General features: G+C 48.2%; 1 long non-coding RNA gene across 1 annotated transcript; it reads left to right on the top strand.

The window, feature by feature from the left end:
* The first annotated feature begins 1,553 nt into the window (after positions 1–1,553).
* Positions 1,554–25,962, top strand: LOC147090064 (uncharacterized). The gene is made up of 3 exons (XR_015075317.1): positions 1,554–1,814; positions 19,792–19,987; positions 24,137–25,962. It is a non-coding gene; the product is annotated as an uncharacterized LOC147090064 (long non-coding RNA).
* Positions 25,963–72,089: the final 46,127 nt, after the last annotated feature.

The raw sequence follows: 72,089 nt of genomic DNA on the forward strand, positions 1-72,089 counted from the left end.
TACCCCATCCCCCTGCCAAGTTAGTTTAAACCCCCCCCAGCAGTGCTAGCAAACCTCCCCGCAAGGATATTGGTTCCCCTCTGGTTCAGGTGTAAACCGTCCGACTTGTACAAGTCCCACCTTTCCCAGAAGCAGACCCAGTGATCCAGGAAACTAAAGCCCTCCCCCCTGCACCATCCCTTTAGCCACGCATTCATCTGTTCTATCTTCCTATTCCTATACCCACTAGCACGTGGCACGGGGAGTAATCCAGAGATTACAACCTTTGAGGTCCTGCTCTTTAATCCTTCACCTAGCTCCTTAAACTCTTGCTGCAGGACCTCATCCCTCTTTTTACCTATGTCGTTGGTACCAATGTGGACCACGACCTCTGGCTGTTCACCCTCCCCCTCCAGAATGCCCTGCAGCCGCTCAGTGATATCCTTGACCCTGGCACCAGGGAGGCAACAAACCATCCTGGATTCACGTCTATGGCCACAGAAACGCCTATCTGTTCCCCTTACTATAGAATCCCCTACCACTATTGCTCTCCCACTCTTTTTCCCCCCTTCCTGGGCAGCAGGAGCACCCCCAGTGCCAGCAAGTTGGCTGCTGCTGCCTTCCCCCGGTGAGTCATCCCCCCCAACAGTATCCAAAGCGGTATACTTGTTTGAGAGGGGAATGGTCACAGGGGTCTCCTGCACTACCTGCCTGCTTCTATTGCTCCGCCTGGTGGTCACCCATTTCCTGTCTTCCTGTGCAGCCCTTCCCTGCGGTGTGACCAACTCACTAAACGTGCTATCCACGACCCTCTCAGCATCGTGAATGCTCAACAACCCATCCACCCGCAGCTCCAGCGCCTCAATGCGGTCTGCTAGTAGCTGCAGATGGATGCATCTCTGGCACACGTGGTCATCAGGGGCACCGGGGTCCCTGAATTCCCACATAGAGCAAGAGGAGCATATCACGGGGCTGGGCTCACCTGGCATGACCTTCCCTTTACTTAATTTAAATTAATTTACTACCACCAATTAAAAATATCTCTAAGGCGCTTGTATAGTCTACCAACAGTGTGTAACACGGCAGGATGGCCCAGTGAGATCAGACAGTGTGTAACGCGGGGAGGATGGGCCCAGTGAGATCAGACAGTGTGTAACCCGGGGAGGATGGGCCCAGTGAGATCCGACAGTGTGTAACCCGGGGAGGATGGGCCCAGTGAGATCAGACAGTGTGTAACCCGGGGAGGATGGGCCCAGTGAGATCAGACAGTGTGTAACCCGGGGAGGATGGGCCCAGTGAGATCAGACAGTGTGTAACACGGGGAGGATGGGCCCAGTGAGATCAGGCAGTGTGTAACCCAGGGAGGATGGGCCCAGTGAGATCAGACAGTGTGTAACACGGGGAGGATGGGCCCAGTGAGATCAGACAGTGTGTAACCCGGGGAGGATGGGCCCAGTGAGATCAGACAGTGTGTAACCCGGGGAGGATGGGCCCAGTGAGATCAGACAGTGTGATTTGCTGGAAGCCCTGGCGGGGATCTGAGAAAAGGGACAAAAATCAGACAGAAGCGCTCAGACCCAAACTTTTATTTTTATTAAGCAGAAGAAAAGTCTACATTACATTACTTCACACTATTCATGTTGTTATTTTCAGTCCTGCCATAATTAGATCTCCCGGTGAAAAACTGAGTGATTGAGAAAGGTTCACAGCTGAGAGTAAACAGGGATTGTAGACTGAGGAGCGACAGCAGGTGAACCAACACAGGATTGTGAGAGCACCAACCGGAGAGAACCCTTCCGATTCAAAGAGCTTCCAGAGATCGACCGGGGAAAAAGGTAAGAGGAAGTCCCATTGACTCAGATACACACTGGTCCTGGAGATGGACTGGGCAGAAAGGTCAGAGAGAGTCCCATTGACTCAGATACACACTGGTCCTGGAGATGGACTGAGGAGAAAGGTCGGAGAGAGTCCCATTGACTCAGATACACACTGGTCCTGGAGATGGACTGAGGAGAAAGGTCGGAGAGTCCCATTGACTCAGATACACACTGGTCCTGGAGATGGACTGGGGAGAAAGGTCAGAGAGAGTCCCATTGACTCAGATACACACTGGTCCTGGAGATGGACTGGGGAAAAAGGTCAGAGAGAGTCCCATTGACTCAGATACACACTGGTCCTGGAGATGGAGTGGGGAGAAAGGTCGGAGAGAGTCCCATTGACTCAGATACACACTGGTCCTGTAGATGGACTGAGGAGAAAGGTCGGAGAGAGTCCCATTGACTCAGATACACACTGGTCCTGGAGATGGACTGAGGAGAAAGGTCGGAGAGTCCCATTGACTCAGATACACACTGGTCCTGGAGATGGACTGGGGAGAAAGGTCAGAGAGAGTCCCATTGACTCAGATACACACTGGTCCTGGAGATGGACTGGGGAAAAAGGTCAGAGAGAGTCCCATTGACTCAGATACACACTGGTCCTGGAGATGGAGTGGGGAGAAAGGTCGGAGAGAGTCCCATTGACTCAGATACACACTGGTCCTGGAGATGGACTGAGGAGAAAGGTCGGAGAGTCCCATTGACTCAGATACACACTGGTCCTGGAGATGGACTGGGGAAAAAGGTCAGAGAGAGTCCCATTGACTCAGATACACACTGGTCCTGGAGATGGACTGGGGAGAAAGGTCAGAGAGTCCCATTGACTCAGATACACACTGGTCCTGGAGATGGACTGAGGAGAAAGGTCGGAGAGTCCCATTGACTCAGATACACACTGGTCCTGGAGATGGACTGGGGAGAAAGGTCAGAGAGAGACCCATTGACTCAGATACACACTGGTCCTGGAGATGGACTGGGGAGAAAGGTCAGAGAGAGTCCCATTGACTCAGATACACACTGGTCCTGGAGATGGACTGTGGAGAAAGGTCAGAGAGAGTCCCATTGACTCAGATACACACTGGTCCTGGAGATGGACTGTGGAGAAAGGTCAGAGAGAGTCCCATTGACTCAGATACACACTGGTCCTGGAGATGGACTGAGGAGAAAGGTCGGAGAGTCCCATTGACTCAGATACACACTGGTCCTGGAGATGGACTGGGGAGAAAGGTCGGAGAGTCCCATTGACTCAGATACACACTGGTCCTGGAGATGGACTGGGGAGAAAGGTCAGAGAGAGTCCCATTGACTCAGATACACACTGGTCCTGGAGATGGACTGGGGATAAAGGTAAGAGAGAGTCCCATTGACTCAGATACACACTGGTCCTGGAGATGGACTGAGGAGAAAGGTCGGAGAGTCCCATTGACTCAGATACACACTGGTCCTGGAGATGGACTGGGGAGAAAGGTCAGAGAGAGTCCCATTGACTCAGATACACACTGGTCCTGGAGATGGACTGGGGAGAAAGGTCAGAGAGTCCCATTGACTCAGATACACACTGGTCCTGGAGATGGACTGGGGAGAAAGGTCAGAGAGAGTCCCATTGACTCAGATGATGTCCCCACACTATTACTGCAGATTTGTTTTTCCCAATCTATACATAGCTTAAAATCCCCCATGATTAATATATTACACTTGCTACTTGCACCTCTAGTTCCCTGAATTATACGCCGCCCTACATTACAACTACAGTTTGGGGGCCTATAAACACCTCCAACCAATGTTTTCTGCCCCTTGCTGTTTCTTGGCTCCACCCAAACTGAATTTTTTAATTTTAATATTTGCGGCTAAGATAATTTCTCCCTCCTGTCTTTATCCCATCCTTTATCGATGTGAGACCAGAACTGTGCCCGGTACTCCGGTGTTGTCTCACCAAAGCTCTGTGCAATTGTAGCAAGGCTTCCTCACTGTTGTATTCCAACCCCCTGTAATACAGTCCAACATGCCATTCGCCTGCCCAATTGCTCGCTGTACCTGCATGCTAACTTTGTTTCCTGTACGAGAACACCTAAATCTCTCTCAACACCAACATTTAATCATTTTTCACCATTTAAAAAAGGTTCTGTTTTTCTGTTCTTCCTACTAAAGTGAATACGCACACATTTCCCCACATTATATTCCATCTGTCACCTTACTGCCCGCACACTTAGACTGCCCATATCCCTTTGCAGGCTCTGTGTCCCCATAGCTTACTGTCCCACCTAGCTTTGTATCAGCAGCAAACTTGGATCCATTACACTCGGTCCCTTCATCTAAGTCATTAATATAGATTGTAAATAGCAGAGGCCCAAGCACTGATCCTTGTGGCACCCCACTAGCCTGCCAAGCTGAAAATGTCCTGTTTATCCCTACTCTCTGTTTTCTGTCAGTTAACCAATCCTCTATCAATGCTAATAGTCATAACAGCACAGAAGGAGGCCATTCGGCCCATCGAGTCCGTGCCGGCTCTCTGTAGAGCAATCCAGTCAGTCCCATTCCCCCGCACTATCCCCGTAGCCCTGCAAGTTTATTTCCCTCAAGTGCCTATCCAGTCTCCCCTTGAAAACACTGAGTGTCTCCGCTTCCACCACTTCCGTCGGCAGCGAGTTCCAGGTCCTCACCACTCGCTGCGTAAAAAGATTTTACTCACATTCGCCCCCGTACCTCTTGCCCAAAACCTTAAATCTGTGTCCTAGTCCTCGTACCATCCATTAGTGGGAATAGCTTTTCCCTGTCTAGTCTATCCAAACCCGTCATAATCTTGTACACTGCTATCAAATCACCCCTCAACCTCCTTTGCTCTAATGAAAACAAATCCAGACTCTCCAACCTGTCCTTGTAGCTAATATATTACCCTCAACCCCATGAGTCCTTATCTTGCATAGCAACCTTATCTTGCATAGCAACCTTTTATGTGGCACCTTTTAGAAACATAGAAGATAGGAGCAGGAGTAGGCCATTCAGCCCCTCGAGCCTGCTCCGCCATTCAATGAGATCATGGCTGATCATCCAAATTCAGTACCCTGTCCCTGCCTCCTCCCCATATCCCTTGATCCCTTTAGCCTTAAGAAATATATCCAACTCTTTCTTGAATATATTTAATGAACTGGCCTCCACCGCCCTCTGTGGCAGAGAATTCCACAGGTTCACCACTCTCTGGGTGAAGAAATTCCTCCTCATTTCAGTCCTAAATGGCTTACCCCTTATCCTTAGACTATGACCCCTGGTTCTGGACTCCCCAGCCATCAGAAACATCCTTCCTGCATCTAGTCTGTCCAGGCCTGACAGAATTTTATAGGTTTCGATGAGATCCCCTTTCATCTTCTAAACTCCAGTGAGTATAATCCCAATCGACACACTCCTCATACGTCATTCCTGCCATCCCAGGTATCAGTCTGGTGAATCTTCGCTGCACTCCTTCCATGGCAAGAACGTCCTTCCTCAGGTAAGGTGACCAAAACTGCACACAATACTCAAGGTGCGGTCTCACCAAGGCCCTGTACAACTGCAGCAAGACATCGTTGTTCTTGTACTCGAACCCTCTTGCTACGAAGGCCAACATACCATTTGCCTTCTTAACCGCCTGCTGCACCTGCATGCTTACCTTCAGCGACTGGTGCACAAGAACACCCAGGTCTCTTTGCACTTCCCCTTCTCCCAATCTATTGCCATTCAAATAATAATCTGCCTTCCTGTTTTTGCCACAAAAGTGGATAACCTCACATTTATCCACATTATAGTGCATTTGCCATGTTTCTGCCCAATCACCCAACCTGTCCAAATCGTACTGGAGTTTCACGACATCCTCCTCACAGCATACCATCCCACCCAGCTTTGTGTCGTCTGCAAATTTGGAGATATTACATCCAATTCCCTCGTCCAGATCATTAATAGATATTGTGAACAGCTGGGGTCCTAGGACCGATCCTTGCGACAGCCCACTAGTCACTGCCTGCCACTCGGAAAACGACCCGTTTATTCCAACTCTTTGCTTTCTGTCCGCCAACCAGTTCTCTATCCAAGTCAATACCTTGCCCCCAATCCCATGTGCCTTAATTTTGCACGCTAATCTCTAATGCGGGACCTTATCGAAAGCCTTCTGAAAGTCCAAATACACCACATCCACTGATTCTCCCTTATCTATTTTACCAGTTACATCCTCAAAAAATTCCAGTAGATTAGTCAGGCACGATTTACCTTTTGTAAATCCATGTTGACTTTGTCCGATCCAGTCACTGCTTTCCAAGCGCTCTGCTATTACATCTTTTATAATGGACTCTAGCATATTCCCCACTACCGATGTCAAGCTTACCGGTCTATAATTCCCCGCCTTTTCTCTACCACCTTTTTTGAATAGTGGGGTAACATTAGCTACCCGCCAATCCATGGGTACTGTTCCAGAGTCTATCGAGTTCTGGAAGATGACCAGCAATGCATCTACTATTTCTAGGGCCACTTCCTTAAGTACCCTGGGATGTAGATTATCAGGCCCTGGGGATTTGTCGGCCTTCAGGCCCATCAATTTCCCTAACACCATTTCCCTACAAATACTGATTTCTTTCAGTTCCACCCTTTCATCAGACCCTATGTTCCCCGGCATCTCTGGGAGGTTATTTGTGTCCTCCTTTGTGAAGACAGAACCAAAATATGTATTTAGTTGGTCTGCCATTTCTTTGTTCCCCATTATAAATTCCCCCGATTCTGACTGCAAGGGACCTACGCTTGACTTCACCAATCTTTTTCTCTGTAAAAGCTTTTATAGATATGTGAAGTCAGTTTTTATGTTCCCTGCAAGCTTACACTCATATTCTATTTTCTGAATTAATCCCTTTGTCCTCCTTTGTTGAATCTTAAACTGCTCCCAATCCTCAGGATTATTGCTTTTTCTGGCCAATTTATATGCCCTCTCCTTGGACCTTATGCTATCCCTAATTTCCCTTGTTAGCCACGGTTGGGTCACCTTTTTTGTTTTATTTTTATGCCAAACTGGGATGAACAAATTCTGTAGTTCATCCATTCGGTCTTTGAATGTTTGCCATTGCCGATCCACCGTCAACCCTTTGAGCGCCATTCCCCAATCAATCCTACCCAACTCACTGCTCAGACCATCGTAGTTTCCTTTATTTAAATTGAGGACCCTAGTCTCCGAGTCAACTACTTCATTCTCCATCTTAATGAAGAATTCGATCATATTATGATCGCTCCGACCCAAGGGGCCTCGTACAACAAGATTGCTAATTAATCCTTTCTCGTTACATAATACCCAGTCTAAGATGGCCTGATCTCTGGTTGGTTCCTCGACATATTGGTCCAGGAAACCATCCCGTAAACACTCCAGGAATTCCTCCTCCACAGTATTGTTACTAATTTGGTTGGCCCAATCTATATGTAGATTAAAGTCACCCATGACGACTGCTGTGCCCTTATTGCACGCTTCTTTAATTTCTCTTTTAATGCCATCCCCAACCTCCGCCTTACTGTTTGGAGGTCTATAAACCACTCCCACTAACGTTTTTTTCCCCTTAGTATTTCTCAATTCTACCCATACAGATTCCACCTCATCAGAGCTAATATCCTTCATTACAATTGTGTTAATCACTTTAACCAGTAATGCTACCCCACCTCCCTTTCCTTTTTGCCTATCTTTCCTGAATATCGAATACCCCTGGTGAGTTCCCAGTCCTGGCCTTCCTTGAGCCACGTTTCCGTAATCCCAACCAAATCGTATTTGTTTACTTCTATTTGCGCAGCCAATTCATCCACCTTATTACAAATGCTCCTCGCATTAAGACACAAAGCCTTCAGGCTTGTTTTTTTAACGCTCTTAGACCTATTAGAATTATTATTTACTGTGGCCACGTTTGATTTAAACCGTTGATTTCTCTGACTGCCACTTTTGTTTTTCTCCTTCCTATCTTTTGCTTTTATCCTTGTTTCCCTTTCCTCTTGTCTCCCTGCTCAGGTTCCCAACCCCCTGCCATTTTAGTTTAAACCCTCCCCCACAGCACTAGCAAACACTCCCCCTAGGACATCGGTTCCGGCCCTGCCCAGGTGCAAACCGTCTGGTTTGAACTGGTCCCACCTCCCCTCGAACCAGTTCCAATGTCCCAGGAACTTGAATCCCTCCCCCTGGCACCATTCCTCTAGCCACGTATTCATCTGAAGTATCCTTGTATTTCTACTCTGACTAGCACGCGGCACTGGTAGCAATCCTGAGATTACTACCTTTTGAGGTCCTGTATTTTAATTTATCTCCTAACTCCCTATATTCCGCTTTTTAGGACCTCCTCCTGCTTTTTACCTATATCGTTGGTGCCTATATGCACCACGACAACTGGCTGTTCACCCTCCCCTTCCAAGATGTTCTGCAGCCGCTCTGACACATCCTTGACCCTTGCACCAGGGAGGCAACACACCATCCTGGAGTCTCGTTTGCGGCCGCAGAAACGCCTATCTATTCCCCTTACAATTGAATCCCCTATTACTATAGCTCTACCCTTTTTCCTCCCATTCTGTGCAGGAGAGCCACCCCTGGTGCCAGGAAGTTGGCTGCTGCTGCCTTCCTCTGATAAGCCATCATCCCCCCCCCCCAACAGCACTCAAAGTGGTGTATCTGTTGGAGAGGGGGATGTCCACAGGAGACCCCTGCACTACCTGCCTGCGCCTAGTACTCTGCCTGTTGGTCACCCATTCCCTTTCTTCCTGTCCAACCTCTACCTGCGGTGTGTCCAACTCCGTAAATGTGCTATTCACGATGTCCTGAGCATCGTGGACGCTCCAGTATGTATCCAATCGCAGCTCCAGCGCCGCAATGCGGTCTGTCAGTAGCTGCAGCTGGATGCACTTCCTGCACATGTAATTGTCAGGGGCACAGGAAGTGTCCCTGAGTTCCCACATATCGCAGGAGGAGCAGATCACGGGGCCCGGCTGTCCTGCCATGACTTACCCTTTTAATTAATTGAATTTAAATTAAATCAATCAATCCCACTAATTACACTACAGTTAACTGGTTTACCAACAGTCCCTGCTACACTAGAGAGACCTTAGAAACTATAAACCAGAGTTAAAGTTTAAAAAAGAGAGAAATACTCACCAACCAATCACTTAGCTGCTTCCTGGTGACGTCACAATTTGATTACTTTTTACCTCTCTCCCCTGCTGTTGAATTGGTCGGGCCTCGTTCGCTGAATCAGCCGCCGCGCCCCAACTGCCGCCGGTTTTTGAAACTCCTCAGCTGCTCGCTCGCAGGTCCGCTCTGGTCGGGCCTCATTCGCTGAACAGCGGGAGGCCGAGGACAGCGCGGACCTGCGAGGAGTCGGCAGCAGTGAGGAGGCCGATACATATCCAGCGAATTCCAAAAGAACAGCAAAATCAAGGAGTGACGTCACAGGACTGCAGGAAAGAATCCGAGAGCGGGAGCAGTCAAACTACAACTGCAAAACCGCTGAAGTGACATCACAACCAGGGAAGGAGCTGATTGGACTGTAGAAATACTCACCAGGTCCTACTTACCAGTCGTTAAAGTAAAAGTAAGGTCTCTAGTTTAGCGTAAGTAGTGTTTAAAGGGAAGTAAGGTCCCTAGTGTATTTAATATTTAAAGGGAGTAAATTAAGGGTAGGACTTGGCAGAGCAGCTCAGCAGTGTGGAGTGCTCCTCCTGTGCTATGTGGGAGGTCAGGGACACTTTTGGTGTCCAGGGCGAACATGTGTGCAGGAAGTGTCTCCAGCTGCAGCTACTCGCAATCTGCGTTTTGGAGCTGCGGCTGGAGTCACTGTGGAGCATCCGTGAAGCTGAGTTCTTCATGGATAGCTTGTCTAACGAGGTCGTCACACCGCAGGTAAAGAATGCACAGGCAGACAGGAAATGGGTGACCGCCAGACAGAGTAAAAGAACTAGGAAGGCAGTGCAGGAGTCCCCTGGGTCCATCTCTCTCTCCAACAGATTTTCTGTTTTGGATACTGCTGGGGAGATGGTTTCTGAGGGGAATGCAGCAAGAGCCCAGTCCGTGGCACTACGAGTGGCTCAGCTGCACAGGAGGGGAGCAAAAAGAGAGGGAGAGCAATAGTGATGGGGGATTCTATCGTAAGGGGAACAGATAGACGTTTCTGTGGCGCAGATGTGACTCCAGGATGGTATGTTGCCTCCCTGGTGCCAGGGTCAAGGATGTCACTGAACGGCTGTAGGGCATTCTGAAGGGGGAGGGTGAACAGTCAGAGGTCGTGGTTCACATTGGTACCAAGGTCATGGGTAGAAAGCGGGATGAGGTCCTGCAACAAGAATTTAGGGAGCTAGGTAGCAGATTAAAAAGCAGGACCTCAAAGGTTGTAATCTCTGGATTGCTCCCGGTGCCACGTGGTAGTGATTATTATAGGAATAGGTGGATAGAGCAGATGAATGCGTGGCTGAAGAGTTGGTGCAGGAGGGAGGGCTTTAGTTTCCTGGATCACTGGCTCTGCTTCTGGGGAAGGTGGGACCTGTACAAGTCGGACGGGTTGCACATGAATCGGAACGGGACCAACATCCTTGCAGGGAGGTTTGCTGGTACTGTTGAGGGGGGTTTAAACTAACTTGGCAGGGGGATGGGATACAAAGTGGAGCTACAGTAGAGGGTGATGCACAGCCAAATATAGAGGAAAAAACAAGTCAGCCTGGAAGGCAGAGCAAATATGTAACGGCACAAGGGAGCATGGCAAGGCTGGATGGCATTTATTTTAATGCAAGGAGTCTTGCGAGTAAAGCAGATGAATTCAAGGTGTTGATGAACACATGGGAGTATGATATTGTTATCACAGACATGGTTGAGGGAGGGGCAGGACTGGCAGCTCAATATTCCAGGGTATAGAATCTTCAGGCAAGACAGAGGGGGGGGTGTAAAAGAGGAGGGGGTGTCGCAATATTAATCAAGGAGTCAATTACTGCTGTAAGGAGAGATGATATCTTAGCAGGTTCTCAATGATTTATCTCCAGAAGGTTCCTGAACACTGGCGCTAGACTGATTCGCCTGTCGTTCATTGGTTTACCACACGCTCCATTTTTAAACGAGGGGGTAACATTTGCAAATCCCCAGTCCTGTGGCACCACTCCCCTATCCAAGGAGGATTCAAAGATTGTGGCCAGAGCCATACTTCTCTCAGTAACCCAGGATGCATCCCATCCAGACCATGACACTTCCACTTTGAGCGCTGTCAACTGTTTCACTACATCCTCTTGGTCTATTTATATCCTGTCCAATTTCACTACCACCCTCTCCTTCACTGTAACATTGGCAGCATCCTCTTCTTTAGTGAAGGCAGATGCAAAGTACTCATTCAGTACCTCAGCCATGCCCACTGCATCCACCAGAAGATTGCCCTTTTGGTCCTTAATCATCGCACCTTTCCATTGACTCTCCTTTTAGGCTTTACATGTTTAAGAAAGATTTTAATGTTCCCTATTATATTCCCACTAATCTTTCCTCAGTTTTTCCGTGCCCCTCTTAGTTTGTTTTTGATTTCTCCTCTGTACTTTCTGTATTCAGCTTGATTCCCTACGGTGCTGCTGTTGTTGTCGTGTGTTTATTATACCAGAGTCTGCGTGTGTCAAACAGCAGAAAACTCCATCTTACAAGGTCTCAAATTGGGTTATAACTTAATGCCGGCGAATAACATCAACTTAAGTTTGGAGAAATGACTGATCCGGGACTGAATCGCTTTCACATTTCCCCAGTGGGGAAAGGGAAGGACGCTGACTGAGAGTTTGTTAGACACACAGCGGGACACGCGCACACGTGGAGAATTATAATTGTAAAACAGCAGTCAGACCAAACCAGTTATGTATTTAAGAGGTTTCCAGATATTGTAAGACCCCTAAAGATATTGCGTCACCAATCTGCTTAAAGTGACACCACTGTTAATATTAGTGGAGCAGTGGTGAATGTCCTCACCTCCGACAGTGCTCATTAGTCAAGTGCTGACACCATGAGCGATGTCCTCGGCTTTATTACAAGAGGAATAGCGAATAACAGCAAGCAAGTGATGTTTAACTGTTAGAACAGACTGGTTAGGCCTCAGCTGGAGTCTGGTTTTCAATTCTGGGCACCGCACTTTAGGGAGGATATCAAGGCCTTGGAGACGGTGCAGAAGAGATTTGAGAGAATTGTACTAAGGATCAGGGACTTCAGTTCTGGGGAGAGACTGGTTTGTTCTCTTTAGAGCAGAGTTGGTTAAACAAAGATTTTATAGAGCTGTTGAAACTCATGAATGGTTTTGATGAGTAAATAAGGAGAAACTGTTTCCATTGGCAGAAGGGTCAGTAACCAGACGATGCAGATTTAAAGTGAGTGGAAAAAGAGCCACAGGCGAGGTGAGGTGAGGTAACATTGTGTTACACAGCGAGTTAGTGAGATCTGGAATGCATTGCCCGAAAGGGTGGTGAGGTAACATTGTGTTACACAGTGAGTTAGTGTGATCTGGAATGCATTGTCCGAAAGGGTGGTGAGGTAGCATTCTGTTACACAGCGAGTTAGTGTGATCTGGAATGCATTGCCCGAAAGGGTGGTGAGGTAACATTGTGTTACACAGCGAGTTAGTGAGATCTGGAATGCATTGTCCGAAAGGGTGGTGAGGTAACATTGTGTTACACAGCGAGTTAGTGAGATCTGGAATGCATTGTCCGAAAGGGTGGTGAGGTAACATTGTGTTACGCAGCGAGTTAGTGTGATCTGGAATGCATTGCCCGAAAGTGTGGTGAGGTAACATTGTGTTACACAGCGAGTTAGTGAGATCTGGAATGCATTGTCCGAAAGGGTGGTGAGGTAACATTGTGTTACACAGCGAGTTAGTGTGATCTGGAATGCATTGTCCGAAAGGGTGGTGAGGTAACATTGTGTTACACAGCGAGTTAGTGTGATCTGGAATGCATTGTCCGAAAGGGTGGTGAGGTAACATTGTGTTACACAGCGAGTTAGTGTGATCTGGAATGCATTGCCCGAGAGGGTGGTGAGGTAACATTGTGTTACACAGCGAGTTAGTGAGATCTGGAATGCATTGTCCGAAAGGGTGGTGAGGTAACATTGTGTTACACAGAGAGTTAGTGAGATCTGGAATGCATTGTCCGAAAGGGTGGTGAGGTAACATTGTTACACAGCGAGTTAGTGAGATCTGGAATGCATTGCCCGAAAGGGTGGTGAGGTAACATTGTGTTACAGAGCGAGTTAGTGAGATCTGGAATGCATTGTCCAAAAGGGTGGTGAGGTAACATTGTTACACAGCGAGTTAGTGAGATCTGGAATGCATTGCCCGAAAGGGTGGTGAGGTAACATTGTGTTACACAGCGAGTTAGTGAGATCTGGAATGCATTGTCCGAAAGGGTGGTGTGGTAACATTGTTACACAGCGAGTTAGTGAGATCTGGAATGCATTGCCCGAAAGGGTGGTGTGGTAACATTGTGTTACACAGCGAGTTAGTGTGATCTGGAATGCATTGCCCGAAAGGGTGGTGAGGTAACATTGTGTTACACAGCGAGTTAGTGTGATCTGGAATGTATTGTCCGAAAGGGTGGAGGAAGCAGATTCTGTTAACATTGAAAAGGGAATTGGATAAATACTTGAAGGGAAAACATTTACAGGGCTATGGGGAAAGAGAGGGACAGTGGTAATAATGGGATCGCTCTTCCAAAGAGTCAGCACCGGTGTGATGGGCTGAATGACCTCCTGTGCTGTATCATATTATGGGTCGATGATGCAGCCTCGCCCAGTCAATGGAGGTGCCTGATGGGCTGAATGACCTTCTGTGCTGTGTCATATTATGGGTCTATGATGCAGCCTCGCCCAGTCAATGGAGGTGCCTGATGGGCTGAATGACCTTCTGTGCTGTATCATATTATGGGTCTATGATGCAGCCTTGCCTCGTCAATGGAGGTGCCTGATGGGCTGAATGACCTCCTGTGCTGTATCATATTATGGGTCTATGATGCAGCCTCGCCTCATCAATGGAGGTGCCTGATGAAGCGATCTCGGCACCGAGATTTCAATCCACCAGCAAATCCCAAGAAGCAGATATTGAAACAATCCAACCTGCCTCCGGCGCTACAGTAATCGGTTACTATGCACCAGAAGCAGCATCATCGGTTCAATATTGGCCAACAATATAGGTGTGGATAGAAAGACAAAAGTTAACCCATTGCTGGAGATTTGCGATCTGCGATCGGGGAGCTAGGACAGGAAGCACATGAGGATCAGTTTTATGGGATGGACAGTGGAGGCCATGACATGGAAAAGGATGCCAGATGAGACTATATCGAATGCTGTGGGAAGGTGAATGATGGACAAGGAAGGGTTACACACCATGGTCACAGTCACAGAGATTGGAGTTTGTGACAGTTCGGGGCAGATTAGATTTACATCGAAACTGCAGCAGAGAAACAGTCCATTCGGCTCCAGTGGTCTATGCTGTGTTTATACTCCACGGGAGCCTCCTCCCACTCTCATTACATCTTGACACCGTGTCCACATATACGTTCGAGGGCGTTAGACTCGTGACACCAATATTAAATAACATTCAGAACGCCGGAGAACCCACCCTCCTGGAGTGGATTGAGCGAGTTTGTCGCAATCCCCTCACTTCAGAAAGAAATGAGCTCATTCACGCTGGACCTAAAAAGGATCGATCAGAGAATGTTCTAAATGGTTAGAAGTTAGGAACTGTGGATGGGCAGAGAGAACTAGGGGTCCACGTAACCTTAACCGCAGAGCTCGGCCGTTCAGGGGTGATGTTAGAAGTTAGGAACTGTGGATGGGCAGAGAGAACGAGGGGTCCACGTAACCTTAACTGCAGAGCGAGGCCGTTCAGGGGTGATGTTAGAAGTTAGGAACTGTGGATGGGCAGAGAGAACTAGGGGTCCACGTAACCTTAACCGCAGAGCGAGGCCGTTCAGGGGTGATGTTAGAAGTTAGGAACTGTGGATGGGCAGAGAGAACTAGGGGTCCACGTAACCTTAACCGCAGAGCGAGGCCGTTCAGGGGTGATGTTAGAAGTTAGGAACTGTGGATGGGCAGAGAGAACGAGGGGTCCACGTAACCTTAACCGCAGAGCTCGGCCGTTCAGGGGTGATGTTAGAAGTTAGGAACTGTGGATGGGCAGAGAGAACGAGGGGTCCACGTAACCTTAACTGCAGAGCGAGGCCGTTCAGGGGTGATGTTAGAAGTTAGGAACTGTGGATGGGCAGAGAGAACTAGGGGTCCACGTAACCTTAACCGCAGAGCGAGGCCGTTCAGGGGTGATGTTGGAAAGCATTTCTTCAGACACAGTGTAGTGGAAATCTAGAACACTCGCCCTCAAGAAGCTGTTGAGTCTCGGTCAATTGAAAATGACAAACTGTGATTGATAGATTTGTGTTAGGCAATGGTATTTAGGGATATGGAACCAAGGCAGGGAGATGGAGTTAAGATACAGCTCAGTCATGATCGAATTGAATGGAGGAACAAGCTGGAGTGAATGAGTGGCCTAATCCTGTTCCGATGTTCCTGTGCCTCTTTATAAAGCCAATGCTCCCATATACGTTTCTAAAAGCCTTATCGTCCTGTCCTACCACCGTCAAAGATTTCTGTATCTATACCCCCAAGTTTTACTGTTCCTGCAACCCCTTTAAATTGTACCAGTTGGTTTAAATTGCATCGCCTCATTCTTCCTTCCAAAATGCAGCATTTCACACTTCTCTGCATTAAATTTCACCGGCCATGTGTCTGCCCATTTCACCAGTGTCTCTATTTCCTCCTGAAGTCTTCTGCTATCCTCCTCACGGTTTACGACTTTTCCGAGATTCGTGTCATCGACAAACTTTTAAACTATGCCCTGTATACCTAAGTCCATGTCACTAAAATAAATCCAAAAGAGCAGTGGTCCTAATCCCGCCCCCTGGGGACACTGTAAACTTCCCTCCAGTGTGAACAATATCGGTTCACAACTACTGTCTGTTTTCTGTCCCTTCACCAATTTAGTATCCACGCTGCCACTGCTCCTTTAATATCATTGGCTCCAATTTTGTTCACCAGTCTATTATGAGGTACTTTATCAAAGGCCTTCTGAAAGTCCAGAAACAGAACATCAACTGCACTACCTTCATCAACCCTCTCCTATTTCATCCATTGGCTCATTCAAGTCAGCCAGGTTAGATTTGCCTTTAAATAAAATCCATTTTGTCTGTCGCTAATAAACCCATGTTCTTCCAAGTGACGGTTAATTGTGTTTTGGAAATAACACCGATGTTAAGCTGAGTGGCCTGTAGTTATTTGGTTCATCGCACTCTCCTTTTTTTGAACAGTGAAGTAACGTTTGCAGCCCTCCCGTCCTCTGGCACCTTTCCCATATCTAAGGATTGGAAGATTGTGGCAGAGCGGGTGACATTTCTACTTTGAGCCCTGCCAACCAATTTAGTACATCGTCCTAATCGATTTATATCCTGTCCAATTTCTCTACCACCTCCTCCTTTACTGTACGATTGGCAGCATCCTCTCCTTTAGTGAATACGGAGCCAAAGTGTTAATTTAGTACCTCAGCCATGTCCTCTGCTTCCACAAGATGATTGCCTTTTTGGTCAGTAATCAGCCCCACCTTTCCTTGGACTATTCTTTCACGCTTTATATGTTTATAAAAGGCATTAGTGTTCCCTATTATGTTACCACTAATCATTTCTCATACATTCTCCTTGCCCCTCTGTTGCTGTTGTGTGTTTATTACACTAGTGGCAGCGTTTGTGAAACAGCAAAGTACTGAATTTTACAAAGACTCAAACTGGTACTGAATTAACAATCGCTTTTACATTTCCACAGTGGGGAAAGGGAAAGGCTGCTGATTGATAGTTATAATGCACGGGCACACACACAAATGGAGAATTATGATTGTAAAACAGCAGTCAAATCCACCAGTTGTATATTCATGGCGTTTTCTGAGATCCCAGATGTTGGGTGATTGGGCAGAAGCGTGGCAGATGCAATATAACGTGGATAAATGCGAGGTTGTCCACTTTGGTGTCAAAAACAGAAAGGCAGACTGTTATCTGAATGGCAATAGATTGGGAGAAGGGGAAATGCAACGAGACCTGGGTGTCCTTGTGCACCAGTCGCTGAAGGTAAGCATGCAGGTGTAGCAGGCGGTGAAGAAGGCAAATGGTATGTTGGCCTTCATAGCAAAAGGGTTTGAGTACAAGAGCAAGGATGTCCTGCTGCAGTTGTACAGGGCTTTGGTGAGACCACACCTTGAGTATTGTGTGCAGTTTTGGTCGCCTTATCTGAGGAAGGATGTTCTTGCCATGGAAGGAGTTCAGCGAAGATTCACAAGGCTGATCCCTGGGATGGCCGGAATGACGTATGAGGAGAGATTGGGTCGATTGGGCTTATACTCGCTGGAGTTTAGAAGAATGAGCGGGGATCTCATCGAAACTTATAAAATTCTGACAGGTCTGGACAAATTAGATGCAGGTAGAATGTTCCTGATGGTCGGAGAGTCCAGAACCAGGGGTCTAAGGATAAGGGGTAAGCCATTTAGGACAGAGATGAGGAAGAATTTCATCACCCAGAGAGTGGTGAACCTGTGGAATTCTCTACCACAGAAGGCGGTTGAGGCCAAGTCTTTAAATATATTCAAGAAGGCGTTAGATATATTTCTTAGAGCTAAAGGTATCGAGGGATATGGGGAGAAGGCAGGGACCGGGTACTGAGTTTGGATGATCAGCCATGATCTCATTGAACGGCGGAGCAGGATCGAGGGGGCCGAATGGCCTACTCCTGCTCCTATCTTCTATGTTTCTATGTAAACGGAGCAAGCTTGGGGTTTGATGTGGTAGAAGGCGAACGAGATGAGAACGGAAATAATCTAGAGTAAGAAAAGGCCCAAAAATTAAACAGTCTGGAGCAGAACATCAATTCGTCTTCTCTTATCATGGAGAAATCAAATATTTGACACACTGTGTGTTTGAAACAAAGCTTATTTATTCACTGAAATAACAACAGAAAATGCTGGAAATACTCAGCAGGCCAGGCAGGATCTGTGGAGAGAGATATAACGTGTCCCGCCCACTGGGAGCCGCTAGTCCCACCCCTCGGACTCCCCGATTGGTTGGAGGTCCCGCCGCCTGCTCGCTCCTCCAGCCCCACCCACTGGGTGCCGCTAGTCCTGCCCCGTCGGGCTCCCCGATTGGTTGGAGGACCCACCGCCGGCTTGCTCCTCCAGCCCCACCCACTAGGTGCCGCTAGTCCCGGCCCTCGGGCTCCCCGATTGGTTGGAGGACCCGCCGCCGGCTCGCTCCTGCAGGCCCGCCCCGCTCGCTCCCTATTGGTGGGAAGCTGCCGTCAATCAGGCCGCGGGCCCGGGTGACGTGTCCCCGAGGAGATCACGTGCACCGTCCAAGTTCCGCCGCTCGGTCCGGGGCCTCGCGGACTCTGAGGTTTTTCTATTTCTCTCGATTCTCTCCCGATCCACCCCGCGCCATTCTCCACCCAGTCGGAGCGGAGAAAACTCACTTCGCGTCACCGATCGCGACTCTGGAACCGACACCAAGGCCTTTCCCCGGAATGGCCCCGCGCCGACTCCGTCCGGCAGGATCCGAGTGCGCAGGCGCAGCTCCGAGTGGGGGAGGGGGTTTGGTCTCCTCTGGGCCTGCGCGGTCATTACCCTTGGTGACCGGGAGGGGTCGCTGTGCCGGACTCGGCCCAAACCGCCGTCCCGCGTGCGCATGCGCGGACTCTCGTCTGTCAATCAACCAACCGCCAGAAGAGGTCGCTGGTGAGACCAGTGAAAGAAGAAGGACTTTCATTTATATAGCGCCTTTCACCACCAGCGGATGCCCCAAAGTACTTTACAGCCAATGAAGTACTTTTGCAGTGTAGTCACTGTTGCAATGTAGGAAATGCGGCAGTCGGTTAGCGCACAGCAAGCTCCCACAGACAGCAATGTGATAATGACCAGATAATGTATCGTTTTTTTTATGTTGATTGAGGGATAAACATTGGCTCGGACACTGGGGATAATTCCCCTGCTCTTTCCCACATTACAACAGTGACTACTTCATTGTAGTACTTCATTGGCTGTAAAGCACTTTAGGATATCTGGTGGCACTATATAAATGCAAGTCTTTCTTTCCTGAAATAATGCCATGGGATCTTTTACATCCACCTGAGAGAGTAAACAGGGCCTCAATTTAACATCTCATCCGAAAGACGGCACCTCCGACAGTGCCGCACTCCCTCAGCACGCACTGCAGTGTCAGTCTGGATTTTTGTGCTCAATTCTCTGGAGTGGGACTATGAACCCACAACTTTCTGACTCCGAGGCGAGAGTGCTACCCACTGAGCCACTGGCTGACACTAAAGAGCAAGCAGTTCTGACAAATGGTCATCGACCTGAAACGTTAACTCTGTTTCTCTCTCCACAGATGCTGCCTGACCTGAGTATTGCCAGCATTTTCTGTTTTTATTAAAGAAACGAGGGAGTGATTGCTGACGGGAAGAATGTTGGGTCGTCCTACGCATGCGCACCTCCCTGGCGGCTGAGGCGAAACACCGACTCGCCCCCACCTGAGCCGCTCCCGCGTACCAGATGTTGCGGCTCCGCATGCACGCCCGATGTTCCAACCGCGGGGTTTTGTGTGCTGAGCATGCGTGTTGCGGACCAATCGGGACGGGCGATTGTAGAGCAGGAGGGAGAGCGCGGGGGCCATGAGCACATGCGCGGGACTCAGTGTCAACAGAGTGCTTTCTGGAGCGCGGAGGCTTGTGGGTATTACAGCCACCATTACTGCTGATCCTTTCAACCAACCTGTGCAGCAGCTGGGGCCTGAAAATCAGCTTCACTGCCCCTAGGTTCGGAAAGGGGAAAATTAAACAACAGTTTGCCTCTGATCCTTTTCTGATCTCAATTTACAGGGTTATAGAAGTGGAGCAGTTACAGGCGGGAAGCTCAGACCAAACATCACGTCAAGATCTGACAGTGTCGCTGGATTCATCAGGACCTGAATATCATCGGCCTTTGCACATGGAAGGAGAGAGCAGGGATCGCAACGCAGACAAACTGCACACGTGTTCAGTTTATGGAGGCGGATTCAGCCGATTGCCTGACCTGGTGAGACACGTGCACCGTCACACCGGGGAGAAACCGGGTAAAGGTGGGGACGGCGGGAAGGGCTTCAGTTCCCCTTCTGCATTGAAAGTTCAATGGCGCAGTCACACCAAGGACAGTCTGTTCACCTGCTCCATGTGTGGAAAGGGATTTGTTTGTTCATCCCACCTGCAAACACACCAGGGAGTTCACACTGGGGAGAAACCATTTCAGTGTCCTGACTGTGGGAAGAGCTTTAAAAGCGCTCATTATCTGAAGGGACACCAGCTTGTTCACACTGATGAGAGACCATTTCAATGTTCTGACTGTGGGAAGAGCTTTAAAAGCCCCCGGGAGCTGAAGAAACACTGGTTCCTACACACTGGGGAGAGGCCGTTCACCTGCTCCGTGTGTGGGAAGGGATTCGCTTGGTCATCCAAACTGCTGGAACATCAGCGAGTTCACACTGGGGAGAGGCCGTTCACCTGCTCCGTGTGTGGGAAGGGATTCACTCAGTCATCCAACCTGCTGGTACATCAGCGAGTTCACACTGACGAGAGGCCCTTTAAATGTTATGACTGTGGGAAGAGTTTTAAAAGCACCGGGGAGCTCAAGAAACACCAACACCTACACACCGGGGAGAGGCCGTTCACCTGCTCCGTGTGTGGGAAGGGATTCGCTGATTCATCCAACCTGCTGGTACATCAGCGAGGTCACACTGGGGAGACGCCGTTCACGTGCTCCGTGTGTGGGACGGGATTCACTCGGTCATCCCACCTGCTGGTACATCAGCGAGTTCACACTGACGAGAGGCCCTTTAAATGTTCTGACTGTGGGAAGAGCTTTAAAAGCTCCGGGGAGCTGAAGGGGCACCAGCAAGTTCACACTAACGAGAGACCCTTTAAATGTTCTGACTGTGGGAATAGTTTTAAAAGCTCCCGGGAGCTCAAGAGACACCAACACCTGCACACTGGGGAGAGGCCGTTCACCTGCTCTGTGTGTGGGAAGGGATTCGCTCGGTCATCCAACCTGCTGGTACATCAGCGAGTTCACACTGGGGAGAGACTGTTCACCTGCTCCGTGTGTGGGAAGGGATTCGCTCGGTCATCCCGCCTGCTGTTACATCAGCGACTTCACACTGATCATAGAATCTAACAGCACAGAAGGAGGTGATTCGGCCCATCGTGTCTGTGCCCATCGTGTCTTTGAAAGAGCTGTCCAATTTAGTCCCAAACCCCAGCTTTATCCCCAGAACTCTGCAAACTAGTCCTCTTCAAGGACTTGTCCAATTACTGTTTGAAAGTTCCTGTGGAACCTGATTCCAGCATCCTTTCAGATGGTGCGTTCCAGATCTGAACAACCCTCTGTATGAAAACAATTCTCCTCATTTCCCCTCTAGTTCTTTTAGTAACTATTTTAAATCTGTGACCTTTGGCTACCGACCCACTTGCCAGAGTGAACAGTTTCTCTCTACTTGCTCGATCAAAATCCCTCATCATTTTGAACACCTCTATTAGGTCTCCTCGTAACCTTCTCTGCTCTAAGGGGAACAATCCGAGCTTCTCCAGTCTCTCCACATAACTGAAGTCCCTCATCCCTGGTACCATCCTGGTCAACCTCCTCTGCACCCTCTCCAAGGCCTTGACATCCTTCCTAAAGTGTGGTGCCCAGAACTGTACACAAGACTCCAGCTGAGGCCAAAACCCTGCAGCTGTACAAAACCCTGGTTAGACCACACCTGGAGCACTGTGAGCAGTTCTGGGCATCACATCTTAGGAAGGATATATTGGCCTTGGAGGGAGTGCAGCGTAGGTTTACCAGAATGATACCCGGACTTCAAGGGTTAAGTTACGAGGAGGGATTACACAAATTAGGGTTGTAATCCCTGGAATTTAGAAAGTTAAGGGGTGATCTGATCGAAGTTTTCAGGATATTAAGGGGAACAGATAGGGTAGATAGAGAGAAACTATTTCCGCTGGTTGCGGATTCTAGGACTGGGGGCAGAGTCTAAAAATTAGAGCCAGACCTTTCAGGAGTGAAATTAGGAAACACTTCTACACACAAAGGGTGGTAGAAGTTTGGAACTCACTTCCGCAAACAGCAATTGATGCTCGATCAATTGTTAATTTTAAATCTGAGATTGATAGGTTTTTATTAACCAAAGGTATTAAGGGATATGGGCCAAAGGCGGGTGTATGGAGTTAGGTCACAGATCAGCCATGATCTCATTGAATGGTGGAACAGGCTCGAGGGGCTGAATGGCCTCCTCCTGTCCTATGTTCCTAACTAGTGATTTGTGAAGGTTTAGTGTAACTTCCTTGCTTTTGTATTCAATGGCACTATTTACAAAGCCAAGTATCCCATAGGCTTTCTGAACCACCTCACCAACTTGCCGTGGCACTTTCAAAGACTTGTGAATATGGACCCCCAGGTCCCTCTGCTCTTGCACCCCCTCAAAAGAGTCCCATTTAGATTATACGGCCTCTCCCTGTTGTTTTTCCCAAAGTGCATCACTTCACACTTATCCTCATTTAATGTCATCTGCCTTGTGTCTGCTCATTTCACAGTCTGTCTCTGTCCTTCTGAAGTCTACTACTACTACACTCACAAAACTTGGCAACATAGTAAATAGTATCATCCGTAAACTTTGGAATTGTTCACCTATACCCAAGTCCAGGTCAGTTATATATAACAAGAAAAGCAATGGTCCTAATCCCGACCCCTGGGGGAGCCCACTGCATACCTCCCTCCAGTCAGAAAAACATCCCTCAGCACTGCTCACTGCCTCCTCTCCCTTAGCCAATTATATACCCAAATTACCATCAGCCCTTTAATTCCCTCTGCTTCTATTGTCAGAGTAAGTCTCTCATGTGGTATTTTATCAAATGCCTTTTGAAAGTCCATATATACAACATCTGCTGCACTACCTTCATCAACCCTCTGTTACTTCATCAGAGAACTCAATCAGGTTAATCAGACACGATTTACCTTTAACAAATCCATACTGGCTGCCCCTTATTAATCCATGCTTCTCCAAGTGAGAATTAATTTTGTCCTTGACAATGGTCTCTAGTCATTCACCCACCACTGACATTAGACTGATTGGCCTGTAGTTACCAGGTTTGTCCCTCTTCCCCTTTTTTAAACAGCGTGTAACATTTGCAATCCTCCAGTCCTCTGGCTCCACTCCCATATATCTGAGGGAGATTGAAAGATTGTGGTCGGAGCTTCTGCTATCTCCACCCTAGCTTCCCTCTGCAATCTAGGATGCATCCACCTGGACTGGGTGACTTGTTAACTTTGAGTGATGACAACCTATTTAGCACCTCCTTTCTATCCATTTTTATCCAATTTCTCTACTCCCCCCTCCTCTACTGCGACATTAACTTCATCCTCTTCTTTTGTGAAGACAGATGCTAAGTACTCATTCAGTACCTCAGCCATGCCCTCTGCCTCCGTATGATGAGCCCCTATTTGGTCCCTAATCGGCCCCACCATTCCTTTAACTATCCTTTTACTTTTCAGATGTTTATAAATGATTTTTGGGTTCCCTTTTACATTACCCACTAATCTTTTCTTGTCTCCTCTCCCTTGTGCCAGCTGTGGCTCAGTGGGTAGCACACTTGCTCTCTGAGTCAGAAGGTTGTGGGTTCTAGTCCCACTCCAGGGACTTGAGCACATAAAGCTAGGCTGACACTCCAGTGCAGTGCTGAGGGAGTGCTGCACTGTTTCTGATGAGACTTTAAACTGAGGCCCCGTCTGCTCTCTCAGGTGGATGTAAAAGATCCCATGGCACTCTTTTGAAGAAGAGTAGGGGAGTTATCCCCGGTGTCCTGGCCAATATTTATCCCTCAACCAACATAACAAAAACAGATTACCTGGTTATTATCACAATGCTGTTTGTGGGAGCTTGCTGAGCACAAATTGGCTGCCGTGTTTCCCACATTACAACAATGACTCCACTTCAAAAGTACTTCATTGGCTGTAAAGAGCTTTGAGATGTCTGGTGGTCATGAAAGGCGCTATATCAATGCAAGTCTTTCTTTCATATATCCTATTTCAATTTCCCCCCACTCTGTATTCTCCTGGTTTTTCACTGCATTCTGTACCTGACATTTGTCGTAAACCTCCTTTTTCTGTTTTATTCTAACGTCTACATCCTTTGTCATCCAGGGAGCTTGAGCTTTGGACGCCCCATCTTTCCTCTTTTTGGGACTATGCTTGGTTTGTACCCGGTGTCAAATTTTGTTTTGTAACGCTCCCGTGAAGCACGTTGGGACATTTTACTACATTAAATACGTTCTATAAATACAAATCGTTATTGTCTGAAACTAACAAATTCCACAGAGGAAAAATAACAGTATTTTTACTCCCAAATATTAAATATTTGTTCTCTGAGATTTATCTGCTTTTATTGATGAATTTAAAAAGTCTCTTAAAACCTGAGCCAGTGTGTTGTGAGACAAAGAGCCTTGTGTCCAATGTGGGGAATAAAGGCCCACAGCCTCCCCGGGCCCTGAACAAGTTACTGGAGAAACTCGCTGCCCTGCAGATCAGACAATCAGCCGGCGCTAGTCCCGCCCCTTGGGCTCCGCGATGCGTTGGAGGGCCCGCCGCCCGCTTGCTCCTCCAGCCCCGCCCACTGGGTGCCGCTAGTCCCGCCCCTCGGGTTCCCCGATTGGCTGGTTGACCTGCCGCCGGCTCCCTATTGGTCGGAAGCTTCCGTCAATCACCCGGGCAGTGTGAGCTGAGCATGCGCGGACCTCGGCCGCTGACACATCAGGTGAGAGCGCTCAGGGAGCGGGTTAATGAACCCCAGGGGAGGCTGCGAGATTCTCCGCACCTCAGCTCTGCTCGGTGCTGTGTGAACGGGCTGCACCACACCCCGGCTGCTCACGGGGAATGTCACTGCAGAGGGCCCAGTGCAGAAGGCCCAGGGTGGAAGACCCAGAGGAGAGAGTACTAGGCGGGGGGGCCTAGCACGGAGGACCCCAGCGCGGAGGACCCCAGCGCGGAGGGCCCCAGGCGGGGGGCCCAGCGCGGAGGGCCCCAGGCGGGGGGGGCGCAGCGCGGAGGGCCCCAGGCGGGGGGCCCAGCGCGGAGGTCCCGAGGCGGGTGGCCCAGCACGGACGACCCAGAGGAGAGTGTCCTAGGCGGTGGGCCCAGCATGGAGGACCCCAGGCGGGGGGCCCTGCATGGGGTTGAACTGGTATTACTTGCTTTTTGAAGAAGCTTCGGGTTCTGGTTAAAAGTAGTTTACTTGAAGTCTTAAGTGACTTTTTGATATGGTTGTAGGACTTTGTATATTGTGGTGTTATTTAGTGTTTAAGACTTCCTTAATCGAACGAACGAACATCCTAGTGAACACACGCATGCGGATACAAATATATGCACGCACGCACGCATACACAATGGAACTTACGTTCGACCGAATGAAGGGCCCGCTCTCCAGGACGGGGGTCACTCGGTGAGCTTGAAGCCTGCAGGATGGATGAACGAATGCACGCATGCACGCAGACAGAAACGGCACACATGTACACAGTCATGCACAATGGAACTTACGCTTGAGCGAATGAACAGACGAATGGAGGAATGAATGATTGAACGATGCCAGTTGGACTGGTGTGTATGGATTCTTGGTTTATTAAATAGTTGCAGTTTGTACTGTAAATATTATTGATTTACCTGTAAATTTTATTGTTGTATTTATATTGACCATAATTGGCCAATGAATGTAATGGATTTACTCTGTAATTTAAGTTGTATAAGTACAGTTGTACTTGAATGTTAAAATTTTAAAAAGGACAACAGGTTATACCAAGCAAAAATGAAGAGTTACTAGATTGCCAGTAGGACTGGTATGTATTGTTTTTTACTACGGGTACCTGTTTTGTCTGGAAAAATTTATTATTGTATTTGTACTGTTAATCTTAAAGCTGTTTTTTAAGGCTTAGCCTTCTTGTGGTTAATGAATGTAATGGATTTATCATGTAATTGATGAGTTATAACAAGTACTACCAGATTTAAATAAAAGAGAAAAAATGAACCCCAGGTTCCCTGATAGCCAGCCAGGAATCTTGTGCTGCTGCTGTGCCAGAAGAGAGGAGAGGAGAGGACAGGACAGGTGAGGTCTCTCTCTCTGTGTCCAGGAGGAGAGACCACATCTGTTGTTGCTGCAGCTACTATTGGGGTGCCAGAGAGGAGAGACCAGGAGACCAGACCAGAGCTAACAACAAAGGGAAGCTATTCCATCATTGTTTCCCCAACTGGTCTCCATTACAGGAGAGGGAGAGAGGTGAGAAAAACGAACATCCTACATCTGTTCAGAAGGAGGGAGAGCCGTTGGAAAACTTCTACAGGTGGGTGTTTCATGGTGCACTCTCATAAAGACTCTGTATTTAAGTGGGGGGGAGGAAAGAAGAAGGAGAAGAAAACATCTAGGGGTGTGTGTGGCTCTTGTAAAAACTAGGCCACACACACCACTAGCAAACACCCCTCCCTATTGCTTGACCTGGGACAGCTGGAGCTGCCCAGGCGAAGTCATCATTTAATTATCACATCGTTAAGACCTGGTGGTGGACTGAACCTGGGCATCTCCAGCTTTATTTGCCCAGGTGAAGACATCTTCTCCACCCGCCCCCCCCCCCAACAAGAAGACCAGCAATAGAGACTTATTTTTCAGAGAGTGCACCCCTGCGAGCACCCACCCACCAGCTTGAGTGGAGACCCAGCCCCTGCGGCCTCCCTCCTTCCCACCCCCCTTTCTCTCTCTGCCTCTCTCTTTGTCTCTCTCTAAAGAGGCACCTCATATGCATCAATTGCCCATTGAGCAGAGGAGAGAAGACCCCTCTCCCAATTTAATCAACAAGGGGAGAGGTGTGCCTTCACTTTTAAAGCTCCCTCTGCTCAGGGAAAACAACCACTGAGGCCATTAACATCACCAGGCCTGTGACTTGAGTGGGTGTAGCCCTTTATAATAAGCGCCCCACGAGGGCGACCACATCATCGCCGGTGATGGGGCCAGCAATGTCATACGCAAGTGTGGCAGCCACGGCCACGGCTGCTCCCGCTGCTTCTGCTGCCCCATCACCATTCCGCCTCATCACTAAAAAATACAGGGTGAAGAGTTACACTCACCCCAACATGACTATCGAGGCGTGTGTGAAGGCCATGGCTGGGGTTGTCGGCCCTTCAGCCATCGTCACTGCCTCAAAAATGTACGGCAAGGCGGTGTTCTTCCTGACATCGGAGCAGGCTGTGTCCCTGGCTGTAACCAAGGGGCTCACCATGGGCGGGACCTTCCTGCCGGTGGATCCTCTCGAGGCCACCGCGCAAAGGATCCTCTTGTCAAACGTCCCACCCTTTGTTTTGGCTGAGCTCCTCCTCCCCCCACCTATGGCAACTGGGGGAGGTGAGGTCGGGGATCACACCCATCCTGCTCGGATGCAGGGAGGCCAGCCTCCGGCACGTCTTCTTCCAGCACCACCTTTTTGTCCAGCTGGCCCGGGAGGAGGACACCGAGGGCGCTTTTATCGTGTGCCATGAGGGGGCTGCTCATCACGTCTTTTGGACGTCAGACGGTGTGCAGTACCACGCCTGTAAGGAGGTGGGGCACGTACGAAAGAACTGCCCTGCCTCCAAGGCCCTAGACAGATGGTCGGCTCTGGTGCTGCTCGTCGGCTCCGTACATGCCGCTGTCAAATCCATGGGCACGGACGAGGGCGCGGGGCCACGGGAGCAGCGTCGGATCAACAAGTTCCTCGCTGGGCTGCTGAGGGAGTGGCAGTCGAATAGCGGCCGCTCTCCCTCCTCCCGTTAGGTTAAGTAGAGGTTGCACAATGCTCTTGTCATGAAGATAACCATAGCCAGCCTCAACATCAACGGCAGCAGAGATGCTCGCCGTAGATTTAATAACTTCTTGGTCCTCCGGGACGGGAGGTATGCGGTGTGCTTCCTGCAAGAAACCCACACCGTTCCGGAGGACGAGGCCACGTGGCTCCTGGAGTGGCAAGGAGGGGTCAGCATGAGTCACCTCTCCAACTATTCCAGCGGGGTGGCTATCTTACTGGCCCTGCATTTTCAGCTGGTTATCTTGTGGGTCAAGGAGCATGTGCCGGGCCGCTTGCTTCAGGTCACTGTGGCCGGTGCGCAGCAAGTGTGCTTCTTTGAAGAAGTGTCCGCTCTTCTGGGCTCCATCGACATCGGCGAGTGCGTCATCCTCGGGGGAGATTTTAATTGCACCCTTGAGGCGAGGGACCATTCGGGTTCCTCGCGCAGCCTGGCATCGGTGGAGAAGTTGAGGGACCTGGTTGGGTCCTTCAACTTGGTGGACGTCTGGCGAAATCTTCATCCCGACTCCAGTGCCTTCACTTACGTGTGGTCTGGAGGAGGAAGGTCCAGAATCGACCGCCTTTACATTACCCGGGCGTATGTCTCCTGCATCCCGGCGGCTTCCATGCGGCCAGTGCCGTGCACGGACCACCACCTGGTGTGGGCGGAGCTCGCTCCGTTGCACGCGCTGGGGGGGGGGTCCGCGTACTGGCATTTTAACAACCTGCTGCTGGAGGACGAGCGGTTCCGGGATTCGTTTCGTCGGTTCTGGGCCGACTGGAGAAGGAAGCGGGGGGGCTTCCCCTCCTTGAGGCTATGGTGGGACATGGCCAAGGCTCACGTCTGTCTCTTCTGTCAGGAGTACACGAGACGGTCGACCAAGAGGCGGGAGGCCTGGGTCAGGCATTTGGAGAGGGAGGTGCTCGACCTGGAGTCCCGTCTCGGTCAAGTCATCAATGACCATGCTCTGCGGAAGGTGTACAATGAGAAGAAGTGCGCACTGAAGGACCTGCAGCTCATCGGGCCCCGAGGCGCGTAGGTGAGGTCGCGGATCCAGATTCTCCGGGACCTGGACCGCGGCTCCCCCTTCTACTCACTGGAAAAAAGACGGGGGATCTGTAAGCATCTCTTGGGGCTGCTGGCCGACGATGGATCTCTGGTCTCGGATCCGGAGGGGATCAGCATGGAGACCCAGGCCTATTATAGGGCTCTGTTCTCTCTGGATCCGTCCAGCAAGGATGTGTGCAGAGTTTTGTGGATGGACCTGCTGAAGGTCGGCCCGGAGGGCGCCAAAAAATTGGACGCTCCGCTAAGCTTGGCGGAGCTAACTGGCGCCCCCAGCCGGCACTCGAGGGGAAATTCCCCGGGGCTGGACGGGCTGACCGTGGAGTTCCACAGGGCGTTCTGGGACGTCCTGGGGGGTGACTACGTGCAGGTCCTGGGGGAAAGTCTGGCGACCGGGGAGATGCCCCTCTCTTGGCGCAGGGTGGTCATTGTCATGCTGCCTAAGAGGGTCGATCTCCGTCTTTTAAATAACTGGCACCCGGTCTCCCTTCTCAGCACGGATTATAACATTTTTGCCAGGGACATGTCTGCCCGCCTTGGCACTGTGCTGGCCCACATGATCCACCCCGGCCAGTCCTACATGGTCCCGGGCCGGACTATCCACGATAACATCCATCTGGTCCGGGACCTGGTCCACCATTCCCAGAGGGCTTGTCTGTCGGTTGCCTTCCTTTCCCTGGATCAGGAGAAGGCCTTTGCCAGGGTGGATCATGAGTATCTCTTCAGAACTCTGCGCACATTTGGGTTTGGGATGCATTTCATCGCCCGGATCCGACTTCTGTACGCCGCCGCAGAGTGTGTGATAAAAGTTAATGGGTCTTTGGCGGCGCCCCTTTGTTTCGGGAGGGGGGTGCGTCAGGGATGTCCCATGTCCGGTCAGTTATACGCCGTCTGCATGGAGCCTTTCCTGCGCCTCTTGCGGAAGAGGTTGATGGGACTGGCTCTTAAAGGGCCAGGTGTGGAAGTCGTCCTCTCGGCTTACGCCGATGAAATGCTCCTCATGGTCACAGATCCCGCTGACTTGCGGAGGATGCGAGAATGCCAGCAGATTTACTCGGACGCATCCTCCACCAGGATCAACTGGGAGAAATGTTCCGGACTCCTGGTGGGTCAGTGGCGGGTGGACTCCCTGCCGGAGGAGTTCAGGCCCTTCGCCTGGAGCACCATGCACCTCCTCTACTTGGGAGTCTACCTCAGCCCCGCCGAGGATGCCTGGCCAGTGAACTGGCAGGAGCTGGAGGCCAAAGTCACCGCTCGCCTAGGACGCTGGACAGGACTGCTCCGAGTGTTGTCCTACAGGGGTCGAGCGCTGGTCATAAACCAGCTGGTGGCCGCCATGTTGTGGTACCGGTTGGTCACTTTGATCCTGCCCCCTGCGTTTGTCGCCAAGATGCAGAAGAAGCTCATCGACTTCTTCTGGGACAAAGGGAAGCACTGGGTCTCTGCCGCGGTTCTGAGTCTCCCGCTTCGGGAGGGCGGTCAGGCGCTGGTGTGCCTTCACACCCGGGCAGCGACTTTCCGTCTTCGGACGCTGCAGAGATACCTGTACGTCAAGAATCCTCTTCGATGGTGTGCACTGGCGACGTATTTCTTCCGGCGGCTGCACGGCCTCAACTACGATACGCAGCTCCTGTTTGTGGAATTGGGCCATGCGCGTGCCTACCAGCGGGAGCTGCCTGTCTTCTACCAGGAACTGCTATGGGTCTGGAACAGCGTCGCCTCCAGGCGGAGTTCTCCCCTGTCGGTAGTGGAGGCTCTCCTTCAGGAGCCGCTGCTCAGGAATCCGCACCTCCATGACCGCTGGATCGGGTGGCTGGCGGAGGGCAGGGCTGTGCCTGGTAAGGTGACCAGGGTCGGGGACCTGCTCGATGGCGGAGGAGCGGGTTGGATGGTGCCGGAGGAGCTGGTGCAGCGCCTGTCCTGGGCCATCATCCGGCTCGCGGCCAAATCCATTGAGACGCTGAAAGCGGCACTGGGCCTCGACTCCACTAGGTGTATCGAGGAGGCTCAGGCACGTGGGGTGATCCCGTCCGAACTGACCCCTGTTTGGATGGAATTCCTCATCGGCGCGCGGCCCCAAAATCCCTCTCGGGAACCAGTGCCTCACAACTTTCTTATGTTCATTAATAAATAGACATTCTTATTATGAACACAGCTAGCTTTTGCTAGACACTTTTATTGAGCCCATGTGGACTAGGTACAGTATCTGTAGAGGCTTCCATCTTGACTGCTGCCTTGTGGGTAGCCTAGTGCCTCATGGGTAATGTAGTCTTAATATATATATATATAAAAAGCTGGGTAGTGTAGTCTTATACATACAGCTATATACAGCTCTACACAGCTCTATGGCTCCACCTAGTGTCCACTATAGAATGACATGTTATTGATCATTACATCCCCCTTTCTTTGAGGTTTAACAAAATCAATATCAATCAACTTTCAAGAAAACAATAAAGATAATATCAGTAACACTTTTGTTAGTGCTCTATAAACATAAACATTTTCAAAACAGTCAACACATTTTCAAAGCTTTACATTGTACTCAAAGATTAAGTCTATCAGGCTCTTTTACTTCACGTGTGGATCTTCTCAACACGGGTAAGTCTGATGTGTCTTCATGAGATTGTTCTGGCGGTGAATGACAAGATGCAGTTGCGGCATTGTCATCAACCTGCTCTTGTATAGATCGAGGTCTCCTTGCGATCTTTGCTTGGAGAGGGTTTCAGTGTTTCCTTCACTCTTCATGCCATAACTCTCAATGTAGTCAATGCACTCTCGAAAAACTGCTGGCAGCTGGATCCCATCATACAGCATAGTCTTCTCAGCAGCCTCGGCTAATGGAACACCAAAGATTGGCCTGAGGGAAGAAGGAGTATCCACCGGAACTGCTTCCTGCTCTGGTGCAGGCTTCTTCTTTTTCTTTTTCTCTTTCCACTGCTTAACAACATCTGCTGTGGTTATATCTTTGGACTTTTTCTCCTTGTGTTTTTCCTCTTTGTGCTTTTCTTCCTTTGGCTTCTCTTTGACCTTAAAGTCTTTTTCTTTCTTCTTGGAGAAACTAGGCTTTTTGAAGACATGTATACCCTTTGGCCTTTTCATCCTTGACGGGCTCTCTGCTTCATCACCTGAGTCCTCTGGTCTGCTTATGGCACAGTTTATACGGTAGACTCTCTTGACCAGTTCTAAGTCTTCACAAGCTTTGTCACCTAGTATCGAATCAAGTCTTTCAGCCAGAACAGAAAACATGAGATGATGCACTTTGTCTTTGACTGTCACTTTAAGTCTGCATACACCTAAGCTATCTATTTTCTGCCCATTATAGCTCTTCAGTAGTACTGACTTTTTCTGTATTTTGGGCTTTTCTTTCATATTGTTAATGTCACTCATACTGATTAAGTTTGCTTTTGCCCCAGTGTCCAGTTTCAATGTAACTAATGCTCCATTTATCTGCAGTGGGATCATCTATTTGTCCACTTTTACTGCATTGACTTTATGTTCAGCATTGTCCATTTCTGAGGGCTGCACATTTTCTGTATCTGTTTTGATATCGTCACATGACACCATTCCTCCAAAAAATGTCTCACTTAAATCAGTGTCCTCAATTACATTAACTTGTTGCCCTTTCGTTGTTTTTACTTTTGAAAAGCATTGTTTGGCAAAGTGATACTTTCCATTACACTTTGTGCACATTTTTCCAAACGCTGGGCATTGTCTTAACTGGTGTTTGTAACCACAGCGTTTACAATTAAAAATGTCATCCTCCGATTGCTTTTCATTTCTGTTCTGCCCACGTTTCTTCCCCTTGTAGGACACAGCACCGACAGCAGCATTATCACTCATTACAATCGCATCATTATTGATTTCACTGAAAGTCTTCACGTGCTTTCGAGCTAGCTCGCTGGCTTGGCATATTTTCATCGCATTTTCCAAATTTAGTTCGGTTTCTCTTAACAGACGTTCCCTGACTTTTTTATCATGAATACCAAACTCAATCTGGTCACAAATCATGGATGCTTTGAGCTCAGAGAAATTACATGTCTGTGCTTTCAGTTTCAGATCAGTTATAAAGCTATCAAAAGTCTCATTTTGCTGCTGTGTCCGAGAACAGAAGATGTATCTTTCATAGGTCTCATTCTTTTTGGGAGAGCAATGTGCATCAAAATTTTTTAGCACATCTTCTAATTTTACTATGTTCTCCTCTGGATTAAATACAAATGTATTAAATACCTCTATCACCTATGGGCCTGCAACCGTAAGCAGCAACGCTATCTTCCTTGCGTCTGGCTTCATACCGAATCCGATGGCTGCAATGTAGAGTTCGAATTGTTGTTTAAGAGTCTGCCAATTGTAGTCGATGTTTCCTGTGAGTTTCAAAGGCTCTGGTGGCTTCAAATTCTCCATGTCGCTTTTCACAATTTTCAGCAGATCTTCACCACCCTGGTACCATCTTATGTTCATTAATAAATAGACATTCTTATTATGAACACAGCTAGCTTTTGCTAGACACTTTTATTGAGCCCATGTGGACTAGGTACAGTATCTGTAGAGGATTCCATCTTGACTGCTGCCTTGTGGGTAGCCTAGTGCCTCATGGGTAATGTAGTCTTTATATATATATATAGCTGGGTAGTGTAGTCTTATACATACAGCTATATACAGCTCTACGGCTCCACCTAGTGTCCACTATAGAATGACATGTTATTGATCATTACAAACTTGAGCCGTCTCGAGGAAATGCCCTCCATGCCTTTTAGTTCTGCGCGGAGGGGTTTCCTGTACGGGCTGCTCCTGCACACTCTCCACTTTGTCATCTTCGCCTGCCGTCCGGACACACCTTGGCGCGCCATCTTGCTGTCTGGCGGAGGCGGCGGTCCCCAATGGGGGGCTCTCTACGTGGGAGTCCTTCCTTTATCTGTTGGGGACTTGGCCTGGAAGGTGTTGCATGGAGCAGTCCCGTGCAATAAGATTTTAAGTAAGTTCACGGACTCCCAGGCCTCTTGCTATTTTTGTGGCCTAGAGGAGTCCGTGTTCCATGTTTATGTGGAATGTGAGAGGTTGCAGCCCCTGTTCCATTATTTGAAGGGGCTGCTCCTCGATTTTTGGCTCCACTTCAGTCCCACGCTCCTGATTTACGGCCACCCGGTGCGGAGGAGAGAGGGCAGGTCGGAGGACCTCCTTGTAGGACTGCTCCTGGGCCTGGCCAAAGTGGCCATAAACAGGTCGGCAGCGGGCGGTCGAGGGGGTCATTCGGCCCGATTGCCTGCCTCTCTTCCGCGGCTATGTTCACGCCTGGGTTGCCCTGGAGATGGAGCACGCGGTGTCTGCCGGCACACTTGAGACCTTCCGAGACAGGTGGGTGCCGCGGGGACTGGAGTGCATCATCACCCCAGCCAATGTGATTTTAATTTAATTTGATTCGTTTTTTAAATTAATCCAGTGTTTTTAAGCTTCTTTACAGTCCATCTATTTGGCTGGGAGAGCGAGAGGCTCCGCTCAGCGATGCAGAGAGCCCTGCAGATGGAGAAGAATGTCGACCAGAGTCTGCTGGATCTGCACAAACTCTCCACTGGGAACACCGACCTTCAACTTTGTGAATTCCTGGAGACCCACTATCCAGATGAACAAGTGAAGATGATCAAGAAGCTTGGAGATCACATCATTAACTTGAAGAGACTGGGACCCCTGCATTGTAGGCATGAGGGCTTGTGACTTTGTACAAAGAGCCGAGACTTGAGCTCTGTGAATGTCATTAAAAAAAAGCACCAAAAAAAATGAACCAAAAAAAATATTTAAAATTTAAAATAAATATATATATAAAAAAATATAAACTAAAAAAAAGTAAACTGCGGGTAGGCCACGCCGCAGGGTTTATAAAGTTGGAGAATGGTCTCAGGCCCAAAGGAGATCCAGCGGCTGAATGTGTTCTACCGGACGGCAGCGGTGAGGCTTTTTCTCGGTGACAGACCCGGGTTACGCACCGCCATCTTGGTGAAGGAAAGACAGACCGGTTCTACCTGCAGCAGGGCGCATGCATGGCCATCTTTGTACAGGAACAGAGAGTGGGCAGGGCTTCAGGGTCCCAGTGACCAAGAGGGGCAATCATTGACTCATTGATTTTATTCTCACTCTGCACACAGCGGGTGTGGAACTGAAGGTTTCAGCATCCCAGTGACCAAGAGGGACAATCATTGACTCATTGATTTTATTTTCACTCTGCACACAGCGGGTGTAGAACTGAACCCAACCAGAGTAGAGGGAGGGGGAAAACTGGGAGTGGAGGAAAGGAATGTTGGAGACGGTGCGATGGGTTTGGATTTCAGCACAGGGAGGAGGGAGAGTGTGTGGGACGGGGATTTACAGCTTTGGGGTTAAAATGTGTTATTTTGGTCATATTTCTAGATTTGCCATTTTCTGCCCACAGGGCTGTAGTGTCCGTGTGTTGATAGAGACAGTGAAGACAGGAGTTGGTTCATAGTTGTTTATTAAGCAAAGTCTGGAGGGGTACTAACGGATATAACACAATATACAGGCTTATATAGCCCGAGTGGCCATTACCGGCATTACAGCACATATGGGGCTCTTAAAGGCACATACACTACAATTCCTCCCCTTTTAGCTAACTAGTACATCATATTTTAAGTAATTATTAATTACATGTTATAAGAAAAATAATATATACATTGCTGTAGTTAATTAATTATAAGTCAGTCTCTCTGGAGGCTTCCTGACTCGGTCCGGATAACGCCTCGGTGGTGTAGTCATTTCTGGTGGTGTAGTAGGTTCTTTTGGCAAGGCTGATTCAGCTTGAATGCCAGTGTTGGGTTCATTGGGTTCCAGTATCACTGGATCGGAGGTAGATATGGGTATCTCTACTTCATCGTTTGGCATATAGATTTGTGGTGCAGGTTGTCCCTTTTCGGATGACTCTATGATTTGGCCAGCATGGTGCCTTATTATGCTTTCTCCAATGTCCACGGTATACATCAGTGGTCCTAGTCATGTGCAGATAGTTCCAGGCTGCCATTTCTCGGTACGGTAGTCCCGGGCCAAAACTTGTTGACCTATCTGGAAGGTTCTAGTTGGCCTTTCTTTCATGCCTTGAAACTGTCGGTTCTCCACGTCCCTTCTGATGTTGGGCTTGACCAAATCCAGCCGGCATCTTAGGTTTCTATTGAAGAACATCATGGCAGGAGTTTGGTTGGTAACCATATGTGTTGCATTCCTGTATGCGAACAAGAAGTTATCCACCTTGTGCTGAAGTTTTATGTCTTCATTACCCATGGCCTTTATGGCCTTCTTGAAGGTCTGGACAAACCTTTCAGCCAATCCATTGGTGCGGGATGGTATGGGGCGGACGTGTAGTGCTTAACCCCATTGTTTATTAAGAACTTCCTGAATTCTTCGGACACTAATTGCGGTCCATTATCAGAACAGATCTGTTCTGGCAGCCCATTCCTGGCAAATATGGTCCTTAATACTGTGATGGTTTTTTCCGTGGTGGTGGAGGACATCTTTATTACCTCCAGCCACTTGGAGTGAGCATCAACCGCGATTAAGAACATTGAGTCCATAAATGGACCAGCAAAGTCGATGTGTACCCTTTGCCAGGGAGATGAGGGCCACTCCCATGGATGTAGAGGGGCTTGTGGTGGAGCGTTTTGGACCTTCTGGCATCCTAGGCAGCTCTTGGTCATTTCTTCGATGTCTCCATCGATACCTGGCCACCATACAAACGCCCTGGCTAGGTTCTTCATTTTCACTCCACCCAGATGCCCTTCGTGAAGCTCCTTTAGCACTTTATCCTGGAGTTTGGGTGGAATCACCACTCTGGATCCACACATCAAGGTTCCTCCGCACACTGACAGCTGTTCTCTTCTTTGCAAGAATGCTGGCAACAGTGGTTCGCATGTGCTGGCCATCCCTTCACTGTCAAATCGTAGACCCGTGAGAGAGTCGGGTCATTTCTCGTTTCCCTTTCAATGGCAGAATTTGTTACTGGTAGACATTCCACTATGGTAGAGTGGAACATCTCAACTGGGTCTACTGTAGGTGCCTCTTCTACCGTTGGCAACGGTAGGCGCGATAAACCGTCAGCATTCCCATGCTGTTTTGATCCTTTGTATTCTATGTTGTATTGGTGTGCCCCTAGAAAAAGGGTCCACCTCTGTAGCCTTTGCGCTGTCATAATGGGAACACCCTTTTTAGGGTTGAATATGGAGATGAGGGGTTGATGGTCAGTCAACAAGGTAAATTTTTGTCCGTGCAGGTAATGGTGAATTTCTTCACTCCCCATACCAGGCTGAGTGTTTCCCTGTCGATTTGGGCATAGTTACGCTCAGCTGAGTTCAATGAGCGTGATGCAAAAGCTATCGGCCGTTCCGAGCCATCAGGGAATTTATGCGATAATACTGCTCCTATGCCGTAAGGGGATGCATCGCACGCCAGTCTGATTGGCAGTGATGGGTTGTAATGAGCCAAAACTTCTTTGGATGTGATTAAGTCTTTGCATTTATGGAAGGCACATTTGCAGTCTTCGTTCCATTTCCAAATTATTCCTGTTTGTAGCAGTTCATTAAGAGGGTGTAGAAGAGTTGATAAGTTCGGTAAAAATTTATGATAGTAATTTATTAATCCCAGGAACGACCTTAATTTTGAAACATTTTCAGGTGCTGGGGCTTTTATGACTGCTTCAATTTTTTCAGGTGACTTATGCAACCCTTCCTTATTATGTGGCCACAATATATTTGATTTCGGAAAAATTCGCACTTGGGGCGATTTGCTCGTAGGCCCCGTTCTGTCAGCCTAGTGAGCACCTGCTCTAAATTGGCAAGGTGCTCGTTGTCATTTTCTCCTGTTACAAGGATGTCGTCTAGGTAGCATTGAGTCCCCGGAATCCCTTGGAGGACTTGCTCCATAGCTCTTTGCCAGATAGCTGGAGTGGATGCTACTCCGAAAACCAGTTGATTGTACTGGTACAGACCTTTGTGTGCATTTATCGTGAGATATTTTTTAGAGGCCTCTTCAACCTCCATCTGTAGATATGCCTGTGCCAAGTCAATTTTGGTGAACCGTTTCCCTCCGGATAGTGAGGCGAAAATATCTTCTATCCTCGGAAGAGGATACTGTACCATGTGGTGGACCGGGTTTACAGTCACCTTGAAGTCTCCACAGATGTGAATTTTTCTCTGTTCTTCAGATTTATCATTCTTCAATGCTTTCTTCATGACTGGGACGATGGGTGTTGCCCACTCGATCCAATCTATTTTAAATAATATGCCTGCCTTCTCCAAATTCTCCAGCTCTGCCTCGACTGCTGGACGAATTGCGTATGGCACTGGTCTTGCCTTAAAAAACTTGGGAATTGCCCCATCTTCCACTTTTATTGAGGCGGTGATGCCTTTGCAAGGTTTCTAGTTTCTCTTGAAACACTTCTTTGGCGTTGGCCAAGATGTCTTTTAATCGTTCAGGTATGACGTCATCATCATTTTTTTTCTTACTGGTCACCGTCAGTACCTGAATGGAGTGCCAGTCTAAACGTATTTTCCTGATCCATTCACGTCCCAACAGCGGTGGACCACCATCTTGTAGAACGTATAAATACAACTTCTGCATTTCCTTGCCGTTGTATACAACAGGCACCCTTATTTTTCCTTTGGGGTATACTTTCTGCCCCGTATATGTTTTCAAGATAATGGATGTGTCTTTTAAAGGTATATGCAGAAATAGCCGCTCGTAATCCCGTCGATTTATCACGGTCAGAGCTGATCCTGTATCTAGCTCCATTTTAACTGGGGACCCTGCTATTGTGAGGGTAACCCAAATGGTCTGGTAATCTTCTTTGGCAATTACATTATGTAATTTGAGAGAGCTTAGTCTCTTGTTCCCGGAGTCGCTATCGCTCTTCTGGTCTTCGGAGCTACTGTCCATCATCATTTGTACCTTTCTGTGCTTTTCCTTATTGATTCTTTTCCTGTTAGTGGATTTGTTGTTCCCAGATCGGCACACACGTATAATGTGTCCCATCTTTCCGCATTGCCTGCATGCTTTGTCCTTGAACCAGCAGTCCCTCTGGTCATGGGTGGATCTGCCGCAGCGATAACATCTCTCAAAACCCCGTGTCATTTCATGGGTGCCGAAGCCCTGTGGCCTTTGCTGTATCTCTGCAGCTCCTCTTGCACTGAAAGCCTTGTTCAGTGTTAAATCTTTCTCAGAAAATAGCCTTTTTTGTGTTCCTACACTTAGGAGACCGCAGATGAATTTGTCTCGCAGAGAATCTGCCAGTCCTGCCTCGAATTGGCAGTGTAGGGTATCAACAATCTCCTTAAAATTCTTGTCCATCGGTTCGGCTGGAGTGATTAAGTTTTGTAACAGCTTGTATGTCTTTGCGCCCATTAGATCCAGAAGTACTGAAGCTTTTTTTTCATCTTCTATTCCATTTGCGGTGCAATATACCTCCACTCTTTCCACATATGTGGTCCAATCCTCTATCTCATTATCAAAAACATCAATATTGCCAAAATTAGACATCTTAGAAAAGATATGGCGCTTCCCGCGCTTTTCTTTCTTTTCTGCAGAAAAGGTATGGCGCTTCCCGCGCTTTCCCACCGCTGCTGCCGATGACAACGCTGTTTCCCGCGGTTTCCGTTCTTTTTAAAATTTATTTACAGTTGGAGACTCGTTCCCGCTGGACTCTCTCTGTAGGTCTGAACGCTGACCTGCTTGCAGCTGCGTCCATCTCCCGAGTGCTCCCTCCCCGTCTGTTACTGCTTGCCTCCGCTTTCGCTGCTTGGCCCAGTTTTAGAGTCAGCCGCTGGAGCCCCAGCCTGACGCCCAGGAAGGATTAGTGCAGTACCTGCCACCAGCTTGGCCAGCTGATGAAACCACAGCTTCTTTCACTTTCCTGAGTCTTCTGGACACCCGAGGAATCGATGTCCTTGAGGTGCTGCCGAATGGCAGGTAAGTCCGTTTCCACTTCATCGCCACTGTAGTGTCCAACTGTTGATAGAGACACTGAAGACAGGAGTTGGTTCATAGGTGTTATTAAGCAAAGTCTGGAGGGGTACTAATGGATATAACACAATATACAGGCTTATATAGCCCGAGTGGCCATTACCGGCATTACAGCACATATGGGGCTCTTAAAGGCACATACACTACAAGGGCAATCACAGTGCACTGACCAACACCTCAGCTTGTCAGAATAGGGCAGGTGGAACCGAGCCAGAGGCAGCTCTGGGACTTCATCTTCTGAGCATTGGGTTGGGAAAGAAGAATTCCATTGTTTATTGGGCCCTGGGCGAGCACTGCCCTCCCTCCCACAATTTTAATATTTTGATGCATCTGTCTATTTATATACTAGGAATGTTTTAATTGCTTTCACTGCAAAATGCATTTATTATTAAACCTTCACAGAAGGCAACTGTGGTAACAATTGAATAAAACTCAGAGAGTTGTCGGGATCTGGAACGCTTGACCTGAAAAGCTGATTCCATCAAAGATTTGAAAAGGGAGTTGGGCGGGTACTTGAGGATGAGGATCTTACAGGGTTACGGACAACAAGCAGGGATGTGGGACGAAGCACGAGTGCTCTTTCTAAGAGCCAGCACAGGCACGATGGGTTGAATGGCCTCCTTCGTGCTGTACGTTTCCATGATTCTGTGAAAACTAACAGAACCAAACAAAGAAATGATCTTCCTTGGTTATTGATCATTTCACTAAATTTCAACAGAGTTCTCTGTACACCAACAACAACTTACCTTTATATAGAGCTTTTAAAACATCTCAAGGCACTTTACAGTAGGGTAATAAGACAATAATCGACACACATACTTTGTTTGTGGTCCAGTGCACTGACACAAAGTTCCTTCACAACTGTAACAATATTATTGTGGTTGTTGTGAAGGCTGCGCTCACTCTGCTCGTACACCTGGTCTTCAAAGGAGGCAAAACAGGACTAATGCTGCCGAGCTCAGCTCTTTTTGATCAGAAAATATCAACTGTTTTGCCTCGCCTGGAAATGCACAAAAGAGGCAGCAGTGCTCATTGGCTGCCCAGGAAAGTCCTATTTAGATTAAACTCCTTCACCCAGAGGATGCTGAGAATGTGGAACTTACTGCCACAGGGAGTAGTTGAGGCGAAGAGCATGGATGTATTTAAGGGGAAGCTGGATAAACACATGGGAGAAAGGAATAGAAGGAGATGCTGATAGGGTGAGATGAAGAGAGATGGGAGGAGGCTCGTGTGGAGCATAAACACCACATGGACCAGTTGGGCCGATTGGCCTGTTTCTGTGCTGTACAATCTGTGTGCTGTCTCTCTGCAGCAATTTATGTTAGTTTTCCAGTTAATTCAGGGGTTTGAGTAAGTTGGGTCGATTCCCATTGTGTGCTGCCACCTAATGGCTATTTGGTACCTAGCGACTGCAGTAAAAGTGCAGTAAAGTGCTGTAAAGCACAGTAAGTGCAGTAAATTAAACTACAGACCTACAGCAGCACATGCTCTGAGAAGTTGTATTGTTCCCATGCCTGAGTCTTGGATATTATTTGTCTGTAAGTACTTGAGAATGTTATAGATGATTAGTGTACACTCTATGTTGCAGAAAATGTTTAGTTTGTAACTTTTCTCTGTAAGCAAACTTACACAGCTAGCCATGAAGTGCTCGCTCTCTGTCTAGCTGGTTAACTAGTAGCTGTATTTTGATGCACTATGTACAGGGCTAATTTAAAGAGAATGCCTTCCAGTTTGCTAAATGTATATTCACAGTAAGCTGTGTTTCCACGTGTTTGGTAATTTACATGCCAAATATACTGTGTTGCTCAGGCGTACCTAAATTTGTGTATGCATATCAGTTATGCGCTTGTATACTAATGTGTGCTTCCATTTCTGTGTTGTATTTCAGTTTTACAATAAGAATCTTTCAGTAAAGCTTTACAAGAAAAGTCAAGCCTTGTGATTTTTATGGGAAGATATCAAGTTGTTAGCTATCTGTCTAGCTCTGCATAGGAAAGCGCTGCGAGGGCAGAAAAATCTGTGTAATTCTATGTAATAGGAGAGAATGTTCCATAGAAACTAGAATTATCTGTTCCGAATTTTAATCCTGAACTTACAGTGATGTCTTTTGTAAACTGCTTTTACAGGGAATATCATCGGCCTTTGAATGTGGAAGGAGAAATTATTGCCTGTTCTGTCTGTGGGAAACGATTTCAAAGATTGGTGTGACTGGAAAAGCACCGAGACACACACAACCGAGTGAGAGTGTTCCAGTGCACTGACTGTGGAAAGAGCTTTAACCAGTGACACAGTCTGAAAAAACATCGCACCGTTCACAGCGGGGAGAAACCGTACACGTGTTGTGTGTGTGGATGAGGCTTCAACCGATTGTCCAACCTGGAAAGACACAAGGACACCCACACCACGGAGAAACTGTGGGAATGCGGGGACTGTGGGAAAGGATTTAGCTCCCCGTCCCGGCTGGAAACTCATCGATGCAGTCACACTGGGTAGAGGCCGTTCACCTGCTCCAAGTGTGGGAAGGGATTTAGTCACTCATCCCACCTTCTGACACACCAGCGACTTCACACTGAGGAGAGACCATTCAGTTGCTCTCACTGTGGGAAGAGGTTCAGGCAGTCATCTCACCTCATTGAGCACCAGTGCATTCACACTGGGGAGAGACCATTCACCTGCCCTGTGTGTGAGAAGGGATTCATTAATTCACCCACCCTACTGATACACCAGCACCTTCACACTGCAGAGAGGCCATTCACCTGCCCCGTGTGTGCGAAGGGATTCACTAATTCCTCTGACCTTCTGAGACACCAGTGCATTCACACTGGGGAGGGGCCATACACCTGCTCCATGTGTGGGGAGGGATTCACTCAGTCATCCAACCTGCTGACACACCAGTGAGTTCACACTGGGGTGAGGGCGTTCACCTGCTCCGTGTGTGGGAAGGGATTCAATCAGTCATCCAACCTGCTGAGACACCAGCAAGTTCACAAGTGACTGCAGAGGTTCGATTCTGCTGTTATTGCTGCTGTTAATCACATCCAGGACTGAACCATGTTCATTCTGACAGTTGGGGTTTGTTTCTGCTGATATTAATAACCCCTATAACTGGGCTGGATTTTAATATTCTGGATATATAGCTGATTGAGTTGTCGGGGCTGCAGTGTCCCTTTAAGTACTGCTGTCTGATCTTTCCCCTTAATTTCTGATGAGTGTTCCTGAAATATTTATCAATAAAATTATGAACTTTTACTTCAATCATATATTAATCTTTGCTATAAAATCTACAATTCATTATCATCTCCAATTAGAAATTGCTGATTAATCCTCGCTGACAACTCTTACTGACTTACACATTACACACAGTGGCACCTCCATTATCCACCAGAAAGAAGGGGAATGGGAATTGGTGGAGAATCGAGAGTCCCCAAATGTTGCCCCTCCCATCTGGTACAGCAATCCCCTCAGCACGGGAATGGAGACAAGTCCAGTTATAGTGACGGGATGAGTTAAAGGTATTTACTCAGATGGGCGGAAGATGGGAAGTGGTGTTCCATGGGGATTGGTGCTGGGACCACTGTTGTTCACCATTTACATGAATGATTTGGACTTGGGAATCAGAAGTACAATTTCAAAATTTGCTGATGACACTAAATTGGGGGGTGTGGTTAATACTGAGGAAGACTGCGATAGCATCCTTGTAGAATTATTCAGTTGTGTTCAGTAAATAGCACCATCTGTTAATTTGCTTTGACTGATCACATCACTATATAGTTATGTGAAAAACAGAAATCATTAAAAGCTCCCAATTTCAGAATTGTTAGATTCAAACTCAACTTCTTCCAAGTATAATCTAACATTTCAAAAATTGTAATGGGTGTAGGCGAGATATTAGGACTGTTGTCTAACACAATCCAAACACAGTGACACACAGACAGATGGGCAGGTGCAGCTTCACAGCGAATCCTTTCAAGCCTCGCTAAAAAGTGGCAGACTGGCAATCCATTGTTCACTAATGGAGTTGTGATCTTTGTAAATTAAGAAATGGAAATGTGTCAAAGAGTTGATTAACAGAGTGGGGCATCATCTTCCTTTGATTTCTATTTCTGACACCAGGCAACAGAAAAAGGTCATTACAACACGACATAAACAGACTCTTCAGGTGTGAGACATCAGACTTCAGAACAACACGTCTGCCAGCTCTGGCCACAAACCTCAGCAGTCAAACTTTCAGCAGCTGCAGCCCGGATTAAATAACTAGTAGTTTAACATGTCTAGTAGAACTTTTGTATCAAAATAGAAGAAATGTATTTGTGACACACACACAATTAATAATTAAATCACAATGTGATTGTGAGGATCGATTATCGCCTCTTGATACCTTCCATGTCCACCGGTCGAGGAAGGTATCAAGTGAACCGGTGGACACCACGTGCTCCCTCTCCAGGGCCATCCGGGTAGGGACAAGACCATGGGAGAGAGGCAGGCAGCCAGAGTGAACCCCCATGGGCCCCGCCCATCCTGGGCCTACAAATTGCTGTTTTCACCAGGCCCAAGAGCAGGTCCAGGAGAAGATCCTCCCACTTACCCACCACCACTCCGCACCGGGCGGCCAAAGATTAGGAGCGTGGGGCTAAAGTGTAACCAAGAGTTGAGGAGCAGCCCCTTCAGGGAACTATACAGGGGCTGCAACCTCTCACAGTGAATAAGTACACGGCCTGTGGACTCCTCTAGGCCGCAGAAAACACATCTGACCTTGGAGTCCAGAAAGGAGCTTAAACTGTTGCACACGACAGCTCCCTGCAACAGTCTCCACCCCAGATCCCGAATGATGCTGGGAAGGACTCCTGCATAGAGAGCCCTCCATTGGGGAACCTCGCCTCTGCGGGCAGGAAGATGGCCCACCAGTCTGATTGAGATTGGGCAATAAACAAAATTTATCAATAAATGACACAGAAACCCAGGTCCCCGGGTCCTCAGCACTGGTGTGAAGTACGCTGGCCACCAATTTTCCATTACTAATTCACACCTCAGGCCCCAGCCAGTCTGGTTTAATTACTAAATGTTTTCTAACTCGGGTTCAGGCCTGTCATTCTGAGGAAAACTTACAAGGCTTCATTTATTGGTGTGTCCCACCCGAGCGGCTGTTAATGGCTTTAATAAACTGGCAGCAAGGTTTTTTTTAAAGGTGGAAAGAGGTGAAAAACGCAACTAGCGATGCCTCAAAACTCATGGACAGAGAAATCCATTTCATCAGCGCCCCTGCCACAGGACTCAATGTCCACCCCCTCCACCACTGGTGCACTGTGTCTGCAGTATGTATGGTCTACAAGATGACCATGGTCAGGCCATGTGGAGTCAAGGGCCAGGCAACAGAATGGATGGAAAGATCGCTACAAACTTCCCTTAACTCCAACCTTCTGATTTCTGTTTTGTAGCCAGCTTTCCATCCATTCTGCTGCCTGGTCCTTCACTCCACATGGCCTGACCTTGGTCATCTTGTCGATCTTACAAACTGTTATGGATAGCAAGCTGGTCACAAAACAGAAAACAGAGAGTAGGGATTAAGAATAGCTACTCAAACTGGCAAAAGGTGGGAAGTGGTGTTCCACAGGGATCGGCGCTGGGATCACTATTATTCACCATTTACATAAACGATTTGGACACGTGAATCAGAAGAACAATTTCAAAGTTTGTCGATAACACCAAATAGGGAGGTAGAGTTAATACTGAGGAAGACAAAATGCAAGAAGACATTAATACATTTCAGAATGGACGTGTAATTGGCAAATGAATTTCACTGTAGATCAGTGTGAGGTGGTGTGTTAATGAATTTCACTATAGGTCAGTGTGAGGTGGTGTGTTAATGAATTTCACTATAGATCAGTGTGAGGTGTTGTGTTAATGAATTTCACTGTAGATCAGTGTGAGGTGTTGTGTTAATGAATTTCACTATAGACCAGTGTGAGGTGGTGTGTTAATGAATTTCACTATAGATCAGTGTGAGGTGGTGTGTTAATGAATTTCTCTATAGATCAGTGTGAGGTGGTGTGTTAATGAATTTCACGATAGATCAGTGTGAGGTGGTGTGTGAATGAATTTCACTGTAGATCAGTGTGAGGTGGTGTGTTAATGAATTTCACTATAGATCAGTGTGAGGTGGTGTGTTAATGAATTTCACTGTAGATCAGTGTGAGGTGGTGTGTTAATGAATTTCACCATAAATCAGTGTGAGGTGGTGTGTTAATGAATTTCACTGTAGATCAGTGTAAGGTGGTGCGTTAATGAATGTCACTATAGATCAGTGTGAGGTGGTGTGTTAAAGAATTTCACTATAGATCAGTGTGAGGTGGTGTGTTTATGAATTACACTGAAGATCAGTGTAAGGTGGTGTGTTAATGAATTTCACTATAGATCAGTGTGAGGTGGTGTGTTAATGAATTTCACTATAGATCAGTGTGAGGTGGTGTGTTAATGAATTTCACCATAGATTAGTGTGAGGTAGTGTGTTAATGAATTTCACTGTAGATCAGTGTGAGGTGGGGTGTTAATGAATTTCACTATAGGTCAGTGTGAGGGGGTGTGTTTTGGTGGGAAGAATAAGGAGGCTACTCACTACTTGGAGAAGGGGGTGAAATTGGGTTGCTTTGTGCCTCCTGTGATATTCAGCGGGAGGTTAGCAGCGGCGACAGCTGGTTGCACCACGCGGCACTGCAGCGCCGGCAATGATGTCATCGCCGTGTGCAGCACCCCAGCTGCAACCTTCGGCTGCGACCCCTGACCTATCGCCGGACAATATATCCGACAGGGTGAGGGGTCGTTCCTGCAGCCACGGCGACATCACTTAAAGGGCAGGTGTCAGGCGGCAACTTTTTATTTTGGCCGACTGCCAGCACCTGCCCCCTTCCCCTTTCTTCTTCGGGGTGTCAGCCGTGATCGCACAGCCCAGCGTTCCTCTTGATCCGACACCCCACTCCCCGGTGGTCCAGCAGGGCCCCGGTATGTGCAGTGCTAGGCCTCTCCACTTTAATCAGGGAGGGAGGTCTGCCATGACGCGGTGGTATGTGCCGACGGGCATGGTGCTGTTACACGAAGCACCGTGAAATTCGCTGGTAGCGCCTCAAGAGGGAGGGGAGCGCTTCCAGTAGCACCCCGCCTCCTGCTTGGGGCGCTACCACTGAATTTAATGCGCAGGGGTGCTAACTTTTTCAGGGAGCTAAAATTAGCCCTAGTGATGTTAGTGACCCAAAGGGGGCACCACCGAATTTCCCCCTAAGAGTCTAAATGGGCTGGATGAGCAGAGGGATCCAGGGATACAGATACACAAATCACAAAAAGTAGCAACACAGGTTAATAAGGCCATTAAAAATAAAGCACTGGGGTACATTCCTAAAGGAGCCTTCTGTTCCGTGCCTAGGAGCTCTGAACCATGGCAGAGAGCGGCTGGGACACGTTTCTCACACGCCTCGAGATTAACCCACACGGCAACTTTGCTGTCAGTGAAGAGAGACAAGAAAGACCAAAGTGCCGTTTGCCCTCTCAGTATGGCCCTGAAGGACTGTGTCCAGGCTGGAGTTCTGTTCCCGCCGTACGATCCTCCCCCAGATTGTCCTTTCTGAGCTCCAGCCAGGTGATGCTAAACACTCAGGTGGGAAAGACAAAAATCTACAACAATGTGTTTAAAACAAAGTTGATTTATTTGACATACATCCAGAATATTAAACTCCAGCCCAGTTCCCGGAGTTATTAACATCAGCAGAAACAATCACCACCTGCCAGAATGAACATGGTTCAGTCCTGGATGTGATTAACAGCAGCGACAACAGAATCCAACCCCTGCAGTCACTTGTGAACGCACTGGTGTGTCAGGAGGTTGGATGACTGAGTGAATCCCTTCCCACACTCAGGGCAGGTGAACGGCCTCTCCCAAGTGTGAACTCGCTGGTGTCTCAGCAGGTCAGATGACTGAGTGAATCCCTTCCCACACTCAGGGCAGGTGAACGGTCTCTCTCCAGTGTGAACTCGCTGGTGTGTCAGCAGAGTGGATGACTGAGTGAATCCCTTCCCACACTCAGAGCAGGTGAATGGCCTCGCCCCAGTGTGAACTTGCTGGTGTGTCAGCAGGTGGGATGAATTAGTGAATCCCTTCCCACACTCAGAGCAGGTGAACGGCCTCTCCCCGGTGTGAATGCGCTTGTGTCTCGATAGGCCAGAAGGTTGGCTGAAGCTTCGTCCACACACAGAACATGTGTACGGTTTCTCCCCGCTGTGAACGGTGCTTTTTGCTTCCATATTCAAAGGACGATGATATTCAGTTCCTGATGAACGGCCTCTCCCCAGTGTGAGTGCGCTGGTGGACAGTGAGCTCAGATGACTGCCTGAACCCAGTCCCATAGTGAGAGCACCTGAAAGGTCTCTCGTCAGTGTGAACATGTTGGTGGCGTCTCAGTTCCCCGGAACTTTTATAGCACTTCCCACAGTCCGAGCATTTAAAAGGTCTCTCATCAGTGTGAACTCGCTGGTGTGTCAGCAGGTGGGATGAATTAGTGAATCCCTTCCCATACTCAGAGCAGGTGAATGGCCTCTCCCCAGTGTGAAGTCGCTGGTGTGTCAGCAGGTGGGATGACTGAGTGAATCCCTTCGCACACTCATAGCAGGTGAACGGCCACTCCCCAGTGTGAGTGCGCTGGTGTATAGTGAGCTCAGATGATCGCCTGAACCCAGTCCTGCAGTGAGAGCACCTGAATGGTCTCTCATCAGTGTGAACTCGCTGGTGTCTCAGCAGGTTGGATGAGCGAGTGAATCCCTTCCCACACTCAGAGCAGGTGAACGGCCTCGCCCCGGTGTGAACGCTGCTTTTTGCTTCCATATTCAAGGCCGATGATATTCAGTTCCTGATGAATCGAGTGACTGTCAGATCTTGACGTGATGTTTGGTTTGAGTTTCCCGTCTGCAAATCCTCCCCTTCTAATACCCTGCAAAATGAATTTAAAACAGGGAGCGTGAGAGAGAACCCACTAAAGAGGCAGGTTGTGAAATTGAGCTCAATGAATCTGGTTATTTGTGGGGCCGGCACCAAAAAAAAGTGACCATGAAAGCTACCGGATTGTCATAAAATCCCACTGGTTCACTAATGTCCCTCGGTGAAGGGAATCTGCCACCTGGTCTGGGCCTCTGGCCTCTATGGGAGGAGAGAGAGAGAGAGAAAGGTGGGAGTGGGAGGGGGCGAAGGAGATGGACTTTATACATCAGCAACTCGACCAGAACTTTGACAGAACCTCCAAAACCTGCAACCTCCAGCACCTAGAAGGACAAAGGCAGAAGGTGCATGGGAGCACCATCACCTCCAAGTTCTCCAAGTCACACATCATCCTGACTTGGACATATATCGCCGTTGCTACATCATCACTGGGTGAAAATCCTGGAACTCCTTACACAACAGCATTGTGGGAGTACCTTCACCACACGGACTGCAGCAGTTCAAGAGGGCGACTCACCACCACCTTCTGAACGGGCAACTGGGGATTGGCAATATTTGCTGCTCTTGCGAGTGACGCACACATCCCAAGAATGAATTAAAACAAATCTGTATATGTAAACTGGATTATAAGCCTCTACAGAAATACTTGTTCCTAAAACAATACTCTTTTACATTGTAGGGACAGTGTCTAACAACCTAATCTCCCCCAGAATCCACCTCCCTTGACAGTCCCACGTTGGAAATTGTTGGGTCCTCCTGGGCTCAGAAGTACTGGGGGTTAAACCCAGCAGCTTCTCCTCCATCTCCACTCCAGCTCAAACTGAAGCAGCAAAAAGACCTACACAGGTGGCCAGGGACCGACTTCTGCATTCAGCGCCCACCCTGATACAAGCCGGCTCTGGATTGGTGGCTCTGCTGTGTCGATCCAGTTGTGGTTTCTCCTGTCTGGAGGAGGCGCTGCATCCTGGGTTTCCTGGTGCCGGGACCCTGGCCACACGTCCGCCGGGCCCGGCCGCTCTGATTCTGATTGAGTTTTTTGATGAGGTAACAGAGAGGGTTGATGAGGGCAATGCGGTTAACGTGGTGTACATGGATTTCCAAAAGGCGTTCGAAAGAGTGCCACATAATAGGATTGCCAGCAAAGTTGAAGCCCATGGAATAAAAGGGACAGTGGCAGCATGGATAGGGAATTGGCTAAGTGACAGAAAACAGAGAATAGTGGTCATAGAGTCATAGAGTTTTACAGCACAGAAAGAGGCCCTTCGGCCCATCGTGTCTGCGCTGTCCATCAATCCCTGTCCAGTCTAAACCCATTTTCCAGCATTTGGCCCATAGCCTTGTATGCAATGGCATTTCAAGTGCTCATCCAAATGCTTCTTGAATGTTGTGAGGGTTCCTGCCTCTACCATCCTTTCAGGCAGTGAGTTCCAGATTCCAACCACCCTCTGGGTGAAAAAGTTCCTCCTCAAATCTCCTCTAAACCTCCTGCCCCTTACCTTGAATCTATGCCCCCTTGTTATTGACCCCCCTACTAAGGGGAAAAGTTCCTCTTTATCTACCCTATCTATGCCCCTCATCATTTTGAACACCTCAATCAGGTCCCCCCTCAGCCTTCTTTGCTACAAGGAAAACAACCCCAGCCTGTCTAGTCTTTCTTCATAGCTGAGGCGCTCCATCCCAGGTAACATCCTGGTGAATCTTCTCTGCACCCTCTCCAAAGCAATCACATCCTTCCTATAGTGAGGCGACCAGAACTGCACACAGTACTCCAGCTGTGGCCTCACCAGCGTTTTGTACAGCTCCATCATAACCTCCCTGCTCTTATATTCTATGCCTCGGCTAATGAAGGCAAGTAGCCCATATGCCTTTTTAACCACCTTATCTACCTGTTCCGCTGCCTTCAGGGATCTATGTACATGTACACCAAGGTCCCTCTGACCCTCTGTACTTCCTAGGGTCCTACCACTCATTGTGTATTCCCTAGCCTTATTTGTCTGTCCAAAATGCATCACCTCGCACTTTTCAGGGTTAAATTCCATTTGCCACTTTTCCGCCCATCTGACCAACCCGTTTATATCGTCCTGTAGTCTGAGGCTTTCCTCCTCGCAATTTACCACCCCACCAATTTTCGTGTCATCTGCGAACTTACTGATCATACCTTTTACATTCTCATCCAAATCATTTATTGTGGTGTATGTAACCTGGTCCACCTTAAGAGAACTACCTTAAGAGATGTACTACTTTCTCTGGCTGCTGTATACTCTAATACTGGTGGTGACCACACCGGTATATAAGTGCTGTGTCGTGATCTGCTGGGCAGTACAGCCCTGATCTCCGAATAGTAATGACCTGTTAAATGTTATTCTTGTTGTCTGTGTCCAGTGATTTATAAGCATAACTGGGACACACAGACTCAACAGTGGCGACGAGTCGATCTTACCCTGCGGCAGTTCTACACCCAAGGCAGCTTCGTCCTCAGAACAGGCGTCGAGAAGAAGCATCCGCCCTCCATATCGCACGGGAGGCGTCGCGAACCCGGGTTGGAATACTGACCACGCAGCCATCCATCAGTGACAGGCAGTGATCATCCCTTCTACCACGGTGGTGGGTAAGCCGATCAGCAACACGGGCAGAAAGTCGGCCGCGTTGACGGTGAAGAAGGGGAGGGAAACGGAAAAATAAAAAAAATTTAAAAAATTTGAAAAAAACAGGGCGGAGAACTCGACCGCGGCCGGTGGAAAGGGCCGGGCTACAATCGGGGCTGAGAAGTGCAGTGACAGGGACAGCATTGAGGCCACGAGCACTGCGGGGAACTCGACCGCAGCCAGTGTAAAGGACCGGGCTGCAAGCAGGGTTGAGAGGCGCAGCAGCAGGGAAAGCACGATTGCCCTCGAGAACCGCGGGGGAGCAAAGCAGCATCGGGGAATCTGAGCACCGCTGGGAAGCGAGAATGGCAACAGCACGGCAATCGCCGTTGTAGCCAGCGGGGGAAGAAGGCATACGCGGGAGAAGCCGCCAAGCGCGGGAAGCCGCCATTGGAGTCGCCGGGGAAGAAGACAAGCGTGGGAAAAGCCACCAAGCGTGGGAAGCCGCCATTTTAGTAGGTGGGGGAAGAAGACAAGCGCGGGAAGCCGCCATTTTGTGAAAAATAAAAATTTAAGAAAATAGCAAGGATGCCTAAACATGGTAACATCAATGCTTTTGATAGCGATGTCGAAGATTGGACCACGTATGTAGAACGCATTGAGGTTAATTGTAAAGCAAATGAGGTAACAGATGAAAAGAAAGCATTAACCTTATTAAACTCAATGGGTGCGAAGACATACGGGTTATTGAAGCACCTTGTATCACCAGATATACCGGCGGATCAGACTTTCGCGAATATTGTTAAGATATTGAAAGATCATTTAAACCCAACGCCGCTACTGATAGCGGAGAGATTTAAAATTTACAGAAGAACACAGTTGAAGGAGGAAAGCAACGCTGAATTCTTAATTGAACTGCGTAAGCTATCAAAGTACTGTCAGTTTGGAACAGGACTAGCAGATGCGCTGAGAGATAAATTTGTGTGTGGATTATTAAAAGAAGGAACACAAAAGCGACTGCTAGAGGAGAATGACCTTACGCTTGATAAAGCTGTCACCATTGCAGCATCACACGAAGCCGCAGCGAGAGGCACCGTGGAAATGCAGCTAAGGTCATCGGAACTCAGCACCAATCAAATGACTTTGGGTGCAGTAAAATGTTATCGTTGTGGAAAGACAACGCATGATCAGAACCAGTGCTGGTTCAAAAATCAGGAATGCAGAAAATATGGCAGGCTTGGTCACATAGCTAAAGTATGCCGGTCAGGAAAGAAGACCAGCAGCAAAAAGTCACCGCAGGAAAAGTGTAAGAAGGTACACAAGGTGACAGAGAACAGTTCGGATGAACAGAAGACAGATTCAGACTCCAGCAGCAAGGAACTGGGTTGTCTAAGAGTACACAATGTGGGTAACACAGCAGACCACCAAACTATTTGGGTCATACTTCAGATAGCAGGAGTCCAAGTAAAGATGGAATTGGACACTGGATCGGCATTGACGGTCAAGAATAAGCAAGATTACAAAAGGTTATTCCCACACATTCCCCTAAGGGATACGGAGATTGTATTGAAAACATACACGGGGCAAAGCGTATACCCCATCGGAAAGATAAAGGTAAAGGTGGTCCACAAGGGTGAAGAAAGCCGAGGAATGGACTTATATGTGCTACCTGAGGGAGGTCCACCACTATTGGGACGGGAGTGGATCAGGAGAATAAATATGGACTGACATTCCTTAAAAGCACTGAAAGTGGATTCAGGTAAAAAAGATGTCAAACCTAAACGATTGTCCAGAATATTGGACGATGCTAAAGAGGTGTTCCAACAGGGACTAGGAACACTGAGAGGAATTACGGCAAACATCAAGGTTGAAGAACATGCAAACCCGAAATTTTTCAAAGCCAGACCGGTACCGTATGCGATACGACCTGCTGTGGAAGCTGAGCTGGAAGGGCTAGAATGTTCAGGAGTACTGTCAAAGGTGGACTGGAGTGAATGGGCCATGCCCATTGTTCCCGTCATGAAGCGTTCATCAGGCAACAAGCCGGGAGAACCGGGGAAGGTTCGCATCTGTGGAGATTTCAAGATCACTGTTAACCCGGTGCTTCACACGGTGCAATATCCGCTTCCGCGGATTGAGGATATTTTTGCTTCATTGTCTGGCGGGAAACACTTCACCAAGATTGACCTGGCGCAGGCGTACTTACAGATGGAAGTTGATGAAGAGTCACGCCAGTATCTAACGATCAACACGCATAAAGGCTTGTATCGGTATAATAGACTGGTTTTTGGAGTGGCATCGGCTCCGGCGATTTGGCAGAGGGCCATGGAGCAGGTATTGCAGGGAATTCCAGGCACACAATGTTACCTGGACGATATTCTGATTACAGGAGATAATGACGAGGAACACCTTGCGAATTTGGAACAGGTGCTCACCAGATTGAAAGAGTATGGACTTCGAGTTAATCACCAGAAATGTGAGTTCTTTCAGAAGTGAATCTCGTACTGTGGTCATGTCATTGACCAGGAGGGACTTCATAAGTCTCCTGACAAGATCGAAGCTGTTGTGAAGGCTCCCGCTCCGGAAAATGTATCCCAGTTGAGGTCGTTCCTAGGGTTGATTAACTATTACCATAAGTTTCTGCCAAATTTATCCATGGTGTTACACCCGCTGAACGCTCTTTTGCAGAAGGGCGTACCATGGAAGTGGAGCGAGGACTGTAAGAAGGCCTTTCGCAAAAGCAAGGCATTGATCACCTCAGAGGAAGTGTTGGCTCACTTCAACCCAACGCTGCCTATTCGTTTGGCTTGTGATGCTTCTCCATATGGTATTGGGGCAGTGCTCTCACACAAGTTGCCGAATGGCGTGGAGAGACCAGTCGCGTTCGCATCCAGATCATTGACCTCCGCTGAGCGCAACTATGCTCAGATAGACAGGGAGGCTCTCAGCCTTGTGTGGGGAGTGAAAAAGTTTAATCATTACCTGCAAGGCCAAAAGTTTACGCTACGAACAGACCACCAGCCGTTGGTTTCCATTTTTATCCCTAAGAAGTGTGTTTCGGTGATGACAGCGCAGAGGCTCCAGAGATGGTCCCTTTTCCTAGGGGCACATCAATATCAGATCGAATTTAAAGGTACAAAGCAGCATGGTAATGCTGATGGGCTGTTGCGCCTGCCGCTACCTACAGAGGAGGAGGCACTGGCAGTTGACCCGGTTGAGTTGTTTCACTCGACCATCGTCGAATGTTTACCAGTAACCAATGCAAGTATTGAAAGAGAAACCAGGAACGACCCGACACTGTTCCGGGTCTACGAATTGACAGTAAAAGGATGGCCAGCACATGGTGATCCACTGTTACCGGCATTCTCAGCAAGACGAGACCAGCTGTCCGTCTGTCAAGGGACATTGATGTATGGAACAAGGGTGATTATTCCTCCTAAGATAAGGGAGAGAGTTCTAAAGGAACTGCATGAAGGTCATCTGGGGGGAGTAAAGATGAAAAGCCTTGCTAGGGCTTATGTGTGGTGGCAAGGTATCGACCAACAGATAGAAGACCTGACGAAAAGCTGCTCAGGGTGCCAGAAAGTTCAAAATGCACCTCCAATTGCACCGCTGCATCCATGGGAATGGCCTTCAACCCCATGGCAACGAGTGCATATTGACTTTGCAGGTCCATTCATGGACTCCATGTTATTAATTGCGGTGGACGCACATTCTAAATGGCCAGAAGTGATTAAGATGACTACCACTACCTCGGAAAAGACGATCGCAGTGCTAAGAACGATATTTGCAAGAAATGGATTGCCAGAGCAAATATGTTCAGACAACGGACCGCAGTTCGTGTCAGAAGAATTCCAGAAATTCATGAAGAGGAATGGGGTGAAACATTATACCTCTGCTCCATATCATCCGGCCATGAACGGGTTAGCAGAAAGATTTGTGCAAACATTTAAAAAAGCAATAAAAGCCATGAGCGAAGATCAGATTCCACTAAAACACAAGGTGGATAATTTCCTACTGGCATATCGAAACGCCACTCATGCAGTGACAAATCAAAGCCCTGCCATGATGTTCTACAACAGGAGATTGCGGTCCAGGTTGGACTTGTTAAAACCAAATGTGCGGAGGGAAGTAGAAAATAAACAGTTCCAGCATATAAATAACAAGACCACTCGGAGTTTTGAAATAGGACAACCAGTGTTAGCCAGGGACTATAAAAATGAGAAATGGCAATCTGGAACAATTCGTGCCAGACAAGGACCCCTGATGTACACGGTAGATATTGGTGAAAATGTAATACGACGTCATGCTGACCAACTGGTAGAATCGAGAACAAGGGTCGAACCCATGGCTACGGCAGTGATGACAGTAGAAGAAGTTAGTGAACCTGAAGCATCTACCTCAGATGTGAATGTACCTGATGATGATGTTCAATCCATAAGAGATCAACTAGATGAGTCACCCCAGCAACGAGAATCAGAGACCCCTGAAAGGCGTTATCCAACTCGGATCAGAAGGCCTCCTCAGAGACTGTCTCTTTGAACTGTTTTGTATAAAGTTATATATATATATATGTACATTATCATGTTATGTTTAAATTGGGATATACACTGTTAAGCTAAAAAGGGAGGATTGTGGTGTATGTAACCTGGTCCACCTTAAGAGAACTACCTTAAGAGATGTACTACTTTCTCTGGCTGCTGTATACTGTAATACCGGTGGTGACCACACCGGTATATAAGTGCTGTGTAGTGATCTGCTGGGCAGTACAGCCCTGACCTCTGAATAGTAAAGACCTGTTAAATGTTATTCTTGTTGTCTGTGTCCAGTGATTTATAATAAGTATAACTGGGACACACAGACTCAACATTTATGTAGATCACAAACAGCAAGGGACCCAGCACCGATCCCTGAGGTACCCCACTGGACACAGGCTTCCAGTCACAAAAGCAACCTTCGACCATCACCCTCTGCCTCCTGCCACTCAGCCAGTTTAGGATCCAACGCGCCAAGGCACCCTGGATCCCATGGGCTCTTACCTTCTTGACCAGTCTCCTATGCGGGACTTTGTCAAAAGCTTTACTGAAGTCCATGTAAACCACATCCACAGCATTTCCCTCATCCACACACCTAGTCACCCCCTCGAAAAATTCAATTAGATTGGTCAGACATGATTTACCCTTGACAAAGCCATGCTGACTATCCCCGATTAATCCTTGCCTCTCCAAGTGGAGTCTAATTTTGTTCCTCAGAATTTTTTCCAATAATTTCCCTACCACAGATGTTAGGCTCACTGGCCTGTAATTCCCTGGTTTATCCCTGCTACCCTTCTTGAATAATGGTACTACGTTAGCTGTTCTCCAGTCCTCTGGTACATCCCCTGTGGCCAGAGAGGTTCTGAAAATTTGTGTCAGAGCCCCTGCAATCTCCTCCTTTGCCTCACAAAACAGCCTGGGATACACCTCGTCCGGGCCTGGGGATTTATCCACTTTTTGGCCTGCTAAAACCGCTAGTACCTCCTCCCTCTCGATGCTAATATGTTCAAGTATGTCACAGTCCCCTTGCCCGATTTCTATGTCTACATCGTCTTTCTCCATAGTGAACACAGATGCAAAAAATTCATTTAAAACCCCACCTACATCATCTGGCTCTACACACAGATTGCCACTTTGGTCCCTAATGGGCCCTACCCTTTCCCTGGTTATCCTTTTGCCCTTAATATACTTATAAAACATCTTAGGATTTTCCTTTATTTTGCTCGCCAGTGTTATTTCATGGCCCCTCCTCGCCCTCCTAATTTCTTTTTTAAGTATGCCCCTGCACTTTTTATACTCCTCTAGGGCTTCCTCCGTCTTTAGTCTTTTGTAACTGCCAAAAGCCCCCCTTTTTTTCCTAATGCATTTTTGTATATCCCTTGTCATCCAAGGTTCCCTTTGCTTGTTGGTCCCACCCTTGACCTTTACAGGAACATGTTGGCGTTGTACTCTCTCTATTTCCCTTCTGAAAGTCTCCCACTGCTTTGATGTGGATTTTCCTATAAGTAGCTGCTCCCAGTCCACTTTGGCCAGATCCTGCCTTATCATATTAAAATCGGCCTTATTTCCGGGCCGTCTTTGTCTTTTTCCATGAGCACCTTAAATCTCACCGAATTATGGTCACTGTCGCCAAAATGCTCTCCTACTGACACTTCCACCACTTGCCCGGCTACATTCCCTAGAATTAGGTCCAGTACCGCCCCCTCTCTTGTAGGACTTTCTACATGTTGGCTCAAAAAGCTCTCCTGGATGCACTTTAAGAATTCTGCACCCTCTAAGCCTTTCACACTCTGACTATCCCAATTAATATTGGGGAAGTTGAAATCCCCCACTATTATTACCCTATTATTTTCGCACTTCTCTGAGATTTGCCTACATATCTGTTCCTCTATCTCCCCCTGACTGTTTGGGGGCCTATAGTACACTCCCAGCAAAGTGCTTGCCCCCTTTTTGTTTTTAAGTTCTACCCATATGGCCTCATTAGAGGAACCCGCTAATATATCATCCCTCCTTACAGCAGTAATTGACTCCTTAATTAATATTGCAACACCCCCTCCCCTTTTACACCCCCCTCTGTCTCGCCTGAAGATTCTATACCCCGGAATATTGAGCTGCCAGTCCTGACCCTCCCTCAACCATGTCTCCGTGATAGCAACAATATCGTACTCCCATGTGTTCAACAACAACTTCAGTTCATCCACCTTATTTGCAAGACTCCTTGCATTAATATAAATGCCTTCCAGCCTTGCCATATTCCCTTTTGCCTTCACATATTTGCTCTGCCTTCCCAGCTGACTTTTTTTTCCTCCGTATTTGGCTGTAAATCACCCCCTACTATAGCTCCACTCTGTATCCCATCCCCCTGCCAAGTTAGTTTAAACCCCCCCCCCCAGCAGTACTAGCAAACCTCCCCGCAAGGATATTGGTCCCCCTCTGGTTCAGGTGTAAACCGTCCGACTTGTACAAGTCCCACCTTTCCCAGAAGCAGACCCGGTGATCCAGGAAACTAAAGCCCTCCCTCCTGCACCATCCCTTTAGACACGCATTCATCTGTTCTATCTTCTGTTCCTATACTCACCAGCACGTGGCACTGGGAGTAATCCAGAGATTACAACCTTTGAGGTCCTGCTCTTTAATCTTCTACCTAGCTCCCTAAATTCTTGCTGCAGGACCTCATCCCTCTTTTTACCTATGTCGTTGGTACCAATGTGGACCACGACCTCTGGCTGTTCACCCTCCCCCTTAAGAATGCCCTGCAGCTGCTCAGTGACATCCTTGACCCTGGCACCAGGGAGGCAACAAACGATGCTGGATTCATGTCTACGGCCACAGAAACGCCTATCTGTTCCCCTTACTATAGAATCCCCTACCACTATTGCTCTCCCACTCTTTTTCCTCCCTTCCTGGGCAGCAGGAGCACCCCCAGTGCCAGGAAGTTGGCTGCTGCTGCCTTCCCCTGGTGAGTCATCCCCCTCAACAGTACCCAAATCGGTATACCTGTTTGAGAGGGGAATGGTCACAGGGGTCTCCTGCACTACCTGCCTGCTTCTATTGCTCCGCCTGGTGGTCACCCATTTCCTTTCTTCCTGTGCAGCCCTTACCTGCGGTGTGACCAACTCACTAAATGTGTTATCCACGATCCTCTCAGCATCGTGAATGCTCCACAACCCATCCACCTGCAGCTCCAGCGCCTCAATGCGGTCTGCTAGTAGCCGCAACTGGATGCATTTCCAGCACACGTGGTCATCAGGGGCACCGGCAGTGTCCCTGAATTCCCACATAGAGCAAGAGGAGCATAACACGGGGCTGGGCTCTCCTGGCATGACTTATCCTTTAATTAATTTAAATTAATTCACTATCACCAATTAAAGATATCTCTAAGGTGCTTGTATAGTCTACCAACAGTCCCTGCTACACCAGAAAAGACCCTAGTAACTATAAACTACAGAGTTAAAGTTTAAAAAAGAGAAATACTCACCAACCAATCACTTACCTGCTCCCTGGTGACGTCACACTCTGATTACTTTTTACCTCTCTCCCCGCTGCTGAGTTGGTCGGGCCTCGCTGCTCGCACCGGTTTTTATACCGGGCTCACCTCGCTGCTCCCTGCTCCGAACTGGTCGGGCCTCGCTGCTCGCGCCGGTTTTTATACCAGGCTCACCTCACTGCTCCCTGCTCCAAACTGGTCGGGCCTCGGTGCTCGCGCCGGTTTTTATACTGGGCTCACCTCGCCGCTCCCTGCTCCGAACTGGTCGGGCCTCGCTGCTCGCGCCGGTTTTTATACTGGGCTCACCTCACTGCTCCCTGCTCTGAACTGGTCGGGCCTCGCTGCTCACGTCGGTTTTTATACTGGGCTCACCTCGCTGCTCCCTGCTCCGAACTGGTCGGGCCTCGCTGCTCGCGCCGGTTTTTATACCTGGCTCACCTCGCTGCTCCCTGCTCTGAACTGGTCAGGCCTCGGTACTCGCGCCGGTTTTTATACCGGGCTCACCTCGCTGCTCCCTGCTCCGAACTGGTCAGGCCTCACTGCTCGCGCCGGTTTTTATACCGGGCTCACCTCGCTGCTCCCTGCTCCGAACTGGTCGGTCCTTGGTACTCGCCCCGGTTTTTATACCGGGCTCACCTCGCTGCTCCCTGCTCCGAACTGGTCGGGCTTCGCTGCTTGCACTGGTTTTTATACCGGGCTCACCTCACTGCTCCCTGCTCCGAACTGGTCGGGCCTCGCTGCTCGCGCTGGTTTTTATACCGGGCTCACCTCACTGCTCCCTGCTCCGAACTGGTCGGGCCTCGCTGCTCGCGCCAGTTTTTATACTGGGCTCACCTCACTGCTCCCTGCTCCGAACTGGTCGGGCCTCGCTGCTCGCGCCAGTTTTTATACCGGGCTCACCTCGCTGCTCCCTGCTTTTTTTGGACTGGAGGAAGGTACACTGTGGTGTTCCCCAGGGGTCTGTACTAGGACCACTGCCTTTCTTGATATATATATTAATGACTTGGACTTGTGTGTACAGGGCACAGTTTCAAAATATGCAGATGACAAAAAACTTGGAAGAATCTCGCAGCCTCCCCCGGGGTTCATTAACCCGCTCCCTGAGCTCTCTCACCTGATGTGTCAGCAGCAGCTGCCAAGGTCCGCGCATGCTCAGCTCACACTGCCCGGGTGATTGACAGGAGCTTCCGACCAATAGGGAGCAAGCGGGGCGGGGCTGGAGGAGCGAGCTGGCGGCGGGTCCTCCAACGAATCGGGGAGCCCGAGGGGCGGGACTAGCGCTGGCTGATTGTCTGATCCGCAGGGCAGCGAGTTTCTCCAGTCCCTTGTTCAGGGCCCGGGGCCCGGGGAGGCTGTGGGCCTTTAGTCCCCGCATTGGACACAAGGCTCTTTGTCTCACAACACACTGGCTCAGGTTTTAATAGAGACTTTTTAAATTCATCAATAAAAGCAGATAAATCTCGTGGAACAAAATATTTAATATTTGGGAGTAAAAATACTGTTATTTTTCCTCTGTGGAATTTGTTAGTTTCAGACAATAACAACGATTAGTATTTATAGAACGTATTTAATGTAGTAAAATGTCCCAACGTGCTTCACGGGAGCGTTATAAAACAAAATTTGACACCAGGTACAAACCAAGCATATTCCCATAAGGAGGAAAGATGGGGCGTCCAAAGCTCAAGCTCCCTGGATGACAAAGGATGTAGACGTTCGAATAAAACAGAAAAAGGAGGTTTACGACAAATGTCAGGTACAGAATACAGTCAAAAACCAGGAGAATACAGAGAGTGGGGGAAATTGAAAAAGGATATATGAAAGAAAGACTTGCATTGATATAGCGCCTTTCACGACCACCAGACATCTCAAAGCTCTTTACAGCCAATGAAGTACTTTTGAAGTGGAGTCATTGTTGTAATGTGGGAAACACGGCAGCCAATTTGTGCTCAGCAAGCTCCCACAAACAGCATTGTGATAATAACCAGGTAATCTGTTTTTGTTATGTTGGTTGAGGGATAACTATTGGCCAGGACACCGGGGATAACTCCCCTACTCTTCTTCAAAAGAGTGCCATGGGATCTTTTACATCCACCTGAGAGCAGACGGGGCTCAGCTTAAAATCTCATCAAAAACAGTGCAGCACTCCCTCAGCACTGCACTGGAGTGTCAGCCTAGCTTTATGTGCTCAAGTCCCTGGAGTGGGACTAGAATCCACAACCTTCTGACTCAGAGAGCAAGTGAGCTCCCACTTTTTAAAAAAAAATTAATATACTTTACTGAACATTAAGAACATTTACAACATCGTGATCATTACATCGTATGATACAAACCAATTCCACCACCCTACACAGCCATTCTGCCATCACATTTTAACATCAAAACCTGAAGTTTAATTTGTCACCTGCAACATATATTAATCGATCGTGCTTTAAAAATTGGTTGTAAAACACTGTCCTTAAATTCCATTCTGAATAAAACATCCACAGAGCCTTATAATGGTCTTTTAGCTTATATTTAAAATACTCTTTTAGATTGGTTTTCCGCCCCTTAAAAAACAGAGCATTCCTTCTTTGCACAATCACGAATCTAGACAAACTGAACATTAAATTAATTGCCGCTCCGCTAGACTCTGGCAGACTCTCCAGCAATCACCATCTCAAAATTGAGTCCCACGGGATTCCCCTTCTTGCCGTTCGGTCCCCACCCAGCAAAAAAGCTTCACACAACTGTCGAACATAGTACTTAAAGTCATTTAACTGCAGACACAACACCAGTAAATGGGACAGAGTCTCATCCTGTGTCCCACACATTGGGCAAGTTGCTGCCTCCACTCGTCCAATCTTGCACAAGACCGTCATGGTAAAAATCCGGTTGTGAGCCAATTTGAAATCCAGCTCAATCCATTCTGGGCATTTAAAATTCGCCCACACTCCTTTCCAAATCCTGTTAAAGTCCAGCAGTGGGTATATACTCTGCCAAAACTCCTGACCAGCAGGTGTCTTGACTCTCCATTCTCTAAATACCTCATAGAAGTCTCGAGTATTACAGTTGTCAAATTGGACTAACTCTCCTCCTTTCTCCAGTACGAAGCTTGGAAAAGCAGGACGCATTTTACTTCCTTTGGAGATTTCCGCATTTATTTCTTCCATCCAATCCTGTGGCATTGCCCTCACAATCTTCTCATACATGATTCCTATTGCTTTTCCTTCTACCTCCTGATCCTCCTCCCACACCATGTCCCTCACAATCGCTTCTGGCAACCAACCTGGAATCACCTCGTATAATACATCTTTCACCGATATAATCCCAGCTTTTATAAAAGCTTGATTAAATAAAACCTCTCCTTCGATGTTGACCCACCTGTTCAAAAATAAGGGCTGTTCTAAAAATTCCTCAGCCCCCTTGGGCATAAACTGCACACTTTTTAAAAATTGAGCCCAAGTCTCTACAACCCCCTTATAAAATCTAGGGAGGAGCTTAATCGATTTCAAAAACATATTATTGTATTCCATATACAATATGCCCTGCCCTTCTATCCCACTTTGTTTTAAAAAATGCTCAAAACTCTTCCAAAAACTTGAATTTGACTTCTGAAGAAATCTCTTCACCCATTTGATTCTAAAGGATTTTTTCTTCAAATCAATATCTGGGAAGTTGAGTCCTCCCTGATTTCTCCGTCCAATGATGGTATTGTAGGCCACCAAGGCTGGTTTCCCTTCCCATAAAAACCTCACACAAGCCTCTCGGATGGACTTTTCGGCCCACTCAGGAATATCCTCCACCGTCAATAAGTACCATAGCTTAGACAGCAGGAGAGCAGACACCACTGTCACTCTTCCTTGCACTTTTAACCACCTTCTTTCCCATCTTCCCAAAATCTTTTTAATTTTCATAACCTTCGGTTCCCAATTTAATCGATCCACTTCTTCCCTGTCTTTCTTGCACCCCATATGCACCCCCAGCACTTCCACAAACTCCACCACCTTAAAGGGACATTCCCCCAACCATTCCCCCCTTCCCCTCCCTGCAACCAGGCATTGGGACTTACTATAATTCACTCTGGCACCTGAAGCTCTACAATATTCCTCCACTACCTCCATAGCTTTTCTCACTGACTCCCTGTGATAATAATAATAACTTCCGGGAAGTTATGTGCATCACTTCCGGTGAACTGTGAACTATGAACTGTGAACTTTGTTCATACATCACTTCCTGTCATACGTCACTTCCTGTTGGACTGGTATAAATAGTAAACTGCTCAGTATTGTAAGGGGCTTCTACCAGAGGCATGGTGAAGACCTCTCTTGTATATAGTGTGATTATAAGTTGCTTAAAGCTTACTTTAAAGTTACTTGATGTGTGAGACTCCTTTTTCTTACATCACTCCCCATTTCTCAATGTTAAGGTTGTGTCATCTGCATATTGGTGTATCACCGAAACATTCCGGAACTGGGTACCACAATCCCACCTACTCCTTGTTTCTTTCGCATCATGTAACCTAATGGTTCTGCTACCAATGTGTACAGCAGTGGGGACAGGGGACAACCCTGCCTCACAGATCTCTGTATCGGAAAATACTTGGATAAAAAACCATTACATTTAACACAGCTAAATATGTTTGAATAAAAAATCCTTATCCACTGAATGAAATTTTCCTTGAAACCAAATGCTTCCAAAACCTTCAATAAAAACTCATGAGAGACCCTATCAAAGGCTTTCTCTTGATCTATCTTTAATACATAAGCCTCCCTCCCACTCTCTTCCATGAGTTCTATCGCATCTCGGATTGAGACCACAGAATCCGCAATGTCCCGGCCTATGACTCCATAGGAAAGAGAGGGCCAAACTATCTCCGGTAACACCTCCTTCAAATGGTTTGCCATAACCCTCGCCAAGATCTTATAATCCACATTTAATAGTGTGATGGGCCTCCAATTCTTCAGATCCCGTCTATCCCCTTTATTTTTATAAGCTAAGCTTATGATACCTCTCCTCATAGATGGGGCCAGGACACCCTCAATTTCAATTTCCTTAAAAACTCCTAAGAGCAATGGACTTAAAATCTCGAAAAATTCCTTATAAAATTCTGCACTTAGTCCATCGGACCCTGGGCTTTTCCCCCCCTTCATTCCACTTATTGCTACTTTTATTTCTGCTAATCCTACTTCTTTATCACACATGCCTCTCTCATCCTCCTTCAAACCCTTTTCAATAAAAGCAGTAACCCTCTCCATCTCCAAATTGGAAATGTCTTCTTTTGTATATAGCTCTCGATAAAAGCTGCTAGCTGCCTCCAAAATCTCCCCACTTTCATGAATAATCCTCTCCCCTACCTTCAATTCCTCAATTAATGATAATCTCTGTCGCCGCTTCTCTTGCTCCGGAAAATATCTAGTGCATCTTTCGCCCTCCAATGCATCTCTAGCCTTTGCACGGAGAATGGCCCCCTTGCATTTTTCCGCTTGCAGTAATTCCCATTCTTCCTTTAGCACCCGTAACTTAGTCTCAGCTCCCTTATCCCCTCCATCCACTGCTTTATAGACATCCATAAACCTTTTGTTTAAATTCTCTTCTCGATACCGGTTAGCTGCCGCCCTCTTTTTCCCATAACGCACCGAAAACTTTTTAACCTCGTATTTAAAATTGTCCCACCAAACTCTTCTTTCTTTCAAGAACAAAAGTTCCCTCTGAGCATTCCTTATTATATTTTAAATCCCTTCTTTATAAGCACTTTCCTTCAGGTATTGATTGTTTAAAATCCACACCCCTGAACCGATCTTAACTCTGCTGTTCCTAATTCTAAGAACCAAAGCCGAGTGATCACTAAAAAATACTTTTTTATAAAAAATCTCCATCACCTCCGAACTTAACCCTTCCCGCATTAACGCAATATCTATTCGGCTCTGTTTTAAAACCTCACCCACCCAACCTGCTCTGGAGAACTCCCTTTTTATGGGGTTCCGGTCCCTCCATAAGTCTCTCAAATTTAAATTTGCCATCATTTTTGTAATCATCCCTCTGGAGTTATCCTCTTTAAAAGTCATCTGGACTGAAATGTCCATCCAAGATAAAATACATTAAAATCCCCCACAATACAAGGATTTTCCACCTCTGCCACTTTAGTGAATAACCCCCAAAAAAACTCGCGATGCTTCCCATGGTCGTTCGGTGCATAGATATTAAAAAGATCACAGTTAAAACCTTCCAATTTTACCCTTAGCCGTAAAAATCTCCCCTCAATGTCCTTGTCCACCAAGGCAACATTCTCTTCTATGGACGGACTCACCAAAACAGCCACCCCTCTACGGTTGTTGTTCGCACAACTTGCAAACACCTCTCCCTTCCAAACCTTCTGAACTCTTTCCAGAATATCCTCATCCCAAAAGGTTTCTTGCAGACACAACAAGTCCGTGCCTTTAAAACCCTGCAATAACTGCTGCAATTTCTTCTCACCCCTCAGACCATTCACATTGATCGAGACCAATGTAATCATGGCTCCAAAGAAGGGAAGTATGCCCAATAATCTCCCCATCATTTAATCTCTGGCTCTCCCCTCCTCTCATGCTCCTTCTCAACTTTTCACCCAGCTGTTGCTTTTTCCTGCAGCCTCCGGCTCTTTTTCACCTCCTGTTTGACCCCTCCCTGCTGTTTCAGCCTCTTCCTTGCCTTAACTTTGGGCCCAGGGGCTGCCCTTTCTCCCTCCTTCTGCCCCTCACGAACCTTTCCCTTTCCACAAGATGCCACCCCATCCCCGACTTCCATGTCTCTGTCCCCCTCTAATTCCTCACACTCAAGCTGTTCTGCAACCCCCTGTGCCTGCTCCCCGTCAGACACATAATCCTGCTCCCCGTCAGATACTTCATCTCCCATAGAGAGTCTTCCTGCTATCGCAGTTTCTCCCACTGTGCCGTCCCCTTCGACCACGTCTCTACCTCTGACCCTTGCACCTTGTTCCCTCACTCCATGGGACAATGGCTCACCTAGATTGCTCTCTTCTAATGTCTCCATCTCGCCGATCCCATTCTGCTGTCCCTTTAAGGCCTCTGCCTCCTGCACTCTCTCCCCACCCTGCCCCCTCCCGCCCACCAAAATATCCAACTCCGCTCCTTTCCCCGGAGCACTCACATCCACCACACACCCCACTCCCGCCTCCCCTCCCCCCGCCGACACCAGACTCCCCAGGGGGAGCCGAACTGCACAAAGACTCGAGTCTGCACTCGACCCTTGCTGCCCGCTGTTGTCTTTGTTCCCCTCCATAGCAGTCGCCTTGTTTTCCGACAATTCCAACTCCATCTCTGCTCCGCCAACCTCTGCCTCCTCCTGTGCTCCTTTTTCCTTCATTTTACCGGCTGTGTCCTCCGACTGCACCGCACCTCCGGCCGTTCCACGCTCCCCCCCTGCTCCTTCTCCCATCTCATCGCTCATTTCACTCCCTTCCGCCACACACTCACAGCGGGCGGGGCCTTTACGACACACCCCACAGCTCTCCGCCTTGCAGCTCCATGCGATATGTCCCGACTCACCACAATTGTAGCAATACAAATCAGGGCAATGTCTCACGAGATGATCATGTCCCAAACAATAGTAACATACTTTTACTTGATTGTCGTGCAGCACCCGAAAGTATTGTACTCCCTCCAGAGTCTCGAACTTCATACTATAAGGCAAAGACCTTACCCCCTCCGGGAATCGCACCTTGACATACTGGGTTCCGTCTGCCACCCTTGTTCCTGGATAGTACCTCCTTTTGATTTCGGAACAGATTTTAATATCCCACGACTCCAATTTCTTGCTCAGCACTTCGTCCTCGATGTACACAGGCAAGTTCAAAAATGAAACCACCACCTCATCAGAATACAGCAGGGTCACCTCCAAAAATTTCTCCCCAACTTTCAGACTGAGCAGCAGTCTCTCGACCTCCTCACGGCCACTCACCGTCACCTCAAATCCCACACTTGGTTTCGGACGGCATGCAAAACAGCTTCCTTCACCACAGTCCTCCTGAACCGCCTGGATTATATCCCAGGCTCGAATCTTCCTGTCTTCACATTGTACTACGACGGTATTTTCTTTACCGAACCTTCTGAGGTCCCGGCCCAATTCTTTGGGCCTTTTTGTTCCCCTACCCACCACAGTTTCTTCCCGCATCAAATTCCTCTCGAGAACATTGTCCTCTGAGGGGCCCGGCACTCCAGACACCTCAGCAGCTATCTGGCTGTTCTTTGTGGGCCAAAAAGGCCCCAAAACCTGCAAACCACACCCCAAAACCCTCCACCAACTTTTTCCAAAACTCCATCCAACACCCAGCTGCAATTAGGCAACCAGTCACACCTGGCTCACTCCTAGCACCTCCCACCTAGAGAGTGCTACCCACTGAGCCACAGCTGGCACAACGGAGAGAATACAAGAAAAGATTAGTGGGTAATGTAAAAGGGAACCCAAAAATCTTTTATAAACATATGAAAAGTAAAAGGATAGTTAAAGGAATGGTGGGGCCGATTAGGGACCAAATACGGAGGCAGAAGGCGTGGCTGAGGTACTGAATGAGTACTTAGCATCTGTCTTCACAAAAGAAGAGGATGAAGTTCATGTCGCAGTAGAGTTGGGGGGAGTAGAGAAATTGGATAAAAATGGATAGAAAGGAGGTGCTAAATAGGTTGTCATCACTCAAAGTTAACAAGTCACCCAGTCCAGGTGGATGCATCCTAGATTGCAGAGGGAAGCTAGGGTGGAGATAGCAGAAGCTCCGACCACAATCTTTCAATCTCCCTCAGATATATGGGAGTGGTGACAGAGGACTGGAGGATTGCAAATGTTACACCCTGTTTAAAAAAAGGGAAGAGGGATAAACCTGGTAACTACAGGCCAATCAGTCTAATGTCAGTGGTGTAGGTGGGCATCCTTTACCTGGTTTACGGTAAATTACCTTGGCAGGCAGCCTTTGCCACTGCACTGTGGCCAATTCCAATCAACGGTTTCGAATCGCTAACCCCCCCCATCCAGTTCTGACTGGAGGAACTTATAATTAATGATATATTAAAAACGGACAAATGGTCTGGATGCAAGAAAGTCAAATTTTATTGAAACTAAAGAAACTACACCACACGATCAAAGTAATCATGGTAAAATTGCTTAACAGGGGAAGGCAGACGGCAAAAACGAGGGATAAATGGCTACAATGTTAACCGTACAATCTTAGCAACATTTCCCTTAAATTACCAGCCCTTTACTTCTCCCTAGATTGTCTTGCTAGTGGGTCAGAAGCCTTGCTCACCTGCAGCCCAAAGAGTAAAAGAGACTAAAAAGGGGGCAGAGGACTTCCTGGGCTTAATCTTTATACCCTGAGAGTCCCTGCTGTTTTCACGCCGAAAAGGTCCGTGCGCAATTTCACACCGAAAAGTCCAAATACACAAGAGAAGGGCTTTTAACTTCCTCCATACATACATGGAGACATCACGTAGTAGAGTCAATTTCAGTGAATGGCTGTGTGTTAACAACCCATTGTGCTTGCCGTCCGATGATTGGCTGATTCAAACGGGCTACTCCCCAGTGTAAACAAGCAGCTTGTAGGTTACCGGACCCGCCCAATACCACAGGGTGGCTGATAGCTCTGGCTCCATTCAAACTTACTACAGGGCAGCACTGAGCTTTTCATATGCTAACAGCCTGTCTGTCCTTTTCTGCTGCCTTTTAAAATTCTGTTTCCATGAGGTCTGTTCAGCCATTTTTATGCCCTGGGCAATTTAAACAGTCCAAAACTCAAGAGTACATCTTTTAATAAAATGTACAATCTTAAAGTGTGCGATTTTCACAAAGTTCTTTGATTCCAGTCCAAGTGCTGCCTAGCTTACGAGCTTTTTAACGCAGCCTTTTGCAGTTCTGGGTATGTTTTAAAACATTGTCCAACCCAGAGACAATTTAAGTCACACAAGTCTTCGTCCACGATGTGGATTAATATTTCCCAATCTTCGGGGGCTGAGGGGATTTTGCAACCCCTACATTCCCCCCTTGGATACTTCCAACTTGCTTGTAGTATCCTCTTGAAGAAGTGAGCAAAATTTTCTGACCCCCCACAAACAATCATCCCCTGTATTTACCTATAGCTACCTATCACTTATTCCCCAACCCGTCTATTCCCCTCAAATCCGAGAAAAACCATGGTACAGTAGGCATCTACAGATACATCAATTACCAAATGTTACAATAAGGGGTGTCATACCCCTGCACCACTTGGTACATTATAACATATTACAAAATGTTGCAATCTTGGTTGTACAATGTAATCAAAATGATCCCATGCACGGAGAGGGTCCTACGCCTCTGCACCGCTTGGAACTGTAAAACAAAATACAAAAATCTTCATTAAACATTTGAAACAAAACACTGAAATAAACCACATCACGTGCCAATGATGGGTTGTGAAATTCGAGTGGGCATTGCTCCTCCCACCCGGGCAGTAAATGTTCCTTCCACCCCCCCTTTAATGGTCTTAAACTTTTAAAACATACAGAATGGATTTTACAGAACAGTCTGATCCACCAGCCCCGAGCCATTCCCTTGTCCCTTTGTGGAGGCGGGGTACCCCTCATGTTTCACAGACCGAGACCGGGGAGTATGGGATTGTGACTCCCAGTCCCTCCCCCTCCCGTCTTCCCTCGACTGGCTGCAGAAAATGATGGGTGCCTGTGTGGCGGCTCAGACTGGCCCCACACTCAAACTTGGATCCCAGATCCGGCCACCCACTCAACCTTCCCAGCCACACTTACAGTCTAACTTTACCCGTGGGCCCCGGGTGAGTTCCTCCCTTCCCTGAACGCACCCACACAACTCTTGGGTCTACCCCTCCCCTTTACAATCTTTCCCGGGCCACCACCACCCACTCCCGGGGAACGCATCCCTATCTGACAAGGTGCCCGCACTTCCCCACCATGACTCCTCAATAGCGAGGTCTCCCGCAAGTGAAATTCGGTCAGGATAGTGCTGGGTTGGGGCCGTGCCCCACCCAGCTCGGGCCATCTCTTCCATGTAGGATGAATAGGCAGGTTCCTCCGGACCCTGTCCGGTTTCTCCCGAAGGTCACTGCGGGGTCTCCTCCTGGATTCGTCCAGTGGCGAGGTGATCCCCAACATTCTGTATAACCATATCTTCATTCGATGCCTAGCTCGGGCTGAGCAAACAGGGCTGCTCCTTTGTCCACTCTCCTGCAAAAGAACTTAAAAGGACATGCAGCCAGTGTAGTGTATGTACTTTGCAGAAGGAACTATATTCTGCTGCCCCTGTATACTGCAGTACCAATAGTGACCACCCCTGTATATAAGCCAGTGTAGTGTATGTACTTTGCAGAAGGAACTATATTCTGCAGCCTGTATACTGCAGTACCAGCAGTGACCATCCCTGTATATAAGCCAGTGTAGTGTATGTACTTTGCAGAAGGAACTATATTCTGCAGCCCCTGTATACTGCAGTACCAGTAGTGACCACCCCTGTATATAAGCCAGTGTAGTGTATGTACTTTGCAGAATGAACTATATTCTGCAGCCCCTGTATACTGCAGTACCAGTAGTGACCACCCCTGTATATAAGCCAGTGTAGTGTATGTACTTTGCAGAAGGAACTATATTCTGCAGCCCCTGTATACTGCAGTACCAGTAGTGACCACCCCTGTATATAAGCCTGTGTAGTGTATGTACTTTGCAGAAGGAACTATATTCTGCAGCCCCTGTATACTGCAGTACCAGTAGTGACCACCCCTGTATATAAGCCTGTGTAGTGTATGTACTTTGCAGAAGGAACTATATTCTGCAGCCCCTGTACACTGCAGTACCAGTAGTGACCACCCCTGTATATAAGCCTGTGTAGTAACTTTGCATAGTTAGTTGCCGTTTGTCTCCACTCAGTAAAGACCTGTTATAACCAACTCCTGCAGTCCGTGTCTCAATTACACACGGACATAATACTGGCGACAAGCAGATCCGAACTTACCTACAGTCTGCACCACCTCATGGGGATCCATCCCTGAAGTGAAGTTGCCAGAGGTCGAGGCCAGAAGGAAGAAAGAGAAAAAAAACAAACAGAAGAAACGGGCGTCGACCGTGGGCAACCGCCTCTGATTCATAGGAGTTGAAGATTTGCAGGAGAGGCTGTCGAGAGCGGGGCTTGGTTATCCTGTTGATGGTGTTACAGCTAATCGGGCTGGTGGCAGGTAGTACACTGATCCTTCCTGGGCTGCGGCAGGCTAGAGCTCGATCGGGTGGCTTTTCAACGGGGCCGAGCAGCGTTGTCAGGAAGAGGAGAGAGAGAGGGTGGAGCACACAGGGCGCGGCCGGTACTATGAAGCCGGGCAGCGTACAGACCCGAGAAGAGGGAGGAAAGTGTCCCATAGGGTTGCTCCGACGACGGGGAAGATAAAAGAAATTAGAAGCGCAGAAAGCTGCGAGGAGCTGCAGTTTGCCACGGGAACTGCGGAGAGCGGCGTTAGCAGCAGCGCAGGGGGGAAGTGCACGAAGACCATAGGGCGTCGCCATCAAGGCATAAAACGCCAGCAACAGCGCTAGCAGCGGCGAAGATGGAAAGCGTGGGAGGTGCCATTTTGTTAAATCGGGGAAGAAGGCAAAGCACGGGAGGCGCCATCTTAGAT

This window comes from Somniosus microcephalus, unplaced genomic scaffold (assembly GCF_052327205.1).
Source record: "Somniosus microcephalus isolate GS21.2 unplaced genomic scaffold, FLI_Smic_1.0 unresolved_chr4, whole genome shotgun sequence".
Lineage (NCBI taxonomy): Eukaryota > Metazoa > Chordata > Chondrichthyes > Squaliformes > Somniosidae > Somniosus > Somniosus microcephalus.